The sequence below is a fragment of the Lactuca sativa genome, chromosome 1 (genome assembly GCF_002870075.4).
Source record: "Lactuca sativa cultivar Salinas chromosome 1, Lsat_Salinas_v11, whole genome shotgun sequence".
Lineage (NCBI taxonomy): Eukaryota > Viridiplantae > Streptophyta > Magnoliopsida > Asterales > Asteraceae > Lactuca > Lactuca sativa.
This window is the reverse complement of record NC_056623.2, coordinates 190,057,160-190,129,248: the sequence shown is the minus strand read 5'-3', so window position 1 is coordinate 190,129,248 and position 72,089 is coordinate 190,057,160.

The window sequence follows — 72,089 nt, the reverse complement described above, 5'->3', positions numbered from 1 at the left end:
GATCATGATACTTTTCATTTACGAAACCAGGTGGATGTTCTACGTATACTGTCTCTTCCAGTTCTCTATTTAAGAAGGCGTACTTCACAACCATTTCAAAGACTTTGAAGTTTTTGTGAGCAGCATATGCAAGGAATATTCTCACCGATTCCAATCTAGCTACTGGAGCGAACGTCTCTTCATAGTCTATCCCCTCTTCTTGGCAATATCCCTTCACTACTAGCCGATCCTTGTTCTTGATGACATTGCCTTCTTTATCCATCCTGTTTCTGAATACCCATTTTAATCCCACCACAGAAGAATCCTTAGGAGTGGGAATCAATCTCCAAACATGATTTCGTTCAAACTCATTCAGTTTGTCTTACGTTGCCTGTACCCAATCAGCATGATCAAGTGCAGTGCTGACCATCTTTGGTTCAATTTTGGAGACAAAAGAATTAAACATGCAAAATTCGACTTGAGAAAATAATGCAGTCTGCTTCGCTTTCATTTAAGAACGAGTAAGAACTCTTTCTGATGATTCACCAATGATCCGTGTTATGAGGTGATCCCTTGTCCATTTAATCAGGGGAGGATAATTTGGATCATAAGCTGGATCCAATTCGGCATTGACCTCTTCTTTGAGTTCTGATTCAACATCTTTGTTATTTGTATTATCATTCTCCCCCTCAAATGGCAAAGTATATTCAACGTCAGGTTTAGGTATTTCTCCCTCAGTTAGAGTATGATTCTCTTCCTCGGTTGGAGATGGATTCTCCCTTGCAGCTGGATGCTCCCCCTCAACTTGAGCTTCAAGATTTGGAGTCGGATGCTCCCCCTCGACAGGCACCTCTGCTGTTTTGGAAATAGAAGGTTGATTCTCGACTGCTTTAGGAGAATCGGTTTCAGCAGCATGTACAACTTCGTCGACGATTTTCTTCAGATGATCAACTTTGTTGTCTGCTGCATTCTCCTCAGAATTGATGGCCTGTTCTGGTTCATCGAATAACCTTGTGTATTCTTCTAACAAGTCGGAAATTGGAGCCGAGACTAGACCAGTTTCAGGGAAGATGTCTAGTGTAGTTCCGTCGGTTGACTGAATTTTCTTAACATAATTGTCATCAAAGGTAACATAGTAGGTTGCTTCGAGACGCTTAAATCGTTTGTTTAGAACCCTATATGCCTTTGAGGTCAGAGAATACCCTAGAAATATCCCTTCATCTGCTTTGACATCAAACTTGTTTCGGTTCTCCTTGGAGTTAAAAATGAAACATCTGGAACCGAACACATGGAAAAATTTCATATTGGGCTTTCGATTGTTTAGGATCTCATATGGGGTTAAGGTAAATCTTTTGTTAAGAAGGGATCGGTTCTGAGTGTAGCAAGCACATGCGATGGCATCAGCACAGAAATACAGAGGAAGTGAAGCGAAAGATAGCATCATGCGGGTAGCTTCACATAGAGATTGGTTTTGCTTTTCAATGATTCCGTTCTGCTGTGGAGTTTAAGGAGAAGAGAAGTTGTGAGTTACTCCTCTTTCAGCCAAGTAGTCTTCAAACTCCTTATTTTTGAACTCAAGCCCATTATCGCTTCGAATGTTCTTTACAGTCTTTCGTAGTTGCACCTCGACATGCTTAATAAATACTTTCATCTTGGGAGTTGCTTCAGATTTCCGTTTAAGAAAGAAAACCCAGGTGAAGCCAGAAAAATCATCTACAATCACAAGTGTGAACTTACTACCACTGATGCTTTCGATAGACGAAGGTCCACACAAGTCAACATGCAGAAGCTCAAGAGGTTCAATGATCTTTGTATTGATGCGTGTGGGATGGATCTTTCGGCTTTGCTTGCCCATCTCACATGCTGCACAAAGGTGCTCCTTATCGAATTTCAGAGGGGGAAGACCTCGAACATGATCACCGAGTACCAGTTTGTTGATGTCATTGAAGTTCAGATGCGAGAGTCGTCTATTCCATAACCAGCTTTCATCGGATTTTGCTTTAGCTAGTACACATATCATAGGTTTGCCCTTGATAGGGTTGAGATTGAGAGGATACATCTCTCCCTTGCGTTGAGACTTCAATAGAACTTTCTTCCTGTTCTTCTCAATGATTTCTGATCCCTCATCATCAAACGACACTTCCAGTACAGTTCCAACCACTATTTGCGAAACATTGATGAGGTTGTGCTGTAAACCTTCCACGTACGCAACTTTTCTAATTAAGAATTCCCCATTAGTTATCATACCATATCCTTTTATTGTTCCAAACGAGTTGTTTCCATACTTCACACATCCACCATCTTTTAGGGACCGAAACTCCCTCAGCTCTTCCTTCCTTCCTGTCATGTGACGTGAGCAGCCACTGTCAACATACCATTCTTCGTTGAACTGCTCGTCACTTAACACCTGCAAATTTAAGTAGATTTCGGAACCCAAAGTTTCTTGGGCCCTGGTAAGTTTTTCACGGAAAAGGGAATAACAACAGCAAGATCAACCAAATATGTTCGTTTGATTAAAGTGGTTTCGTCTTTGCATTTGATGGTGTACACCTGTATTTTATTTTTATCTTGTTTAAATTGAGGTGTATTAGATGGTGTTTTGCTAGCGGGAATTTTCATAGTATTCCTAGGTCTAGTATCATTTTGCTCAGCGTCAAGCTTTCCTTTTCCTTTAACATCTTTCAAGAATTGTGAACCGATACTGGAGGTTCGGCTTTGATGCTTGGGTTTTGAACCGAAATTGGAGGTTCGGCTCTGATCCTTGGGTTTTGAACCGAGACTGGAGGTTCAGCTCTGATCCTTGGGTTTTGAACCGAGACTGGAGGTTCGGCTCTGTGAGTGAAAGGAATTTTTAGAGTGAAAGAAATTTTTAGAGTGAAAGGAATTTGGACCGAAACTAGGATTTCGGTTCAACTGACTGCCTGCCTTGTATGATTGATTACCAGCTTGAGCATCCTTCTTGATTTGGACAAAGTCAGAATTTTGAGACTTCCAAAACTGTTTTCTCTCACGCAAGTTTTTCATGTACCTTTGATTTCTTTGGCGCTTTTGATCAGCCAGTTGTTTTTGAGATATATGGATATTGAAGCGTGGTTTTGGCTTTGCATTTTGATTTGGATTTTCCTTATAAATTACGGTTGGATGAGACTCCTTACTGGGTTCTTCTAGTATCTCTTTCATTCCACTTGCGCTTGGTTTAGTGAAACTTGAGGGTTTGTTAATGGGTTCTGGTACGTATCTACCTTTCACCCTCCATGAGGTTTGCTCTGACAAGCCAACAGTTTCATCTGCATTATCAATAGGAGCTGACCAGAAGAAACCGTCACAACCTCCAGCGTTGTCTTGATCTATCAACATTTTTAGTTCTGTTGTTTGTCTTTTTGTTACTCCTTTAACAACATAGCCTTGATTTGGAACCGTTTGGACTTTTTGGTAGACCACTTCCTTTTCTTTGAGTTTCTTTGACTTACTGTCTGACAAGTGAGCGTATTCAACCGAGTTTTCGGATATAAGTGACTTTTCTATCTCGGTTTCGCTCTTCAGAAACTCTGAGCAATCGATTACGTCTTCCACAAAGATCTCACTCATCTCACTTTCATCATCGAACTCAGATGTACTATCAATATTCATCTTATGTTCGATCATCAATTTGGCATTTGATGAGTCAAATGATTTTAAGGTCTCAGTTTTAATTTTTGACTTATCGTTTTCATCTAAGAGTTGTTTTAACATACATTTATGTTCCTTAGAATCAATAAAAGTTTCAATTTTGTCCAAACCTATTTTATAAGAAATGGAAGTTTCTTCCGAGGAAATGATTGATTCGCATTCAGCAATGACCTCATCCTCATTGAACTCAAGAAAGGGCAAGATCATTTTATGGATCTTTTTCCCTATTTCACAATCTAAATGCAATTGCGTGATATTTGTATATAAACGTTTAGAAATCAAGCAAAAAACATTACGTTGTTTCAATATTCTCAAATTGTCTCTTTGCAAATAAATTATTTCATCCCTAGCTCTAACTAACTCCTGCTCCTTCAGCTCAATCCACATTCGTCTCTCCTCACTCTTTGTTGACAACTTGCTAATTTGGTCAGTTAGGTTAGAATTTGTTAAGCGAGCTTGCATGAGGCTTCCGCTTAGATTTGCTACTAAAAGGTATTTTAAAAGATTCGAGAAGAGATTGTACCTTTTGGATCAAACGACTGCAGTAGTTGATCTTCTCACTGACAGGCTTGGCTGCAAAGCATTTATCTTCATGCAGATTCGGTTCCTCATGCTCACTCTCGGTCGGTACTCCAGCCGTCACCATCAGGCATCTTCCAGTCACATTCTCATCCTCCTTTCTCGCCATAAAAGCTTTACCGTGTGTCGGTCTTCTCACTTCTTCATCCTCTCGATCTGTGGACCACACTTCAACTCCGCCAAATTCTTCATCGACCACCTTTTCTTGAACAATCAAGGCATTCATTGGCCCAAAACCAGTTTTCTTCTTCTTTATCTCTTCAACCTTTCTCAGATGATAAGCTTCATCATCTTCACTCTCTCTTCTCTTGGCTACCTTTTTCAACATGCAGTCCTTGGAAAAGTGATTCTTGTCATGACAGTAATTGCAATCATACCCTGAGTCATAAACCAGTTTGCTCTCCTTCTTTTCATCCTCCTTCTGAGATGTATTCTTCGACTCTTCCTTTGCCTTTTCTGAACTATAGCTTCCCTGCCAGTTTCGGTTCTTACTGATGGGGAATTTCTTCCGAGCAAACTTCTTTGGATTCGACACCATCATCGCATACTCATCACTCGTAAGATCACACTCCGACATGTCATCCTTCTCTTGTTCTTCAATCGCATTTTTGTTCTTCGAGACAAGAGCTAGTGAACCGACACTAGAGACCAACTTTGCTTCGTTTGACACTGTGCTTTCATGAGACTTTAGAATTCCCATAAGTTTTGCTAGGGAATAAGCCTTGAATTGTTCATGTGCCTTCACAGTTGAGACAACCGCCATCCACTCGGGTCTTAAACCATTCAGGAAGGTGACTTTCTGTTCAATACTCTTCCTTTCAATACCATGCTTTGTCATCTTGCTGAGTAGATGATTGTAGTGATCAAACATCTGAAGCAAGGTTTCTTCAGCCTTTTGTGCAAATGCCCCAAACTCGAAGAGAAGCAGAGTTTGAATGGAGTGCTCTAGATCCTCGTCGGTTGAATACAGTTCTTTCAACCTGTCCCATATCTCCTTGGCTATAGTGCATGAACTCACTAACTAGAAGGTGTTAGCTTGTAAAGTGAATCTGATTATTCTTAATGCCTTGACACTGCACAATAGTTTATCCTTTTCGTCCTGAGGAATCTTATCCACGCCTGCAATCAGTTTGTTGTATTCCTTTTGGGTTTTCACAGTTGTATTCGTTCCAGAGTGAACAAAAGGACCCAATGTGATTGCTTCCCAGATGAGATACCCGTTATCATCAGATCCAATCACATAATCTTCGAAGTGATGCGCCCACACTTCATAATCCTGTGTGTAAAGAATGGGTACTCTTGTAGAAGATCCAATGCTGTTGGAGATGTTGATGGGATTAGATTGTACATCGTCTTGAGACATGATGAGCCTTCCTTGAAATTGTTAGAGTCTGACCAATAAACTTGAGAATAGGGTTTTAACAAAAACACCCGTTTCCGTCGATAAGAAAACGACGGCTCCTATGCAATCGATAAAAGCGGAAACCCTATAGTATTCTTCAAACTGAGGGAATGCGTATTTGTTACATAGTCTCACGCTCTGATACCAACTGATGCGATTTAAAAGTCTAGTAGGATCAATATGTTCTAAACAGTGTATAAAGCAATAAGAACAAGACACAGGAATGGCTCAAACAATACTGAATGATTAAGCTTTAACACCCAAGAAGATCGCGATGAAGAACTTCGACTGTAGAGGTGTTTTATGGTTACAAAACGATAATAAAAATAAACTTTGGAACTTCTATTAATGAATACATGCATGCACTATATATATATACTACGTAACCCTAACTAAACACGGATAAACAGGCCCAATCCGGTTAATTCAAAACAAAGCCCATGACGCAACATATTTATCCTATAGTTGCGATATGATTGTATGCTAGTATATGTTAGCGGGCGGGGACCGGAGATAGGCGGGGCCTAAGGAAAATAGATATGTACGCCGAGCGAGGCCCGAAGCCAGGCGGGGCCTGGTGGCGAACGGGGTCCAATAGCAAGCGATGCCCAATGCAGCGGGCGGGATCCCAGTATGTGGTTATGTGCTCAGTATTATGTATGGACTGTATGGATTAGTAGATATGTATGGTATGCGGTAGGTTGGGGAACTCACTAAGCTTCGTGCTTACAGTTTTCAGTTTTGGTTTCAGGTATTCAATTTTCAGAAGATGAGCTCGGGAGGGTTGCAGTACACACACCATGGCAAGTTAGCCCGAGATGTTTACTCTGATAATTAAACAAGTGTTTTGGAAATGAAACTATGATTTTTCATATAAACCCTTTTTGTATGTTTGAATGAATTAACGCTATGAATTAGTAATTTTTTTAAAAGAAATTTTTGGACTCGAAATTTGGGATGTTACAAGTTGGTATCAGAGCCTTGGTTTGATGAATTCGGGCACACTCTGGGGTGTGTCTGAACTCAAACTGAGGAAGTGGTATAAATTTTACAAAAGAAAAACCATATTTATAATAGGATTTTGAGGAAAGAAAAGGGTTTTAGAAAAAGCAAAAGGAACTTCGAAAAGAGAAAAGGGTGTGGTGCATGCAATCATCTGAGCTCAAGTAGGTTCTCCCAAATTACCCATACAAGTTTATGTTATGATATGATTATGTGATCAACATGCTAGATTTAGGGCTAAGGATCTAGGGGGATGCCTTAAGTGCCTGTTATATGCGCTTATTGAGCTATATGCTAGCATTGGTTAGACAGTGGTACGATAGCCTGTTTAGGTTATGACTGATTATGTGAGGTTATACTGCATGCTAGTACATCTTCTTGTATTTTGATAGAACTGCTTAATTATGTTCTGGTTAGATTTTCCTTTGGTCTGAATGATGCCTGCTTTGTGCTTTGTGGGACTCTAAGTGATGGGAGTTAGCTATTAGGTGAATGCGTTAAGTCACATGTGACCAGGGTTGAATAATCTCAGAGTGTTGGATTTGGCCCTATTACACAACTCTTGTCTGAGTCCAACATTTGTAGGGACGAGTCCTTTACTCGAAGGATTATCTTAGCCTCGTTACATGTGATGGTATTTAGGTGATGGCTAATTGGCATTACAAAGAGACCTTCAACAGCTGAGGACTGGTTTGGGTCAGAGATTTCCCTAGAGTAGGCCTAGGATGAGTTTAATGTTGGGAGCAGCAGTGGTAGTCGTGCAAGGGACTTGGTGGAGTCGAGGAAACTCTTGAGGAAAGTACGGATAGATGTAGAAGGTAGTATGGGCCCATACTACTTAAAGTAGAGGATCCGTACTCGATTCAAGAGGGGCCGAGACAAAACCAGGGAACTTGCGGTGCGTGTGAGGTCCCTCAACAGTGTTGTGTATTTTGGATGATTGTTATGGCATGTTTTTGGTATGACGACATCACAAGAAGGACCAATGGATGGATCAGGTGTCAGAGAGGGTTCAGGCTCGGGTTCAGGGATCGAACAGCTCAAGGAGCGGATGAGAGAGTTTGTATTAGTTAAGATTACGCACGGTATTCTTGATCAGACTCCTGTGATCTTTGGCACGGTCAATGAGGGTTTGTTGGAGACTTTAGATGAGTGGCTTGGAGCCTTTCGCACCTAGATGATGGCTATGTTGGGAGCACGTACTTTGACATTCCGGGAGTTCAGGGCTTTTGGAGCTCCAGATTATCATGGGGATAGGGACCCCATTGCTAGTGGTAGATGGTTGGCTGATGTCGCCAACGGTTGTCATTCTAGGCGGTGTCTCGAGGGGGACAAGGTTCGACTCGCCTCCTATCTTCTGAAGGACAGAGCACGGGATTGGTGGGAGGAGGTTGGTCATGCTATCGGGATGATGTCGCGTTGGACGCGATGACATGGAGTGATTTCTCGGCCAGTTTCAAGGCCCAGTTTGCATCGATTATTGAGGTGGAACAGTTAGCATGGGAGTTCCAGGATCTACAGCAGACGCCCAAGACGGTGGCGGAGATCAGCGCCAAGTTCAGGGAGAGGTCTCTTCTTGTTCCGCAGTATGTCGCGGATGAGGAGATTAAGAAGGCTCGATATCACGATATGCTGAGAGACAACATCAGAGAGTTTGTGAGTCGGTCCAGCTACAATACGCTGGAGGATATGATTGCTCGGTCCAGGGAAAGGGAGATCGATCTGGAGCACCTCGGGAAGAGGAAGCCGGAGGAGGTTCAGGTATCTACGGGATCGGGCAAGAGGCCCAAGACATCAGACTCTAGATCGAGAGGTCCTCAGGACCAGGGCCATTGTGGCAAGTGTGGCAGGACACACGAGGGTGCATGTGGGAGTAGCAACGGTGGTGATTCTGGTTGCTTCAAGTGTGTTCGGATTGGTCGTTTCAGTAGAGATTGTACTGCTATCACCACCCAGTGATCAGACCTGTTGGTTTCAGATGAGGTGTGAGCAGCCCGATGTGTCAGGTACATATCTTCTTTCATTTCTCTATCAGCTTATGATATGGTCTTAGTGTTATGGTTCTGCATCGATATTGATAATGATACTTCGAAATTTTGCGGCCTGCTTGTGATTGATTTATATGCCATCTACATACCTTGGATGTTAGAATGATAGTTGGAGGTCGTCTCCTTAAGAGTGGGTTACTTAGGATGCATTATCTGTAGCATGTCTGTGAGGGGCTTGATAGTGCCTCGCTAGTTCGGGAAGGTGTCGATTGGAAATGGATCGGTTAAATCCCCAGTTGTGGTAAGTCGGGTTTTCAGCGGAGTGGCCAAGGAATGGTTTGTATGATAGTTATACTTGTTGTTTGTGTGATACATGTATGTGCCTGGTAGGGAGATGAGTGTGGGCGAGGTCCCGTATCTCACCAATAGCAGAGTATGGATGGTGTTCCATACCACATTAGAAGTAGACCAGGGGCGAGGCCCAAGTTAGGAAAAGGTGAGTGTGGGATGGGCCCGTATCTCACTATCAGTAGGAGCGTGGACGGGGTTCCATGATTCATCAGTAGTAGGAAAGGGGTGAGGCCCAAGATAGGCGAGGCCTTAGTACAATAATCCAGTAGAATATGTTAGTTATGTGTTGCAATATGATTGTATGCTAGTATATGTTAGCGGGCGGGGCCTAAGGAAAACAGATCTGTACGTCGAGCGGGGATCGAAGCTAGGTGGGGCCAGGTGACGGACAGGGTCTGATAGTGGGCGAGGCCCAATGCAGTGGGGGGGGAGCCTAGTATGTGGTTATGTGCTCAGTATTATGTATGGCATGTATGGATCAGTAGATATGTATGGTATGCGGTAGGTTGGGGAACTCACTAAGCTTCATGCTTACTGTTTTCAGTTTTGGTTTCAGGTATTCAATTTTCAGAAGAGGAGCTCGGGAGGGTTGCAGTGCACACACCATGACAAGTTAGCCTGGGACGTTTACTCTGATAATTAAACAAGTGTTTTGGAAATGAAACTATGATTTGTCATATAAACCCTTTTTGTATGTTTTAATGACTTAACGCTATGGATTAGTAATGTTTTTAAAAGAAACTTTTGGACTTGAAATTTGTGGAATCATTTTGGTAATCAAGTTCCTTCCTTGCCTTGTTATTTGTTAGATCTCTTCTTGTCCCTCTTTATGAAATATTGGACCAAGATTGATGCTTTGTGGGATTTGGACGTCCCCAGGCTGGATCCCTTCAGATCTAGAGGTTTTTAGTGAAGGGAAACCATAAAGTTTGGAGCTTTATGCATCTAGGACTCCCCATGCAAGGTTTAAGGAGATGGTAGGAAGAAACGGAAATTCTTCAGAGCTGTGAGCTGTGAGGAGCTAGTCAAGTCGAAGTAGGGGAGAGCCATCCGTGTGGCCAAGGATAGAAGTAAGGGTGGTTTCGCAGTCTTGGTAAGGAAGGAAGTAGCTCAAGTGGCTGTTTGGATGGAGGATCAGGTTAGTTGGGAGTTGGAGAAACTTTCCAACCTTGAGTTTGTGTATTCATGTCTAGCGGGTGACTGGTTCGGGAAAACCAGGTCGCAGAGCCTTCGCCAGGTGTCAGTTTAGGCGGGATATAAGACTGTGGGGTAGCCACAACATTCCCCAACATCAATTCATGAGGAAGGTGTCGTAAGACTGCGGGTAAGCCGTAGCGTTCATTAGCAGCTGAGTTGGCAGAGTATGGGTGGGGGCCCGTATCTCCGAGTTAGTATGATAAGAGTCAGGAAAGTTTAGCAAGATGAGACTAGAGGAGGAGTGGGCCTGCATAGCCCTGGATAGGTGAGACCTTTGGGAGAGGCCACTCTGAAGTGTAGTTGGGTGAGAACCGTAGGCGAGGCCTGTGTTTTTATAGCAGCAAGTGGGACCTAGTAGACTCTTTAGAGTAAGGTAGGGGATCGAGGATCCAAGATCTTCTAGAGCCAGATTGCATAGGTTGGTAGAGCAGTTCATGTGGTTTCGGTATCTTCTTAAGTCACTTAGAGCGGCTGTGGGCATGTTCTTGAGTTCGGTAACCGGTGAGGACCCGGTATTTTATTTTCGGTAATGGTAGATCGGTTGGGACCAGAATGGTCTTGGTTCATACGGTAGGAGGATGGAAGTCAGGAGAAATTCAGTCAGGAATGATGTTAAGGGACTTAGGGCGGAGAGCAGTGAGCTGATCGGGTAATGCGAAGTTGCTCACGGTGAGATCAAGTAATCTCAGAGCAATGGTATGGACTCTGTGGTATAGTTCCTGGTTGAGTCTTATTGGTAGCAGAGAGGGATCTGCTACTCGAAGGAAGTAAGTCGTGAGTGTTGGTGTGGTGGCCAACACTGGGAGTAGTCGGGATTGCGGTTTCAGCAGAAGGTTTTTCATTGATCGAGATCGGAAAGGTTGTTTGCTTGTGGGAAGTGCCTTGGAAAGGCCAGTGTCAGTACAGGGAAGAGGGAGTGAACCCCTTGTGTATCAGTCTAAGTGTACTGGGAGTGCCGGTAGGGTGAAAGTGTTGTACTCGGAAGTAGTGGTAGTGGTATGCGGTTTTTAAGGAAGTTAACCGTGGTGGACTTCGAGGACGAAGTCTAGTTTAAGTGGGGGAGTGTTGTAACACCCGGAATCTGGAAGACCAGGAAGTGAACGGGTAAAGCCTAAAGTTAAAGAGTCAACTCGCCGAGTCCAGGGAGGAACTCGACGAGTCGACGCGGGCTCCGTGTTGCATCTTAAGTGACCGACTCGCAATCCAGTAGAGTATGTTAGTTATGTGTTGCGATATGATTATATGCTAGTATATGTTAGCGGGCGGGGCCCAGAGATAGGCGGGGCCTAAGGAAAACAGATATGTACGCCGAGCAGGGCTCGAAGCCAGGCGGGGCCTGGTGGCGGACGGGGTCTCATAGCAGGCGAGGCCCAATGCAGCGGGCGGGAGCCCAGTATGTGGTTATGTGCTCAATATTATGTATGATATGTATGGATTAGTAGATATGTATGGTATGCGGTAGGTTGGGGAACTCACTAAGCTTCTTGCTTACGGTTTTCAATTTTGGTTTCCGGTATTCAATTTTCAGAAGAGGAGCTCGGGAGGGTTGCAGTGCACACGCCATGGCAAGTTAGCCTGGGATGTTTACTCTGATAATTAAACAAGTGTTTTGGAAATGAGACTATGATTTGTCATATAATCCCTTTTTGTATGTTTGAATGACTTAACGCCATGAATTAGTAATGTTTTTAAAAGAAATTTTTGGACTCGAAATTTGGGATGTTACATTTAGTGTTTGGAACGCAGCGTCTTGCTTTTCTCCCCAGTTGTAGGTTACACCCTTCTGATTCAGGGCGGTAAGTGGTTTGGCAATCTTTGAGAAGTTTTGTATGAATCTTCGGTAATAGCCAACAAGGCCCAAGAATTGTCGGATTTCCGTTGGAGTTCTTGGAGCTGACCAGTTCTCGATTGCCTTGATTTTGGAAAGGTCCATGTGTATCCCTTCTTTGCTGACCACGTGACCAAGGAAATCTACTTTCCGAATCAAAAAATTGCACTTTGAGAATTTTGCGTATAACTTCTCTGTCCTTAAAGTTTCCAAGACCTACCGGAGGTGTTGGCTATGTTCTTCATTGCTCTTCGAATAGATGAGTATATCATCTATGAATACAATAAAAAATGTTTCTAGGAAAGAATGACATACTCGGTTCATTAAGTCCATGAACACCACTGATGCATTTGTTAATCCAAAGGGCATCACTACAAACTCGTAGTGACCATAACGAGTTCGGAAGGCCGTCTTAGGAACATATCCTTCCAGGACCCGTAGCTGATGGTACCCCTATCTTAAATCGATCTTTGAGAAGTAGCTTGCTCCTTGGATTTCGTTGAACAAATCTTCTGTGCGCAGTAGGGGATATCGGTTCTTGATTGTGAGCTTGTTTAGTTCTCGGTGTTCGATGCACATGCGAAAGGATACATCCTTCTTCTTTACGAATAGGACTGGTGCTCCCCAAGGTGAGAAGCTCGGCCTGATGAATCCTTTATTTAGTAGCTCGTTTAGTTTGTTGGATAATTCCTGCTTCTCTGCTGGGGATAGACGGTACAACGATTTTGCTACTGGGGTAGCTCCGGGAATCAAGTCGATTCTGAACTCGACTTGACGTTATGGTGGAACTCCTAGAAGATCCGCAGGGAAGACGTTGGGGAAATCGTAGACTTCTGGAATGTCTTTGATATCTTTCGTTTGTTTTTCCTTATCTACCACATGGGCTATGAAAGCATGGTACTCTTTGCGCAGGTATTTTTGGGCTTTGACGCAAGAGATGATATGTAAAAAATGGTACCGAGTTTATCACCATATATGATAAGAGTTTTGCCATTTGGCTGATTAAGGCGAACGACCCTTTCGTGACAAAGTATATTGGCATGGTGAAGGCTTAACCAATCCATACCGATGATGACATCAAAGCTTCTTATAGTGATTAGCATTAGATCGATTTGGAACGAGTGTTCATTTAAGTCTAGCGTGCAACCTATGTACATATCGTTTGTGCTTTCTGTTTTACCGTTTGCCATTTCTAATGTAAGTATCTTATTAAGTGATTGGGGGTTCTGCTTAAGTAAGTGTTTGAATTCATGGCTGACGAAACTCCTTTCCGCACCACAATCAAAAAGTATGCATGCGTAAGTGCTATTTAGGAGGAACGTACCCGTAACCACCGTGGGATCAGCTATTGCCTCATTCTACCCTATTGCCAACACTCTTTCTACACCACCAGCATTCCTTGACCTAGGTAAATCTCTCTTGTAGTGCCCAGTTTTGCCACACCCATAACATGCCTGGCCCATACCGACTCCAGTAACTTGGCTGATTAGTTGTGCCGGTGCCTTACAGAAATGGGCAGTGTGCCCTTTCCTGTTGTAGTTATTACAGTGCATTACCCTACAATTTCCGTTATGATGGAAATTGCATTTGCTACACTTTGGAAGGTTTCCAGCATATTGCTCTGCTGGTGTAGGGGCAACAGGAACAACGGTGGGAGCAGTAGCGGCATGAACTGTCACTAGCTGCTATTTCTTGGAAGGTTCTTGCGAAGGTTGACCCTTCCTTTAGTTCCAAAACTTCTTCTTGTTGTTGTTGTTGGTATTGTTGTCTTTGTTGTTGTTGCTCTCCATGGGTTGCTTCGTAATTGCAGTCATGAATCCTTGGCAGACACCATGGTCAACGAGGGACTGTGCCAGCTGTTTGGCACTATCAAAAGTAATTTTCTTGGAAGCTAGTACACTTCCTTGAATCTGGGGTGACAGTCCCCAAATATATCTCTCGATCTTCTTGCTCTCTAGAGCAACCATTCCCAGGCAAAGTATTGCTAAGTCACTGAACCTATTGGTATAGGTTGTGATGTCCGAGCCTACCATTGTAAGGCCCCAAAGCTCTTGTTTGAGCTTCTGCACTTCGCCCCTCGGGCAGTACTCTTGCATGACCATTTGTTTCAGGTTTTCCCATCCCATGGAGTTAGCCACTACCAGAGTTAGTGACTTGACATGGCCATTCCACCACGTTAGGGCTCGTTAGAGGAAGTACATGCAGCAAATTTTACTTTGATCCCTTCTTGGCATGAGCAGATTTCGAATACTACTTCTGTTTTCTCTATCTATTGGGTTTGCTGTTGGTGAAGTCCTTGTAAGTGCATTCCCCGGAACGACCCTGATGTTGACCATTAGTAGAGTTATTTATTCCTCCTCCTGACCCATTGTTACTCATTTGTGCCATTGCAGCTGTGACAGCAGCTGTTACGGCTGCCTGGAAAACAACATTGTCCATTGATGGGGGTAGTGGTGGAGATGGTGTTGGTTTTCCTGTGGTATTGAAGCGTCGGAGATTTCTTCTTGGTGGCATGATTGTTCCATAAGTTAAAAGACGGATTCTTGATAAGTTTTCAGAAATGATTATGGGAAGTCTTAGTATTATATGTTTTACGTTCCGGACACTACTGAATTTGTAAGTTAATTGCGAAATGGAAAGTTATAATAATAAGTGTATGATTTTCCTTAGTATTTTAAGAATTTAATGAAATACCCAATGAAATAGTAAATGCATGTCAATCTCATTGATATTAATATTCGATACAATGATCAGGAAAATTTGACCTTAGCATAGGTCTAGAGTATATCAATTAAAATGGGAAAATTTGACCGCATTCAGACCCCTGAATTGTGTACTCACAACCCGTCGGGTTTACATACATAAGGAAAGAGTAGCACCAACGCTCTCTCGATATATATATATATATATATATATATATATATATATATATATATATATATATATATATATATATAGCACAAGAAGTACGCGCTCTACTCCGAGAGGGTGGTACGCTGCGGACCACAATACATTTTCGTGGAAGTCCGAGCTCAAGCTACTTGACGTTCAGCCTCGATGATGCGCCTCTCCATTGCGGCTTAGTTTTTCCGGAACTCCCTTACCTCAGCTCTAGCAACGATAATGTCTTTCTAAAGGGAAAAGGTGTGCTCTATTGTTCGATTATGTTCATCATCCAGGCGACGAAGATGTACCTCAGTGATTTGGGCAGTGACATCAACGTCCATGATTTGGTTGCCGTTTACCCTTGCTTGCTCTCCTTTATTGGCGATGCGACGAACCATGACAGGGAGTGCTCTGTTAGCTGAACCTCCGCTACTGAGGTTGTAAAAGCCTTGTCCCATGCCGTAAGGTGGACGTTGTCCTTGTTCCCTGCTCCATCTTTTCAGATCTACAACCCAGAGGGGCGTCGGACCCTGAGAGTCCCGTTGGAGATTTGGTACTACCTGGGGAGGATTGTAAACCTTAGGTTCTAAGTCAGTGCCCTCATCACCAGCATCCTCTTCCTCTTCTTCGGGAGCCTTTTCTGGATCTTCCTCAGAAACCTCTTCGGGATACTCTTTTAGATCCTCCTCAATCCAACCTCCATTGCCTTGGTTTGGGTAGCAGGGATCCCCAGGGATATGAAATCCTACCATTTCATCTGATCGAGAATAGAGATAAGAAAGTTATATATAGAATTTGAGTGTAGGGAGAAAATTTTATGAGAAGACCTACACCGAGTCCTCCTATAATTACTTAGGTGCTGTTTGTTTTTTCGAAGAGAAAATTCATGAAGTCTGCGGATGACCTCTACAATCCTCTGTAGCAGAAGAGGTGGAACAAACGGCTGCAGTCTATAATAAGAAGCATGTTTGTTTTTAAACATCTGCAGACTACTACAGTAAATTGAAATTTAAAAACAAATTTAAAACTTTGAAAGAATACTTAAAAGATTGAAAGAATACTAAAAAGAACATGTAAAAAAACAAAAATATAAAACTTTTTAAAAACAACTTAAAAAAATATAAAAGAAGCTAACAGTTTTATTCTGAAAAAAAAAACTAATTTTAAAAAACATAAAAAGAGAAAGTTATAAAAAAAATTAAGAAAAAATTGCAAAAGATGTCTACAAAATTCCTAAAAAATTACGCACGTTAAAAAAGATACAATTAAAACTGAAAATATTATTAATAGAAACGATAAAAAAATTTTAAAAAAAATCAAATTTAAAAAAAAAAAAAAAAAACAAGTTCAAAAATTTGTAGAAACTATAAAAAGAAATTGTATCAAATCCGTAAATAAAAATATAAGAAAATCAAAGCTTAAAGAAATAAGTTTAAAAAAAATAAGTTATACCAAAATTCTAAAAAAATACTTGAAAAAAATCAAATTTGAAGAGAGAAGTCAAGTGTTGCGCCATGCAGCACACACGCAGAGGTTTTGTAGTCTGAAGTCTTCTAAAAAACAAACTGCTGCGAGATGAAAAGTGTTGCGTCTGTGCTGCGCTTCGCAGCAGAAAGTGGTTTGAAGAGGTTTTTGTAAAAAAACAAACAGCACTTTAGTGTATACGAATTGCATACAATTGAGATTGAATGGACCGTTGGATAAGTAGTTTCACTCCAAGCCCACATCCAAACAAGGAAAAGATCTTAAAGTGAAAACATAAATCCTAAGCCCATGCAACCTCACTCATGTTGCACTTTGCAATTATAGCCCTCTCAGTGAAGGCTTTTAGTTTTTATAAGTTTAATTTTTATTTTATTTGACGATCCTAGTCCTAACTAAACGTCGGGGTTTACTCGCTTGTTATAATTTTTATTGTGTCATAAATACTACTATAGTATTTAAATTTGTAGGTTTGATTCTAGTGTTACTTTGTTAAGTTTTTGACTTGTTGCTCACTACGACTATTCCACGATATACGTTGGTCACATCACGGATAAATATAATTGATCAGGCTATATTCATCCTAGATCTGATTACATATTCCAAGGCTTAGTCATAGTGTCAAACTTGTCTTAATACTTTTGTATGGTTCTAACTATGACATTAAACTGTTTCATGCATGAATTTGTACATTTATGAAAACTAACATTTTAATTTAATGAAGTATGGTAGGCGTGAAAGTGTTTTGTCAGAGAGTTTTAGTCCCTTTGCATTTATAGTTTGTAATCTTATGTGGTTCGATATACTTATGTCACTATAACCAATGCTTTGATACCAATCTGGCACACCCCCAAACCAGAACGCGGTATCGTTCGAGGGCGGATGACTTCATGTAGTATCATAACAGTTGATAGTAAAGAAAGCAAACACAACCATCATAAATATAATTTAAAAAGTTACATTGTTGATTTTATTACATGTTTCAAAAGAAATTACATTATGATGATAAAATAAGTTTTAAATTGACGCTTTAGCGTCCCTTCCCAAAAGCTGTTGTTACCTGTATTACTGAATCCCTGAGAAATACAAGTAGTTTTGAAAAAGTGTCAACAATTAAGTTGGTGAGTTCGTAAGCGTTTTTGTATAAGAATTGTATGCATTTTTGTATAAAGTAACTCAGCTTGTTTCTAGAAAATCCAATATTTTCCATAAATGAATAGTAGTTTTAAAAGTTTCAAAAACTTGAAACGCATAAGTATTTTCCATACATAAAATAGTGTAAGTAGATTTATATATGTATATATAACTACTAAGGCGTTTAATAGCCCCGTAAATCAAATGTTTTAATACTTCATGTGAGTTTTATAACCGTACTATTGACCCAGACTGCCTGTAACAACATTCTTCAGGCGTTGGAATGATATGACATTTGTCACCCCAGACCTGCCGGTCCAACTGTAGCTAACCATTTAGGTGCGGGATTGTCAATCCCGTATAGATCTATACACAAGTATCATGCTCTCCCTACAAGGGATTATGATATATAATACAGAACTTAAAATGCGTACATGAAAGTACGTGAAGTCAAATGTCTCACGAAGTTTGTATTAAATAGATATATGTATGAAAAGTCCATTTTTCTTGTAAATGTAAGTATTTCCTTTCTATATTGTTCATAGAGTGTAAAATATCATGAATATCTCGTAAACAATATCTATTATAGTTTTCCAAAAATGTATTTCATTTGCATGATAAACCTTAGTGTGTTACTAACCTTGTATGTAAAGTATAACATTTGTAATAATGTTACTTTACTTATCTAACATTTATAAACAAAATGTAGATAAAGCATTTGAAACTGTATGTAACGATTTGCATTTTAACATAAGTTTTTCTTGCGTTTCACTTGTATTTCTCTCCTTAAAATATAGTAAAAATGTGAAATATAGGGGTATTAACTCACCTGGAAAGTGTGGTGATTTGATGAAAACAAGACTTTTCTCGGGCAGCACTTTGATCGGAAAGTGAAAAAGTTTTCGGCAATCTCGGGGCTTCGAACCTTCATCGGAGCTTGGATATGTAACCGGGGTGTCGGGATAGTTTTGGGAGGCTTGAGAGTGAGAAAATGTGGGAGAAAGGTTGTGAATTGGCAAAAGTAGCCGAAACCCTTGCATCTTATTTATAGGGATGGAGGCTGGCCTCATATACGAGGCGTACTCGCGTACGTTGGGCGTACGTCAGCAATGATATCACCCTTAGATGCCAGACTTCGGATGGGATGGGCTAGAGTGCATAGGGGAGACGTGGTCAATCCGAGGCCTTGTATGGCGTACGTTGGGCGTACCCCCCTCAGTTTGTGTGCCTCAATCTTCTAAAATGCGTAACTTTTGCATACGAGCTCCGTTTATGACGTTCTTTATATCCACGCGTAGGTGAGAATATAATCTGCAACTTTCATATAGACTTCGTTGGCAAATTTTGAATTTATTTTTAATTATATATTTTTAATAGGCCGGGACAGGAAAAGACCGTTAAAAATTCATTACTTCTTCATCCGATGTCTGTTTTCGTCTGTCTTTTTACCGTTGTATTACTATTGTCAAGATCTTCAAATCTCGTTTAGGTTGTGTCGGCTAAATATCGCTCAATCTCTATTTCGAGTTTTATAGCTGTCTGTCGCTAGTCCGAAACTTAGAAAAATCCTAACTTCCTCATACGAAGTCAGATTTGGACATTATTTTTATGTACGTTCATGATTTAATGATATGTACGACATTCGTTTAGATACCTAAGGCTAAGAAGTATTTTATTGAAATTTTGCGTTTTATGCTTAATAGTGTTTTACCGGTTTTGCTGTGGATTTTTGATTGGTGATAACTTCTTCGTTATAACTCAAATTTTTGTGTTCTTTATATTTCTGAAAACCTTGTTACGGTATCTATTACTTTATGCAACCCAATTGAGACTTTGGAACATTTTATTTTTGACGTTATTTTTATTATATCAAAAGTAGATTACAATACTTGACTTAGGTCATTACATTGACTTGAAATATCGGCTTGTCACATGATGGATAGTGCCTTATTCCTTTTCCTTGTTTGATTGTGGTTTAGGGTAGAAGACTATTTGACATTCTATGTGATTCTATTTGTGTAAAACTTCCATGCATAGGGCAACCTGCTATGATTGACTTAAGTTTCTTGTTCGGCGAAGATTGAGAAATCCTAAAATAGTCTAGGATTGGAGTTATACTCTATTCTGTGGATTATGTAATTGTTTTGGGGTTAATTAGAGGTATCATGTATGACTTTGGGGAAGGTACAGGTAGGTGTGGATGGTAGTATTGGGCCCGTACTACTGAAAGCATAGAACCTGTACCCGAAACAATATCAGACTTGGAAGCTCTAAGGATTCTGGTGAGGAGGAACCCCTTTCGAAGTTCCTAATAAATTCATATCATGTGGTATCTTTTCAGTTGAGGAAGATGATGATCACGTGAGGTTCAGTTTTAGGATCAGGATCAGGTTCAGGCTCTGGTGCAGACCCATTGATGAGAGGCTACCTAATCTCATCGCGGATGAGCTTACTCGTGGAATCCTTGATGCTACCCTGGTGATCATTTGTATCGTCAACGAAGGGATTATGGAGAATATGGAGGAGCGAATCAGGTACTGTCGAGCCGAGATTATTAGGGGCTAGATTAGGACTCGAGCTCCCTCATTTAGGGAGTTAAAGGCGTATGGTGCGCCTAAGTTCTTTGGGGTTAGGGAACCCATCACTAGTCGACGCTACGTGGCAGACATGGAGAATGTCCACCACACGAGCTTTTTCCACGAGGCAGCAAGGGTGGGGTTTGCGTCTTGTATACTGAGGGATTAGGTGCGAGACTGGTGGGAGGAGGTTAGCCGCGGGGTGGGATCAGCGGGTGTGGCTGAGATGACTTGGGAGGAGTTTGTGGGGAGGTTTGATATGGAGTTTTCACCAGCCATTGAGGTGCAACGATTGGTGAGGGAGTTCCAGGATCTTTAGCAGACGATAGAGACTGTGACAGAGATCACCGCCAAGTTTAGAGAGATGGAGCTTTTGGTTCCGTAGTACACTGAAGATGAGGAGATGAAGAAGATGAGGTATCATTCCATGTTGAGGGATCATATCCGTGAGTTTGTGAGTTTTTCGGGGTGCAAGACCCTGAATGACATGGTGGAGAAGGCCTAGGAACAGGAATTTAAGTTCGAGCTTCGGACGAAGCGGAAGCCGGAGTAGGTTCAGGCAGCAGTGGCTCCGGCTAAGAATCCTAAGACTTCTGATCCTCCCAGTAGGAGCCAATAGGGTCGGGGCCGATGTGCATTGTGCGGTAAACCGCACAGTGGAGCCTGTCGGGCGGCAGGCTCGACATGTTATGCTTGTGGCCAGCCGGGCCACATGAGAAGGGATTGCCCCAAAAAGGGCTTGATTTGTTTCCACTGCAACCAAAATGGTCATAAAAAAGGCCGATTGTCCGAGGTTGACTGGAGGAGCAGTGGTGGCACCAACGCCCACCACAATGAGGATTACTGATGGCTGCCCGGTCAAGCCAGAAGCTCCTGTGGTGAAGAACTGTGCTTTTCAGCTGACTACAGAGGAGGCTCAAGCAACACCAGACGTCGTGATTGGTATGTGATCTATTCCTGTATTATTTATTTTATTGTTTATGCTTATATTGTTATGATCTTGTATAGGGACCTTTTTGGTCAACGGATTGTCGGCCCATGTTCTTTTTGATTCGAGGGCTACCTGATCATTTGTATCTCTTGCGGTCAACAAGAAGTTTCAAGATGCTCCAGGAACTTTGGTTTCCCCACTCAAGGTGGAGATTATGGATGATCGTACCGTGAGCGTTGTGGGGGTATTTCGGAGGAATGTTATGAATATGTTCAATGAGAGGTTTCCAATTGATTTGGTTTCGATTCCTTTAAGAGGTTTGAAAGTAATAATTAGGATGGACTGGTTGGGACCCAATAACGCCATGATAGATTGAGAGTGCTAGCTGGTAAGAGTTCAAAACCCAAATGGGGGAGAACTGGTTATCCATGGAGAGTGAGCCTCGCATGGGCTAACCCTTTGTTTGACTGCGAGGGCTAGGGGACTCCTTTAGCGGGGTTGTTATGGTTTTTTGGCTTATGTCTTGGATACGAGGGTGGAGGCCACGTCAAGGATGAGTAGGGTACCTATTGTGCGATGTTTTCCTAATGTATTTACAAAGGAGTTACCTAGGGTGCCTCCCGAGAGGAAAGTGGAGTTCCGTAATGATTTGGTGCCTGGTGTAGCTCTGATAGCCAAGGCGTCGTATCATCTAGCTCTGTCTGAGATGCATGAGTTGTTTACGCGGCTCCAGGAGCTGCTAGACAAGAGATTTATTCGCCCGAGCAATTCCCCGTGGGGAGAACCGATCTTGTTTGTGAAAAAGAAGGATAGGTCGCACATGATGTGCATTGATTATCAGGAGTTGATCAAGCTGACAGTGAAGAACCGTTATCCACTTCTGAGGATTGAAGATTTATTTGATCAACTTCAGGGTGCATCTTGGTTTTCGAAGATTGATTTTCGGTTGGGGTACCACCAGATGAGGATCAGGGATGAGGATATACCGAAGACGACTTTTAGAACTTATTATAGTCATTACGAGTTTATGGTGATTCCATTTAGGCTCAACAATGCTCTAGCGACGTTCATGGATCTCATGAACCGAGTTTGTAGGTTGATACTGGATCGGTCTATGATCGTTTTCATTAATGATATCTTGGTCTATTCTAAGACCAAGGAGCAGCATGAGCAACATTTTAGGGAGGTGTTGGAGACCTTGAGGAGGGAGAGGCTATATGCCAAGTTCTCCAAATGCGAGTTTTGGTTGCGTGAGGTGGAGTTTCTAGGGCACATCATCAACCAAGAGGGTATCTTGGTAGATTCGGCCAAGATTAAGGCGGTAATGCGTTGGGAGGTTCCGAAGAATGCATCCAAGATTTGGAGTTTCTTGGGTTTAGCGGGGTACTATCGGATATTTATTCAGTATTTCTCCAAGATTGTCGTAACTTTGACCCACTTAACCAAGAAGAGTGTGACCTTTCGGTGGGGTCCAGATCAGGAAATGGCATTTGAGAATTTGAGGCTGAAATTATGTGAGGGCCCAATTTTGGCGCTAGCCGAGGGATTGGATCATTTTGTGGTGTATTGTGCACCATTTTTACTGATCACAAAAGTGTGAAATATTTGATGGATCAGCAAAATCTTTAATATGAGGCACAGGAGATGGTTAGCTGTGGTTAGAGATTATGACTGCAAGATTTTGTATCATCCCAGGAAGGCCAATGTGGTGGTCGATGCTTTAAGTCACAAGGAGACAAATGCTCTGATTCGAGATGTTTGTTTGAGAATGAAGATTACGTCACCATTGATGGATATGATCAAAGGGGAACATGTGGAGGGCTGAAATAGGAGAATTGGAAGACAGAGCAGATTTGGGGGCATATTTCATTGTTTGTTCGAGACAGTCGGGGGTTATTGAATCAGTGTGGCAGGGTTTGGGTTCCTGCATTTGGAGGAGTGAGGCAAAAGATCTTAAAGGAGGTGCATAAGTCCAAGTTTTCTATCCATGTGGGGGAAACGAAAATGTATCGAGACCTAAGATTGAGTTATTTGTGGCCCTGCATGAATCGGGAAGTTGTGCGGTTTGTTGAGCGGTGTTTGACCCGCAGGAAGGTCAAAGTCTAGCATTAGATACCTCACGACAAGGTTCAGCCACTACCTATACCCATGTGGAAATGGGAAAAGATCACCAAGGACTTTATCAAAAAATTGCCTAGGACGACGCGGGGTGTTGATTCCATTTGGCTTATTGTGGACAGGTTGACCAAGAGTGCTCATTTTATTCTGATTTCCGAGAGTATCTCCGTCGAGAAGTTAGAATATATTTATGTGCGGGAGGTGGTGGTCAGGCACAGAGTGCCGGTATCTGTGGTCTCGGACTGTGATGATCGATTCACCTCCAGATTCTAATCTGGAGGAAGTTTCATGAGGAATTGGGTACTAAATTGCATTTCAACACTGCTAACCATCCTAAGACTAATGGTAAGAGCGAGCGGACGATCCAGACGCTCGAGGATATGCCCCGAGCATGTGTATTAGACTTTGGAGGGAGTTAGGATACTTACCTTCCACTAGTAGAATTCTCCTACAATAATAGTTATCATGCTAGTATTGACCGACCCCCGTTTGAGATGATGTATGGCCGGAGGTGTAGGATTCCAGTTTGTTGGGGGGGGGGAGGTGGGGCATCGAGTCACGGGAAGCACCGAAGTGGTGCTTAAGACCACTGAATTTGTGACAACCCGAAATTTCTTTGCTTTGAAGACACAGTCAATCAACTCAACTGAGTGTCAAACTCTTTAGTACTGAGTTCTAGCCCGGTTAAAGGTCATTCTAAGAAGTTTTGAGCCTAATACACTTAAGGAATAAGTGTTAGAAAGTACCTGCTAGAACCACAGTGTAGCAAATCGAACCTTAACCTCATCTAAATGAGTTCACGACCACAAGACCATGAGTTTACTGCCGTAAACTCATGTGGCCGTAAACTCAAGAGCATATATAAGGCATTGGATCATTTCTAGTCATTTCTTCCTTCCTTGGTCGATTTTCCTCCAAATCCTCTCAAGTATCATCAAGACTTTCTTCCTAGATCTTCAAAGGATGTAAGTATTCTTCCTAGATTTGTTGATACATCTCTTAAGCTAGTATCCTTACATGATTTCATCCATGAAAATCATGTTTGTTTAGATCTTCAAGTTTCACCAAGATCACACACTAGTGTTCTTGGCCAATATCAACCATTTCAAGCTTCTATATCATACGTACTCTTCCCTATGCTTCTTATCTAGTTAGTATCCATGCTTAGAGACTTGAAAACATCAAGAACACAAGGACAAAAGGAGTTTATGGCCAAACCATCTCCTAAGGCCATAAACCCCTTTAAGGTTGCCATTTTGGCCATAAACCCTCCTAGATGCAAAGATAGTGTCCCAGGACCCTTCATGGATGAGATTAGGACCTTAAACTACTCTCATAAACATAAATGGTCATGAGTTTACGGCTGTATACTCCTTTGGGCCGTAAAATCATCAAAAGCATCAATGAAGGTGGTCTTACTCATCCTAGTGTAGAGCAAAAGTCCCTAAAGCTTCCCTAACCTTCAAACTTGATATTATACATGAGTGACCATAAGTTTACGACCGTAAACTCCCTTGGGCCGCAAACTGTCACACCCCAAACCATGAACGGCGGAAACGTTCTGGGGCGGAGGACATCATGTATAGTATCACAACAATGAATAGTTGTAAACAAGCAACAACATAATCCATTGCATTAATAATATAATTTTAATACAAGTGTTCTGATATGTCTAATAGACACTAAAGTATAAATCAAAATGAATGATGAGTCTTGAACGAGCTCCATCTTCTCTAAACCTTGCATCGGTACCGGTCTACTGTTGACCTGAGGATACTGGTTATTTTGAAAGAGAGTATCAGCTTTAAAGCTGGTGAGATCATAAGTAATTTAGTTTCTTAATTTGTAAGAAAGTATTTGTAAGAATGTGAAGTGTAAGTATGTAAAAGTTTTGAATATCTTAGAAAAACCTATGCTTCCTACTAAAAGTAGCCTTCTACCAAGGCATCTAGTATTTGACTGTTTCTCTTGTAAAAGTGAGTATTTTCCCAAATTTGCCTATCATTAACCAAAAATATAGTTTCTACATTACCGTGCATCGTGTGAATGTTTACGAAGTGAATGTAATGGGAAAATGAAATAGTACTATAGTGTAGTATCAAATAACTACAACCGCACTAACTACCTTAAATCTATTGTAATTTAAAGTAACATGTGATCGACCTGTATCATGCTACCTTAAATCTATTGGCACCCGTAGACTTGCAAGTCCCACTGTAGCGAGCAGCAAGGTGTAGGATAGTTAATCCAGTATAGATCTATACGCAAACTCATACGCTCCCCAATTAAGGAGATTCTAGATACAAAAATGGTCATGGCAGGAAGTGCCATGACCTGTTTAATGGTTCACATAACTGCATGAATGTATATGTAATGAATACTAGCTATATTGTATGTTCTCCCTCTGTCTAGCCTGTATGTTCTTTCTATATAGTATAGTAATGTACTGTGTGTACTAGCTGTAATGTGTGTTCTCTCTCTCTCTAGCATGTATAGTAATGTACTATGTGTACTAGCTGTACTGACTAATGAATGAACTGACACATTGTATGTTTCATTGTTCTAGTAATAGTTTTAGTATCTTCCTAAACTACCCATATGGTAGCTTACTAGTAATGTATAATCATGTTTGTAAACCCTTGCTACCCAAAGGTATGGAACTGGTTAAAAGAAATTTTATGTCTATATACGTATACATAATATATAACTAATAGATAGATGACCTTCGGACGGATAACCGATGCCTTAAAGCCACAACCTAACGAGGAAAAGGAGATAAAGCGAGCTAGTCTTCCTAAGTCCTTTAAACATTACTTATATAACTATACATATATAGGCATGCAATTGACAATATAAAAGTATAAAAGAAGTTTTGTAATACCTTTGAAAAGTTTTATAACTAGGAAAAGATGACTTGATGTCAGTTTGTAGAACGATTTGAAAACAGTTTGTTTGATGAGAACAGTTTAAAGTATAAGGAAACCTTTGTTTTGAAATACAATTGTAACAGAGTTTGAAAAGAAACATTCAGTATGTAAGACAGTTTGATAAAGAGTTTTAAACAAGTAAAAGCGTTTTGGAAAGCCATTTGAAGTATTATGTCTGGTAAAACAGCTAAAAGAGTAGTAAATCCATTTGTACGCTACTTATTAATCACATGTGATTCGTATAATAACTAGCATGGTTCAACTTGTATCCCCTCCATAAGAGCATTTAAAAACATTTAAAATATTGATTAAGGGGTATGAACTCACCTATAGTTGGTGGTTTGGATGTATTGACTGCCGTAGGATGCTAAGTGCAAAGTGAAGACTTGTACACACTCAAGGATCCTTGTTAACATATAGTAGTACATATATGTATCCAATTATTCTATAGACAACTAATTAACTAAGTTGAGACATCCTAGGACATGATAAACACTTTATATAAATGTTATAAGTGCTAAGGAGTGCATCTAAGCGTTGTAGGACAAGGCCATTGAGTTTAGGGTTCAAAAGAACCCCTTTCATGAGTTTACTCCCTAAAGACCATAACCCATTGAGTTTACGATCGTAAACCCTTGAGTTTACGGTCATAAGCTGATAACCTTTTGACCATTTGTTGATTTGAAGTCTTCTAAGTCATTCCAAGCATTCCTACTTCATGTTTAAGCCTTAGGAAGTGTTTTTGGTATCAATACACTCCTAATTGGAGTTTTCGGCCCATGGACCATTTCTCCATGTTTTTTCTGCCGTAAACTCCTATGGACCATGGTATTTTGATGTTTTCAAGTCTTAAACACTTCAAGGTAAAAGTCTAGGCTAGATTCTAGGCATAAGGAAGGAATATGGGTCATCATAACACATTTTGGGGTGTTTACGGTTTTGGGAGATCCCCAAACCATAAACACATATAAATGAGACATTTTGGTGACTTTTATGTGCTAAACACATCAAGGTAAGGTTCTAGGTTAATTTACAAGGCTTATGAAAGGATAAGGCACACTTTGGCACGAAAATTAGGGTTTACGGCCCAAGATGTTCTTGGACCGTAAACACCCTAGATCCTTGGTTTCTTGGGTGCTTTCTTGGTGTTTAGAAGTGTGACAAAGCTTATAAGACTCTAGGATAGAAGCACTTACAAGGTAGAAGCTTGAAAAGGTGCTAAAAGTCCAAGAACACTAGTGTGTGTTCTTGGTGAAACTTGAAGATTGATCCTTTTGGAATGATTTCACGGTTAGAAGTGTGTTAAAACACTAGATTAAGTCATATAGCAACTTAAGAAGGCTAGAAACACTTACTAGATTGAAGATCTTGAAAAACTTTTGGATGATATTTGAGAGAGAATTGGATTTGGATCTTGAGATTTGGAAAAAGTGTAAATAATGACCAATTGTCATATATACTCCCAGATTTAGGGTTTTTGGGTGTAAATATTTTATTCAGGCAGTAAACTCTAATTTCTTGGAGTTTTGGAATAACAGTGTTGCACAATAAATCCTAGGGCATCCTCTCTCCTGATATCACCCGAACTGTAAATCCAAAATTACTCAAACTTGTTCCAAAAAGTTTGAAACTTAGTAGCAACTTTTCTGACTTCTATTGAATTGAAGGGTTGTAAAGAATAGAAATTTCGGTTTGTCACATCATCCCCCCGTTATAAGGAATTTTGTCCCGAAATTAGAATTTAGGTAAGGAAGTAGGACTGAATAATCGAGCCAAGAAGTGGGGATACTTCCTAAATGATTGATTCTCGCGCTCCCAAGTGAATTCGGGTCCTTGGTTGGCATCCTAACGTGCCTTCACTAAAGGGAAACGACTATGAATCGTTCGCATGAGCTCTCGGTCCATGCTCACTACGGTTCTTCCACGTGGGTGAGGCTCTTGTGGGACTCGATCTCTTTGAGTGGGATTTCAAGAGTCTCGTCGGATCGATACTTTTTACATGTTCGAGACGTGAAGGGTAGAATGTACGTTACTAAGCTCGCGGAGTAGGTTTTGTTTGTGAGATACAGGACCGATTCTGGTAAGAATTTCAGAGGTCCTAACTATCTTGGATTTAGCTTTTCACGTTTTACGAATCATATTAAGCCTACTTAGAGTGAGACTTCCAAAGGAATTTAGTTTCTCACCTGGAGTTCCAAGGGTTTCTCCCTTTTGCTTCTTTTCCCAGTCAAGGGTCGCTCCCTTCTGGGTCAAATTCGTATGAGGTCCCATAATTTACGAGGAGTTCTAAATGAACAATGACATTAGGTCTGCGAGACCTAGAATTTGGAGAATTTCCTTCAGCGTCTTCAGTGCCAACAAATTCTCAATGGTTTTGATAAATTGAAAGAGTCCTCAAGAATTTCCACATCACTAATAGTGTGTCTTAGGAATTTGACTCTTCATTTCCAAAACTCGTATTTAGAGAACTTCGTGCAAAGTTTCTCTGATCGCATTGTTTCCATGGCTTGTTGTAGATGCTCTTTATGATTTCCTTCTCACTACGAGAGTAGATAAGTAAGTCATTTACAAAGATAATGACGAACTGATCGAAGTAAGAATGGCGTACCCTATTCATTAAGCTCATGAATACTACGGGCGTATTGGTCCTATCCGAGGGGTATCACTACGGACTCGAAGTGTCCGCATCGAGTTCGGAAGGTCGTCTTCGGGACATCCTTCGCTAACACTCGAAACTGGTGATATTCGGATCTCAAGTCCATTTCTGAAAGGTAGTTCGTTCCTTGCGTTTGCTCAACCAATTCATCTCTGTGAGGCAGAGAAAATGATTTCTAATGGAAATCTTGACGGAGTCCCTGATAGTCGAGGTACATATATTACAATCCGTCTACTTCTTGAAGAATAAGACCGGAGCTCTCCAGGGCGAGAAGCCTGGTCTTCCAATTCTATTGCTGAGTAGTTCGCTAAGTTGTCCGGACTGTTCTTGTATCTCAGCAGGTGTTAGACTGTAGGGCGATCTGGTTATAGGAGTCTTACCGGGTTCTAAGTTTGTTAACATGACGATGCGATTACTCGTAGTCTTGGGCAGTCTCCGTCCTGAAGTTCATATTAAGAATTCATACGTGGTTCATCAATCACAGTCTCGTATATACGAGTCGTATATAGTTAAGATTGAAAAGGTAGTCGAATAAATGATTCTTCTTTAAGCTCACATCCCAATGAGGAAAAGAAGTTAAAGGGGAATCATCAATTTTAAACCTGTAGAACCTTGATTATATACCACCCTTGTGTATACATTATTCCGCGATAGATCAACCGTACTGATCTTTGGATTGAACTTGATGTACTATACGAGTGCTACTTCGGGGATTTCTTTGGAAAAGAAAAGAAACATGAGGTACTCTAAGCATGAGTACTTCCAAGTTTTGAAATGACGGCTTCGTTAAAAAGACGTTTACTGAGAAAGAGATTTCCGTACGAAGCTGGTATTGTGCGGATCAAATTGAATCTAGTTACATGGTAATATCGGACTCACTTGGAAATAAAGACATTAGACTTGATCATAAAGGCATTACAGACATAAACCAACAGTGCAACTTTTGACCGGGTTACAGTACTATAGATTCACTACAAGACTATCGCTGCAAACTAGGTATACTACAAAAGACAAGTATACGCAGCACGAGCATCCCTTTACTGACTGGATCTCGCAAAAGATAAGACTCGAGTTGCACTAGCTTTAAACAGTTTATAAGTCTGTTACAACGAACGTCTTAGATACTCTAACGAGGGTCCGACGTAGTTTAAAGCTGTGATCCTGAGAATCTTCACGTCTGTGCCCGATTTCTTTGCTATTGGACAGTCCTTCTTGAAATGTCCCATCTCTCCACATAAATGACATATATGGCTAGCGCCAACATCGGTGGTGGAAGTGAAGTGTCGAGTAGGAGTTATGGGGACACGGTTGCTTTCATTGATCTTCTCTTTTGGACAATTTCTATAATAGTGCCCTGCCTCACCGCAACTATAACAAACTAGGCTAGCTCTAGTGGTGGAGGTAGTTCTACATAAATGAGCGATGTGCCCCATCTTGTTGAAATTGTTGCATTGCCGTACTCGACGAATTCCCTTATGGTGATAGTTGCATCATTCACACTTCGGGAGTGTTCCCTCATATCGTTTGACCGGTGTTGTGATGGCAGGGGTTTCCACTGGTTGCTTTTGCATGGCAATCCTCTAAAATCACTTGCGTTCCACTTGGGCTTGACGTTTTCGTTTCTTGAACTATGAGTTGTTGTTTTGGGCGGTGGCGACTGTTACTATTTGTTGATTTCTCGGATCGTTACCACGATCGGGATTGTCAACTCCTTTATTAGTCTTGTTTGCGTTGAGAGCACTGCGGTTTGCAAGTACAGCTGTCACGGCAGCCATCATGGCAGCTGTAACTACGGCTTGAAAAGTAGCGGCGTCTATAGGAAAGGCATGGGTTTCGTTGTTTGACTGACTATTTCCGGATGCCGACATGATTCTGTTACACTAAAAGAAAAGGAGTTCGTGAGCTAGTATGGTTGAACCTAGATGAATTTCGATCGCTCATGTAAAGAGTAGCAGTATGTTCTCGGGGTTTTGACCTACATCCTTATGATGCAGTCCTAGTACAAAGTAAAAGTAAGTTCGTAGTATCGTCTTATGACGCTTGACGTCTAAAACAGGGTACCATTGGTTGGTAAATAACATGATCCAACCCTTGAAGAAGAATTGGGAATTATCCTTGAGCTAGAATACCCTAGTTTAATAACTCGACTAGAGTAGGTTTCAGATAGACTCCCATGATAGCACAATGAAAGTATTTGAATAAAGAATGACACAGAAGTTAGCCGACTGCCAATATCTTTGATATTCATGACGCAAAAGTATAGGAAAAATTGGCCTTGTAGAAGGTCTTACATCATTTCTAGAGTAGAAAGGTTCTGGCCGTATAAGGGCCTAACTAAAAGTACTTACAGTACAAGGTAGTTACATAGAAAATGTCACATAGGACATAGACAGGAACACGATTCTTTAAAACAAAGAAGGGAAGTAAAGCATCTCCTACTAGTAACGATCATCCCTCTGGTGAACTCTTAGTTCAGCTAGTTGGCGTTCCATATCAAGCAGGTGTCTTTTATACACCCTCTAGCGTACTCGGAGCTCTATGACTTCGGCTCGTGATTCAGCCAGTGCTTGAAGCAGGGCTTCATGGTCTCTTTCAGATCTCTCACGAGCATCTTCTAGGCGAATGGTGCGGAGGGTATGCATTCTCACATTGGCGACAACTTCTGTGATCTGATGTAGGGCTGTCGTGCCTTGAATCTCATTTCGAGCCACTCTGCGGACCAGGATTAGCAAGATTCTGTCTGCTGAGCCCCCATTGCTCATGTCATAAAAGCTTCGGTCACCATTAAATGGCATGGGCTGATCTTGTCCTTCGCTCCATGTTTCTAAGCATTCTACCCATGGAGGCGTCGGGCCATGAAAAGTCGGATGAGGGTTAGGATTTAGAAAGGGAGCTGCCTGGGGTAGGTTCTCAACCTCGGTTTCGGAGTTAGCACCATCTGAAAGGTCTTCACATGGTGATCATTCAAAGGGATCGGATGGTCATTCTCTGGTTCTTCTCCAAACCATCCAGCAATGACTTCGTTCGGAAGGTACGGATTGTCGTGGGGATGGAGTCCAACCATGTTATCTACGCGAGAATTGGGGTAAGAAAATAATTATTAGACGAACTATCTAGATAATTATTTAGAAAATCCTCATTAGTTACATCATTATTTGTGAAGTGCATACCAGTTATATGTAATCAAAACAGGATAGGCCTTCGAATAAGTGACCTTAACTCCAAATTCACAAGGAATAGGGGTAAATCAAAATTTTCACAGATTCTAAGTCTATAACATCCTAGTTACGTATAGCCTTAGTGTATCCACTTAGCAACTATCAACTTAGTAATGAAGAACCTTTTTAGTTCTCAAGTATAAAGTACTTATAGTAACACCAAATACCCCTATAGTATTTTAGGTTTATGTTCTATTGTTCTCATTGTGGTATTGTTGGTAAGATTTTAGACTTGTTGCAACCTCACAACTACACTTAAGCACATGCTAGTCAACCCTCAGATAATATAGTTGATCAGGCTATGTCTTCCCAGTTTTGACTATATGTCTCTAAGTCTACTTGTGCTGCCCCACAATCGTAATTCTTTTTGTACTGTCCTAGTGACACTGATTTTAGTATGAATGCACGCACGTGTACTTAATTAAATATTTTATTATTTAAAGTATAAAGTCTTGGTCAGAGTATTTTTAATCCCATCGTATTTATAGTCTGTAGATCTTTTATGGGTTGATATACTCAATTCAATAAAAACAATGATCTGATACCAATCTGTCACACCCCAAAACCATGAACGGCGGAAACATTCTGGGTGGAGGACGTCATGTACAATATCACAACAATGAATAGTAGTAAACAAGCAACAACATCATCCATTGAATTAATAATCTAATTTTAATACAAGTGTTCTTATATGTCTAATAGACACTAAAGTATAAATCAAAATTAAAGATGGGTCTTGTACGAGCTCCATCTTCTCTAAACCTTGCATCGGTACCTGCCTACTGTTGACCTGAGGATATAGGTTATTTTGAAAGAGAGTATCAGCTTTAAAGCTGGTGAGATCATAAGTAATTTAGTTTCTTAATTTGTAAGAAAGTATTTGTAAGAATGTGAAGTGTAAGTATGTAAAAGTTTTGAATATCTTAGAAAACCCTATGCTTCCTACTGAAAGTAGCCTTCTACCAAGGCATCTAGTATTTGACTGTTTCTCTTGTAAAAGTGAGTATTTTCCCAAATTTTCCTACCATTAACCAAAAATATAGTTTCTACATTACCGTGCATCGTGCGAATGTTTATGAAGTGAATGTAATGGGAAAATGAAATAGTACTATAGTGTAGTATCAAATAACTATAACCACACTAACTACCTTAAATCTATTGTAATTTAAAGTAGCATGTGATTGACCTGTATCCTGCTACCGACTCTAGTAAAACGACGATGTAAGACGCCGTAAAGAATGACATTTGGCACCCGTAGACTTGCAAGTCCCACTGTAGCGAGCATCAAGGTGTAGGATAGTCAATCCAGTATAGATCTATACGCAAACTCATACGCTCCCCAATTAAGGAGATTCTAGATACAAAAATGGTCATGGCAAGAAGTGCCATGACCCGTTTAATGGTTCACATAACCGCATGAATGTATATGTAATGAATACTAGCTGTATTGTATGTTCTCCCTTTGTCTAGCCTTTATGTTCTCTCTGTATAGTATAGTAATGTACTGTTTTTACTAGTTCTAATGTGTGTTCTCTCTCTATCTAGCAAGTATAGTAATGTACTGTGTGTACTAGCTATACTGACTCATGAATGAACTGACTCATTGTATGTTTCATTGTTCTAGTAATAATTTTAGTATCTTCCTAAACTACCCATATGGTAGCTTACTAGAAATGTATGATCATGTTTGTAAACCCTTGCTACCCAAAGGTACAGAACTGGTTGAAAGAACTTTTATGGCTATATACATATACATAATATATAACTAATAGATAGACGACCTTCGGATGGATAACCGATGCCTTAAAGCCACAAACCAACGAGGAAAAGGAGATAAAGCGAGCTAGTCTTCCTAAGTCCTTTAAACATTACTTATATAACTATATATATATATATATATATATATATATATATATATATATATATGCATGCAATTGACAATATAAAAGTATAAAAGAAGTTTTGTAAAACCTTTGAAAAGTTTTATAACTAGGAAAAGAGGACTTGATGTTAGTTTGTAGAACGATTTGAAAACAATTTGTTTGATGAGAACAGTTTAAAGTATAAGGAAACCTTGGTTTTGAAATACAATTGTAACAGAGTTTGAAAAGAAACATTCAGTATGTAAGACAGTTTGATAAAGAGTTTTAAACATGTAAAAGCGTTTTGGAAAGCCATTTGAAGTATTCTGTCTGGTAAAACAGCTAAAAGAGTAGTAAATCCATTTGTATGCTACTTTTTAATCACATGTGATTGGTATAATAACTGGCATGGTTCAACTTGTATCCCCCCATAAGAGCATTTAAAAACATTTAAAATATTGATTAAGGGGTATGAACTCACCTGTAGTTGGTGGTTTGGATGTATTGACTGCCGTAGGATGCTAAGTGCAAAGTGAAGACTTGTACACACTCAAGGATCCTAGTTAACATATAGTAGTATATATATGTATCCAATTAGTCTATAAAAAACTTATTAACTAAGTTGAGACATCCTAGGACATGATAAACACTTTATATAAGTGTTCTTGGTGTTCTTGGTGAAACTTGAAGATTGACCCTTTTGGAATGATTTCACGGTTAGAAGTGTGTTAGAACACTAGATTAAGTCATATAAAAACCTAAGAAGGCTAGAAACACTTACTAGATTGAAGATCTTGAAAAACTTTTGGATGATACTTGAGAGAGAATTGGTTTTGGATCTTGAGATTTGGAAAAAGTGTAAATAATGACCAATTGTCATATATATACTCCCAGATTTAGGGTTTGTGGCTGTAAATATTTTATTCAGACAGTAAACTCTAATTTCTTGGAGTTTTGGAATAACAGTGTTGCAAAATAAATCCTAGGGCATCCTCTCTCTTAATATCAACTGAAGTGTAAATCCTAAATTACTCAAACTTGTTCCAAAAAGTTTGAAACTTAGCAACAACTTTTCTGACTTCTATTGAATTGAAGGGTTGTACAGAATAAAAATTTCGGGTTGTCACACAAACCGATGGTAGTAAACTCATGTGTGTTCTGCATTCCTTGTTGAATCACATGTGATTCCAACACTTGGTCGAAGTGTTTCCTAGTCCTGAAAGGTGTTTCCTTTCATATAGTTGTTTATAAACACTATATCCATGCCAATATGTGTCATTATATGTCATTTAGGACCTATTGTGTCTCGGGACTTCATTCATGGAACTTCTCATCCTTACACGTATACCCGTTTGAATCACCCACATCAGGTGAGTTCATACCGTGTAATGAATCTTTTAACTGTTTTAAATGCTTTTAAGGGGGGGGGGGGATACAAGTTGAACACAATGTTAATTGTGTAATTATTTGTTATAAACATCTTTCAAAATGTTGCTTATGTCTTCTAGAAGTGGTCAAAACATTTCAAAAGCTATTTTACAGTTATGCTGCTTTATAGTTTAACAAAACTCCATTTTTAAATTACAAGCATAACTGGGTAGTAAAATGAGTCTTTTCAATAGCAGTTCAAGTAGAATACTAGTAAACTATAATAGGTATGGTTTAGAGGTTCAGTTCATACTAGATAGAGTACACGATAAAATAAAGAACATACTAAGATACTATAACAGGAGAAAGTACTAAGATACTGATACAAGAGAACATACTAAGATACTATAACAGGAGAAAGTACTAAGATACTAATACAAGAGAACATACTAAGATACTATAACAGAACGAACATCCTAAGATGCTATAGCATGAAACACTTACAAGATCTAACTATACCAATGAATCACTAACGCATTGTTCTAAACAAAAGGTGATAGTTATAGTGGGTATATATGATCACATAATTTTAATGTGGATGTTCACGGCTTGCAATTGATTGCAGAGGTCGCGTGTGGGTCCCATAATCTTTTGATAGGGAGAGCGTTTAGTATGGGATCTAGCCATCACATTATACCTTAATAATCAATTTAAGGAAATTAGTACAACAGTAGTTATTGCATATACAATACTACAATACTTACATTTTACAAACGAAAAACCAAATAGTCGGGTCTAGTACATTCAATAGAAAGGGACCATAATGCTAACTTTATGATTCCTTAATGTGTACATCAAGAGATGTATATAAATAAGATCCGACAGGTAATAAGATGTGTGCATTTCCGTTTCATTTCCTGTTCCTTGTTTGGTTGTGGGCTTAGAGCAGATTCACCCGGCCTATTATCTATTCGCTCTTAGTTATATATATGTTCCGTATTAATTAAGACATCATAAGGGGTACCAGGTATGGGTCAAGTCATAGGACAATAATTCAATGCGCAGTTTTCTAGTACAAATCATGCTTTGCAAACAGAACTTTTGGTACTCAAAGCTAGGAACTCACCAGTAAAGGTTTTAATCCATTTTATTAAACCAGTGTAGACTTAAAGGACTTTAGGTGATTGACTTTATAATACCTTAGTTTATACATCATGTTTATATATCATTAATACCCAACAGGTAGTTGGATGCGTGGTTTCTGCCTTATTTCCTGTTCCTTGTTTGGTTGTGCGCTTAGGACAGATTCATCCAATCAACTACCTATTCGATATTAGATTATATATAGCCAGTATAAACTAAGTGATTATAGAAGTAATCACTGTGGTCACCATTATATTATAAGAATAAGGGTTTTCTTAAAGGATCTTTTCATTAAATATAAAGGGACTATTACAATTAACTCCACGAGTAACAAGTGAATACACCAGGTTTATATACAAAAAGGACCTAACAAACAATGGGATGTGTGCTATCCGCCTTACTTCCTGTTCCTTGTTTGGTTCTGGGCTTAGGGCAGATGCGCACAGTCGATAGTTTGTTTACTCTGAGTTTTATATAACTTGTATTCATTTAGTACTCATAGAAAGGATTGTAGAATCATTTTTTATGTATCATTCATTTAAGTAGGAAACATAGGATTTTCTAGAGGAACAGGCGAACTTTTCTAAAACAAAACTTATAACTTACTACATTTTTCAACAAACATTCTACAACTTACACATCACTAAAATCTTATGAACTCACCAGCTTAATTGCTGATAAACTCTTTCAAATAACTTGTATTCTCAGGAAACTAGTACACAGGTACTCGCTTTGGGAATTCAGAAGATGGAGCAGTTTAACTTCAAGTCTTGTTTTGTTATTTGCTTATGTACTCTATGTTTTGTGAACACATACTTTGTAAACACTTTCTTTCTAATGAAATGGTTGTTCATTACTTGCTTATTATGATACATGTCTCGTGATACTAAACATGACGTCCTCCACCCCCGAACGTTTCCGCCATTCCAGTTTTGGGGTGTGACAGATTGGTATAAGAGCATTGTTTATAGTGAACTAAGTATATCAACCGATAAAATATATAAAACTATAAATACAATGGGGCTTAAGTGCTCTGGATAATGATATACTTTAAGAGTATAACGATAAGTTATAAAAATATACCTACTTGCTTATAAATGTACATACTAGAATAAATATCACAAGAGGAACAGAACTAAAGTATTTAAAGGTTGAACACTGTCGTCAAAACTGGACAAATATGTAATCACAACTAGAATCAATATAGCCTGATCAACTATATTCATTCAAGATGTGACCGGCATGTGTTTTGGAGTGATGTGGTGTTGCAACAGTCTTAAAACTTACCAAATTCTATACAAGAAATTCTAGATCAGTACATGAAAGTTAGAATACTATAGGAGTATTCTATGATACTATAACACGATAACAAGTTTGAAACATACTAAGTACATTACATTAAGATACTATAAGAGTATTTTAGGCTCTATATAAATAACTTATGTGATAACTTAAAAGACCCTTACAGATAGGTCTATAATCTTGCAATGTATACTCCCAAGGTTATATATAATTGGGGTTTTATAGACTTAGAATTTATGATCTACGCTTTGTTGCCTGTTCCTTGTGTGGTTGTGGTTTTGGAGCAGGATCACTTATTCGAAGGTCTATTTAATCTTGAATTATATACAACTTGTATACATCGTATTATTATAGAAGGACTCTGTAAGGAGCACCCCATAAAGTTACCTTAAATCTCATAGATTCTCTAGTCACATCCGTTCTCGCACGACAAACCCAGATAGATGTAACCACTTTCTCATAGGGGTCAACAGAAGATTCAAGAAGGAAGAGAGATAAGTTCATGAGAGATTTTCGAAGAAAGATCAACCGGAGTAACAAAAACGTCATATGATTCACACTAATAAATAATAATCTTGGTTAACCTAATGAGTTAGTGGAAACACTACTCACCGTATGTGTTAGGATTATTTTCTTTACATCCAACCGGTAACAATTATTTAGGCAACAGATATTCATTCGAGGATAGCCATTTCTAATTCATAAAGTTCATTTGGTATAGACTATTTATGAATTGTTTCTAGAACCCTGTGGAAGTCAGGACCCGATACACCCAGAACTAGGATAACCTTGTCTTTTTAGCTTTCAGCTTGTGTCCATTGCTCTAGACTTATTCCATCTCATCTTTGTATTCTTTTACCAAAGATGCCTCCTCGCAGACCAATCAGACGCACCATTCCGATAACTCCAACACCTCCCCCACAAATCGATGCGGTGACTCTAAATAATGCAGTAGCTGCGGCTGTGGCAACAACCATGGCTCAATATCATCCTACCAGTTCCAGCGGAGGTGGAACACCTGTTCATACTACTCAAAGTGAGGTTCCTGTGTTGTCACACCCCGCTAAAGCGGAAACACGAGGCGTGGCAGTATAAAGGGTTTCATAGTAAAAGTTAAATGACAACACCACCCATAATATTAAAGATCATTACAATTTTACAATGGGTTTGAACAACTTTTAAAACAAATTACAATGTAAATTGAAATGCAACATATACGAATGCTCCTAACAGTGAAGTGTCCCTAAGTGCCACTTACTTGATGATTCCTGAAAAAGCATGTAAAACGAGTGTCAACCATAAAATAGTTGGTGAGTTCACAAGTTAAAAATAATATTGGTTTCATGAATCAAAATCAAAATTTTGATATAAGTTTCCATAGATAACAATATATTGCTAAAATGAGTAAATAAGTTTGTGTAAACAAAGTTGGTTGTCATCATAAGAAATAAAGTATGTTCCCCAAAAGAGATGCAACGTTCATATCCTCATGGGAAATAAAGTTTGTTATTAAAATCAGTAAACAAGTTTCATTGCTACAAGGAGCAAACAAGTTTTTTACTATAAGAAGCAACCAAGTTTGTTGCTAAAACAAGTAAATAAGTATTTAGTAACAAAAGTTCGTTGTTATAATGACATATTGAGTTTATTGCTATAATAAGAAGCAAAGTTGATTGCTATAATTGATAAACGAGTTTATTGCCATAAAAAATAACAAGTTCGTATGTGTATGAGCAAACAATGAGTTGTCAACCAAGCCTATGACTGAAGCCCTATCAAGATCTATGCTTATCTTTCCATAGATTATATGGTATCATGCACCCCAACAATCAGGCGAGTGAGGAGTTGTCAATTCCTAATAGTGCTATCCACAATGACCATTGGCTCAAAGAGTTAATGGTTAGAGAAAAGTGTAAGGGAAGGGCCTTAAGACGATAAGTTCTCATGTTCCATCTTGCATAGACATACATGGAGAGATATAGCAATAAAATAGCAATCATGTTTGATACAAATCAATTTAAATACATGAACAAATAATAATTTTCCAGGACATGCTTTTCCACCCCAAAACATAAAAACTGAAAATAGGGGAGTGCATGAATATTCACAATATGCAAAATATAACAACCAAGTTTATAGGAGTCAAATAAATATAACGGCCATAAATAGTTTAGGACATGATTTTCCACCCCAAAACATAAAAACCAAAAATAGGGGAGTCGTGAATACTCATAATATGCATTGAGATGTTGAAAATGGTGTCTTGAACTACGCTTCACTCGTACCACTATCGTTTTCCTACAACGATGTTACACTAATAAGTCTCTAATTGAAATCTAATACTAGTATACTTACTACTACAATAGAATTATGCCAATAATGTGTCAAAATTTCATATTGTTAAGTTACAAACATTTTTATGAAATGGTGAAATTTTATAGCTCATGTGATTAAGAAATTTTTGGATATTAATTTCTAGATTTTTGTAATATTAATTGAGGCTATTTCAACACATTTAAATGTGTTTTAAGTTCTTAAAAAGCCAAAATATTCTCAAAAAATTTCCAAAACTTCTCAAAATTTGAATTTTCTTTCGAATTACAGTAGAGGTCTTCCAGAAATTTTCCCTTGAATTTTTGATGTGATTAACTATTTTTCCCAATTTTTAAGCCTTCATAAAAATATCAATTTATGAAAAATAGCATTCAAAGGTTAAAAATTCCCAAAATTTTTATAATACTGATATTAGACATACTTGAGCTGGGGAAAAATATAAAAATGGTCTTCTAAATTGTTTAACTGAATGTTATGATTTTTGTACATTTATTTTAATAAAAATTGAAATAAATAGAAAACAGTTTCCAAAATTACCCAAACATTTTTAATACTTTTATTAAACATTTTTAAGCTGGGAAAAATATAGAATGGATTTTTAAAATGTTTAACATAATTTTATAATTTTTGAGCATTTGTTCTAATAAAAATTGAAATAAATAGAAAACAGTTTCCAAAATTGCTGAAAAGTTTTGGAACACTTTTAGTATACATGTAGAAGCTGTGGAAAGTATAAAAGATATTTTGCAATTAGTCTTTTTATTTTTCTTTGTTTTATCCTCTTAGATAATTATTAATTGAGAATAATTAGTAAACAGTTAAAGTAAATTACCAAATTTTTTGTAAAGTTCATTTATAGTGTAGATAATCTAGGAAAAATCCCAAAGGTGGTTTTTATCTACTGGAATCCGATTTTGTGTATTTAACTCTATTCAATCTTAGAAAATAGGAGAAAAATAGTATATAGAAGATACAAATCATCAAAAATGTTATGTAGCATCCTAATGTACTACAATGTGTTCTGGTAAATTTTCATGAATTTTGGATAAGTATAACTACTTTTCCTGTTTTTAGTCCATTATAAACACAAAATCAAGGAAAAATAGGAATGCATTATGAAAAATTCTGAAAATATTTTTGTATGTATGATCTGTCTGGTAGCAACTGCGAAAATTGTTATATATCATTTTCAAATTCTCTAAATGGTTTTACTATTTATTGGAGCCAAACAAAAAGAAACTTCAAAACCATATTAAACAGCAACAAAAACCAATGAAATTTAATGTGGACTCATTATTTAACATAGGGGTCATCCAAGAATTTAACTACGATTTATAGACCCCAGAAACTATTTATATGATTTATTGCCCTATTTTATTGCATTAATTTTAGTAATTTGAGAAAAGTGAATTATTCTCTGGAAATTTTCAGATCATCCTATATTGTTTAGGGGAATCTGGGAAAAATCGGATTTGGTCAGAAAAAGAGTTTTAGATATTTATTTGGAAATAAATCCTTCATGAACATATCTGAAAGCTTTTCACAACATACTTTAATGATCTAGCTTCTAAGCTTGAAGATCATCACATGCATGTTTTTTTGAAGATCATTCATGAGTTTGAAATGTTTAAAATTCATTTTTGAAAGAAAACTTTGGATGCACGTGGTGATTTTCCACCAAAACGTGTAGAAAAGTGCATTTACATAGTTTTGACTTAGGTTTAGGTCATGGATCTTCACCATTTTGTAACATGCAAGATGTTTTTGGTGAAAATATACCACCATCATCATCAAAAATGAAGTGAAAGAACATTCACACAAATTTTCTAAGAGAATGGTGTAGAAGAATAAGGAAATGCATGAAAAACCTTTAAAACTAGAAAGAAAAGTGAAGGAGATTGAAGGATTTTCGTGATTACCATGAAGAACAACCCTGGAAGATGAAGATTTGAAGGTTAAGAGATGTTCTTGGCTGGAGAATTTCGTGGTTTTAAAGAGGGAAAGAGAGAAGTTGAGTGTGGTAAATGGTGGAGTGTGAGAGAGAGTGTAGAGAGAGAGAGAAGTGAAGGAGATGGAGTGTGAGAGAGGAGTGATTATGTGTTTTGGGAAGAGGGAAAGTATCTTGGGAAGAGGGTGGACGGTTTTGAGTGTAAAATTCCCTCCCTATCTTTTAATTTTATAATAAAATTTCAATTCTCTTATAAAAATATCAAAGTTTTTATAAAATATACACCCTAACCAAGTTTTTGCTCATGAAACTTTGATTTTTGACTTATAAATTTAGGGTAATTGTTAATGACTTCAATTTTATTTTCCTTAAATGCATTTTCATATTTTTAATTATTATAAGATCATATTATAAGTTTCATAATTATTTTTATAGAATTTTTAAGGTTAAAGTTTATAAATATGAGTTTTTATAGCTTTTAGGGTCTTGAGATTTTGTAAATCTTTGGATATCAAAATAAATAGAATATTTGAGACTTTAAATTATATTATGGTATTATAACTCTTTTATAGTTATAAATAATATTTGTGATTTATTTTTATCGGTTTATTGACATTCTATGTAGTGATTCCGAGATTCAAGCGAAATTGAGGAATCAAGTATACTAGTCTTAGTCTTCAACTCTGACTTAAGTTTCTATGAGACTTTGACCTAATTTCTACTACTAGCTCAAGTGCATGATGTGTGTATATGATTCATCAAATGGTGTTCGAATCAAAGAGTGACCTAAATATGGATAGTCACTACAGTTAAGTAGTAATAGAATTCACATATCAATGTAAAATCTAAGTACACTATCATTCGATCCTACTTGTTTCCAAGTTTCTAGTAGGTTATAACTTAGCTTCTAGTTACTAAGTCTATTATGTGTCGTGCCTATATGTGCAACTAAGTTTATTCAAATCTAGAACCGACTCGAATTTTGACGGTTGTCACATTCTCCCCGGGTTGAAAGAATTTCGCTCCGAAGTTCAATTCGTGACGTATTCTATTAGAACTCAGTCAAATACAATTATATAGCTAGAGAGGCGGTGACTTGCAGTGTTCTTTGATTATTTCGGGTTTATTTCCTCAAAGGAAGAACCCAATTCTTTAGCTATAGTCAAATTAATGTTTCCTTTATTCGAGTTCTTTCGTCTAGATTATGGAAAATTTGATTCATGGAATCATGATCCAACCACGACGACCTAGTCGTAAAAAGGATCATCTAGTTAGATATTATCTGAATTAAGAGAGCGGCATAAGTTTTGCTGAAGCACCAACTAAACTGAGCGTTAAATCCACATTGATCCTTAAGTTTCATTCTAAATTAGCACTAAGTGTAAATTCACCGCCTAATAAAGAAGATATTAGGAACAATTTGTTCACTTCCGGGTTGGCTATTACAGTTGGAAAAGATATAATCCGAAATAAGAAGGGGTAGCACGAATGAAAGGGAAGCGATCGAGGGAAAGTTACTAAAAATGCGTACTAAGGGTAGGAAACGAAGTTTTGGTACATCTCAAATGTAAAGGCTAATTAAGTGTCGTCAGAAAAATAAATTACGAAACGATTAAGGATCTCCGAGGCTATATTTACTACCACGGTTACTCTTACCATAATAAAACAATATTCAAAGAATATATATTTAGAGAGTCATTGTCGCAAATGGAGGTGATGCAAGTTTTTGATAAGTTAAATCACCTTGTCTAGATAACAATTTGAGTGATTAGTAACAATAAGTATGAGTGACGATCAAACGAAGTAGTAAAATAATAAAAAGATAAATTACAGTTAAAGGTTTAAGTCGTCATTAAGGGAAAAAAAATTTATTGAAATTATTGATATTACGCTATTTGAAAAATTGACTAATTGTCTAAGTCAGGACAAATCTAAGTTTACGAGGAGTCAAAATACTTATGAAAAAAGCTTGAGAGTTTAGGAACTCATTGAAAATTGCAAAGTAAATTACTATTTTAAGAAATGTGTAAAAATGTTAATCTTCAAAATAGGGCATTCATAGTTTAGTGTTTCTACAAAAACAATCATTTTGAGAATAGATAATCGTAAAATTCAAATATTTTTATGTATTTAAAGAAAAGAAGAAACATAAGGATACATATCCTTCACATATATTTTCCGGATATAGAAAAATTATAAGCAAAAGAGTATTCATCTTGTGTATTAATTATAAGGAAAAATACAATGAAACTTTCATTTTAAGTCAAGTTTCCGAATTTAGAACAAAAGAGAAAATGTAAATAAGGATCACTTGTTTATAGTAGATTTCGAAATAAAAGCAAGATGTATATGCTAAAAGGCATAATTGAATATATCAAAGTTGACTAAAGCAAAGGTATGCCTTATGACTATACACGTATGAATCGCTCAAAACGAAAGGGTAGACTTCTATCTGTATGTATACGATCATGATACCACGAGAAGCAAAATAGACAGAAACAAAGTTTGACAAGGTATAATGTTACTATTATGGGTGTGCGAGATCTAAAATCAGAAGGAGAGCGAGAAATCAAGTTCGGGGGAAAGAAGAAGGAAGCTAGCGGTGGCAATGATTGTTATTGTTAAAATTATAAGAACAACACCTATCGGTAGATTTAAAATCAGGTTGAGATATATTTCAAACTTCAATATTTTATGTATATTGATGGTTACATATAAATGAAGAAGTTTTAACGTGCTTGCTAAAAATTCATGAGTTATCTATTAAATTAAACTCCATTGTGAAAAAGAAGAAGCACTACAAATGGTAATTGAAAATCTAATAGTGTTGACCTTTTAGACTAGAGTCCAATAATGGTTAAAACAGATAAGGTAAAGACTCAATATATTTAGAAGACTAACTATTCATTGTTTAGAGTGTATCAATGGAAATTTACAAGTGAACACTAAGTTTTCAAATGCTATAAATTTTAAAAACTTTATAGATTATAAAACTATATTGGAGCAAAGTACCCAAATAATGTATGTTTTGAAATACAAGCATTAGAGATGTCTTATAAACTTGTTTGAAGTAGAAATTTGCATAAATATCATGTTGGGTTTCGAGAAAACACATTAAAGTAAATTTCAATGTCTAAATGAGAAAGTTGTTAAAAATGTCAAACAAAAGTGTTTTGAAGATTCAATGAAGCTTTTACACATAATATGAACTTCAATGTCATATGTTCAAGTTTTATGGCATAGAGTCGAAACACTTTTATAAAAAGAAAATGTTTCTATGTTTTTCGAAAACGTGTCAAAATGGTAAGCAAGGTTTAAAATGGTTTATATGCCCTTAAAAGCACATTTATCCATTGAATGGATTTTAAATGAAATTGAAATAGCAAGGTTAAAATCAATATTGGTTAAATTGAGTTTTGACGAAAAGTCTTAAGTTAAAGCAAGTTGTCAAAAGATTTTTAGCGAGAATATGGCTTAAATTGTTAGGAAAGGTCTAGTAAGTTGTATGAAGTGGTTATAAACTATTTTATCGATGATAAATAAAACCGATGAAGTGAAATAACTTTTCGATGGAAGATTAAGAAGTAAGGAAAAAGTATGTTAGTGTAGTTGATCGTACCTAAATACTAAGGCGAGTACAAAGCAAGTATAAGGCGAGTACCAATGTCTTTTTCCCCAAGATAAAGGAAAAGAAAAATTGTTTGAAAGACGTTTTAAAGTGTCAATGCAATTTCCGATCTTTTATAGAGGTCAAAGGGATATCCTATGTCAAGTTTTAAGCTCAAGGTGGAAACAATGTAAAGCTAAATCGTAGCACAGTAATAAGGTATCACGTATGGGTTAAACATTCGTGTCTCCTCGTGAGTCAAATCCGGAATGCCTGCCAATGGTATCCAAGTGATTACTTAGTAACGACTCATCTACCTCCTTACACGATGCTCCAATTTTCATCTGTTTCGGTATCGAAATGCTTTTCCTATTTGTAACTCTAGTATGAAGACGATGAAGAGGTATTGAGGAATAACTTGTATAGGTTTTGACTTATGATTATTACTAGTGTATATCTAGCTACTAACCTTACATCTAAATTCAATAGCTACCAAGGAATACTCTTTCTCATTACTAAGTGCATTGCTCCTAGAGTGGCTACTGATATAACCTAAGTGGTTAACCTAGCACTTGATAAGGGGTAAGAATATTTCTAAATAAGACATTGCGGTAAAAGTGCACTTAGTCTCTAAGTGTACCTAGATGAATGCCTATAATATGCAATACCCGTACACACACCGAAAAACTTTGTTTTTCAAAAGTTTAAGTTGAAAATTTTTTAGAACATAATTCTACTATAACGGTTTCCAGCCTCGCATTACCTTTCCATAATTAAGCATAGTTGGTCAGGCTATACTTAATTAAAGTCCAATAATGCGTACTCGAATTAGTTATACCAGTAGTATGTTCAGTATATTAAAAACATTTTGAAATTTTTTGGCTATAGTTGTGGTTCTCCAAAGGAAAACCGGTATTCTCTATAACCTTCGGCTCTGATACCATTTTCTGTCACACCGCACTAAAGCAGAAACACGAGGCATGGCAGTATAAAGGGTTTCATAGCAAAAGTTAAAAGACAACACCAACCATAGTATTAAAAATCATCACAATTTTACAATGGGTTTGAACAACTTTTAAAAGAAATTACAATGTAAATTGAAATACAACACATGCGAATGCTCCTAACAGTGAAGTGTCCCTAAGTGCCACTTACTTGATGATTCCTGAAAAAGCATGTAAAACGAGCGTCAACCATAAAATAGTTGGTGAGTTCACAAGTTAAAAATAATATTGGTTTCATGAATCGAAATCAAAATTTTGATATAAGTTTCCATAGATAAAAATATCTTGCTAAAATGAGTAAATAAGTTTGTGTAAACAAAGTTCGTTGTCCTCATGAGAAATAAAGTAGGTTCCCTAAAAGAGATGCAACGTTCATATCCTCATGGGAAATAAAGTTTGTTACTAAAATGAGTAAACAAGTTTCATTGCAACAAGGAGCAAACAAGTTTGTTACTATAAGAAGCAACCAATTTTGTTGCTAAAACAAGTAAATAAGTATTTAGTAACAAAAGTTCGTTGTTATAATGAGATACAAAGTTTATTGCTATAATACGAAACAAAGTTGATTACTATAATTGATAAACAAGTTTATTGTCATAATAAATAACAGGTTTGTATGTGTATGAGCAAACAATGAGTTCTCAACCAAGCCTTTGACTGAAGCCCTATCAAGATCTATGCTTATCGTTCCATAGATTATATGGTATCATGCACTCCAGCAATCGGGCAAGTGAGGAGTTGTCAATTCCTAATAGCGCTATCCACAATGACCATTGGCTCAAAGAGTTTATGGTTAGAGAAAAGTGTAAGGTAAGGGCCTTCAGACGATAAGTTCTCATGTTCCGTCTTGCATAGACATACATGGAGAGATATAGCAATAAAATAGCAATCATGTTTGATACAAATCAATTTAAATACATGAACAAATAATAATTTTCCAGGACATGCTTTTCCACCCCAAAACATAAAAACCGAAAATAGGGGTGTCGTTAATACTCACAATATGCATTGAGATGATGCAAATGGTGTCTTGAACTACGCTCCGCTTGTACCGCTATCGTTTTCCTACAACGATGTTACACACTAACGAGTCTCTAATTGAAATCCAATACTAGTATACTTACTAATACAATAGAATTAAACCAATAATGTGTCAAAATTTAATATTATTAAGTTACAAACATTTTTCTGAAATGGTGAAATTTTATAGCTCATGTGATTAAGAAACTTTTGGATATTAATTTCCAGATTTTTGTAATATTAATTGAGGCTATTTCAACATATTTAAATGTGTTTTAAGCTCTTAAAAAGCCAAAATATTATCAAAAAATTTCCAAAAATTCTCAAACATTTCATTTTCATTCTAGTTACAGTAGAGGTCTTCCAGAAATTTTCCTTTCAATTTTGGATGTGATTAACTATTTTTCCCAATTTTTAAGCCTTCATAACAATATAAATTTATTAAAAATAGCATTCAAAGGATAAAAATTCCCAAACTTTTTATAATACTGCTATTAGACATAATTGAGCTGGGGAAAAATATAAAAATGGTCTTCTAAGTTGTTTAACCGAATTTTATGATTTTTGTGCATTTATTCTAATAAAAACTGAAACAAATAGATAACAGTTACCAAAATTACCCAAACATTTTTTTATCACTGTTATTAAACATTATTAATCTGGTAAAAATATAAGAATGGATATTTAAACTGTTTAACACAATTTTATGATTTTTGAGCATTTATTCTAATAAAAATTGAAATAAATAGAAAACAGTTTCCAAAATTTCTCACAAGTTTTTTAACACTTTTATTAGACATGTAGAAGCTGTGAAAAATATAAAAAATATTTTTCAATTAGTCTTTCTATTTTTCTTTGTTTTATACTCTTAAATAATCATTAATTGGAGAATAATTATTAAACGGTTAAAGTAAATTACCAAATTTTTTTTAAAGTTCATTTACAGTGTAAATAATCTAGAAAAAATCCCAAAGGTGGTTTTTATCTACTGGAATCTGATTTTGTGTATTTAACTGTATTTAATCTTAGAAAATAGGTGAAAAATAGTATACAGAAGAGACAAATCATCAAATATTTTATGTGGCATCCTAACGTACCACAACGTGTTCTGTTAAATTTTCATGAATTTTGGATGCGTAGAAATATTTTTCCTGTTTTTAGTCCATTATAAACACAAAAATCAAGGAAAAATAGGAATACATTATGAAAAATTCTGAAAACATGTTTCTGAGTAGTATTTATCTGGTAGCAAATGTGAAAATTGTTATATATCATTTTCACATTCTATAAAATCGTTTTATTATATATTGGAGCCAAACAAAAAGAAACTTGAAAACCATATTAAAAAGTAACAAAAACCGATGAACTTTAATGTGGGGTCATTATTTAGCATAGGGGTCATCCACCAATTTACCTAGGATTTATAGATATAAGAAAGTATTTTAGATGATTTATTTCTCTATTTTATTGCATTAATTATAACAATTCAAGAAAAATGAATTATTCTCAGGAAATTTACAGATCATTGTATCTTGTAGATGGGAATTTGAGAGAAATTGTATTTGGTCAGAAAAGGAGTTTTAGATATTTATTTGGAAATAAATCTTTCATGAACATATTTGAAAGCTTTTAACAACATACTTTGATGATCTAGCTTTTAAGTTTGAAGATCATCACATGCATGTTTGTTTCAAGATCATTCATGAGTTTGAAATGTTTAAAATTCATTTTTGAAAGAAAAATTTCGATGCATGTGGTGATTTTCCACCAAAACGTGTAGAAAAGTGCATTTCCATGGTTTTGACTTAGGTTTAGGTCATGGATCTTCACCATTTTGTAACATGCAAGATGTTTTTGGTGAAAATCTACCACCATCATCATCAAAATTGAAGTGAAAGAACATTCACACTAATTTTCTAAGAGAATGGTGTAGAAGAACAAGAAAATGCAAGAAAAACCTTTAAAACTAGAAAAAAAGTGAAGGAGATTGAAGGATTTTCGTGATTACCATGAAGAACAACCCTAGAAGATGAAGATTTGAAGATTAAGAGATGTTCTTGGCTGGAGAATTTCGTGGTTTTAGAGAGGGAAAGAGAGAGTTTGAGTGTGGTAAATGGTGGAGTGTGAGAGAGAGTGTAGAGAGAGAAAGAGAGAAGTGAAGGAGATGGAGTGTGAGAGAGGAGTGATTATGTGTTTTGGGAAGAGGGAAAGTATCTTGGGAAGAGGGAAAGTATCTTGGGAAGAGGGTGGATGGTTTTGAGTGTAAAATTCCCTCCCTATCTTTTAATTTTATAATAAAATTTCAATTCTTTTATAAAAATATCAAAGTTTTTATAAAATATACACCCTAACCAAGTTTTTGCTCATGAAACCTTGATTTTTGACTTATAAATTTAGGGTAATTGTTAATGACTTAAATTTTATTTTCCTTAAATGAATTTTCATAATTTTAATTATTATAAGATCATATTATAAGTTTCATAATTATTTTTATAGAATTTTTAAGGTTAAAGTTTATAAATATGAGTTTTTATGGCTTTTAGGGTCTTGAGATTTTTTAAATCTTTGGATATCAAAATAAATAGAATATTTGAGACTTTAAATTATATGATGGTTTTATAACTCTTTTATAGTTATAAATAATGTTTGTAATTTATTTTTATCGGTTTATTGGCATTCTATGTAGTGATTCCGAGATTCAAGCGAAATTGAGGAATCAAGTATACTAGTCTTAGTCTTCAACTGTGACTTAAGTTTCTATGAGACTTTGACCTAATTTCTACTACTAGCTCAAGTGCATGATGTGTGTATATGATTCATCAAATGGTGTTCGAGTCAAAGAGTGACCCAAATATGGATAGTCACTACAGTTAAGTAGTAGTAGAATTCACATATCAATGTAAAATCTAAGTACACTATCATTCGATCCTACTTGTTTCCAAGTTTCTAGTAGGTTATAACTTAGCTTCTAGTTACTAAGTCTATTATGTGTCGTGCCTATATGTGCAACTAAGTTTATTCAAATCTAGAACCGACTCGAATTTTGACGGTTGTCACATGTGCGTTCGAGAGAATGCTCCTACATGGACTTCATCAACTGCAAACCCCTTTCCTTTAGCGGAAATGGTGGAGTCATCACTCTGATGCGATGGTTCGAGAAAACAGATTCGGTCTTTGAAATCTGTTCGTGCCCAGAAGGGAGCAAAGTGAACTTTGCTGCCTCCACCTTCTCCAACATCTCCAACAGAGCCCTTACATGGTGGAACATCCATGTTAAGTGACTGACCCTATCAGTGGCTAACTCAATAGGTTGGGAAAACCTAAAGGAGTTAATGATGGAAGAGTACTGCCCAAGAGGCGAAGTACAAAAGCTGGAACAAGAACTATGGGAGCTCAATATGGTCGGCTCAGACATAGTGACCTACACTAACAGGTTTTGCGACCTGGCAGCACTATGCCCTTGAATGGTCAGTCCAGAGAGTAAGAAGATAGAAAGATACATCTGGGGTCTAGCTGCCTCGATACAAGGAGATGTGTTGTTTTCTAACCCAACCACATTTGGTAGTGCCAAACGCTTGGCCCAACGACTCATTGACCATGGAGTACACTATGGTGTAGAAGTCCTCGTTCTCGAACCATCAAAGGGAAAGGACTATAAACAGAAGTCGGGGAACAAGAAGAAGAAGAAGCGAACAACCCAGGAAACCCCGCAAGAGCAGCAAGCGAGTACTATGTATGCCGCTACAACGCCTGCTACTCCAGCACCTGCCAGTCGATATGCTGGAAACCTCCCGAAGTATGGAAAGTGCAACTACCACCACACCGGAGTATGCCGGGAAATGCAGTGTCTAAACTGCCACAGAAAGGGACACACAGTTCGTTTCTGCAGGGCACCGGCTCAACCGATCTCCCAAGTCCCCGGAGTTGAAGAAAACAAAGCCTACTATGGCTATGGTGAGACGGGACACTATCAAAGGGACTGCCCGATAACAAAGAACTCAGGCGCGGACGGACAAATCCTGATGATCACCGCAGGAGAATCAACTCCAGAGTCGTCAACGAGCAACGATACGTCTTCGATCTAGTAATTACTTTAAAAAATAATTTATATTTATATAAAATTAAAACTAAGGGGAATACACTTAAAAGTAATTATAATAACTCACATGTTGAAATAGATCATGGTATTCAAGAGAACTAAAAGATACGTTTAGAGAAGCTATGATGGCTTAGCATATACATCAGGGTTGTGCATAACTAAGATGTTGCAGACTTAGAGTGAGTGATTCCACCTTAATTCCTGTTCCTTGTTTGGTTGTGGACATGAGGCAAAGTTACTCAGTCGACTGTCTTATTCATCTTAAATATTCATAACTTGTATACGACAAGCGATAATAGTGGTACTGAGGAGGATCATGATATTAACTATCATCACCAGTTACCAAAGCACTTTCATTTGTATGTATGCGCACATAGCAGTACAATACGTAGGAGTGTTAACATCAAAGGAAAACAGAAAGCACTAGAAAATTTACAAAGAGTACATTGTCGAACACACTAGGGATACATCATCGTATGACAGACGTTTCATTCAATTGGCCAAAACTTTGTTCAGTAAAGAGTCCGTTGCTATCATTCGTCACGAATTGGCGTGGTCCTCTGTCACACCCCAAAACCGATAACGGCGGAATACGTTTCGGGGTGGATGACGTAGTGAACAGTATCATCACAATTGCATAATAGTAGAAACAAGAATCATACAACCATAGTATTACATAGTGAATTTAATTACATGCGTGTTTTGTAATGTTTAACAATCACTCAAAAGTAATTCAAAAATAAGAGATGGGTCTTGTGTGCTCCATCTTCTCCAAAAAAAAATGCTGCGTCTGTACCTGTCTATCTTTGACCTGAAGATACAAGTTATTTTGAAAACGATTATCAGCATAAATCTGGTGAGTTCATAAGAGTTTAGTGTGAGTTTTTGTATACAAAGCATTAGTGTTCAAAATGTATCATTTATGTTCATGAGTAGTAGAAACTTAGAAAAATCCCATACTTTCCAGGAAATACATTGTAAGTGACAATCTGTGAAAAGTATGCATTCTTTATTTCTTTGAAAACAGTATATTGTAAAAATACATTGGCAAATCTCCGAATAACAAACGTGATAGGATAAGTTAAGCCCGTGATCCATGATAGAGGTGCGAGCTTCCTTTAGTGATAGATACTTACTTACTTCGGGATGTGGTTTAACATTTAGTGTAGTATTTTAGTGTAGCTGTAGGGTATTCCTTGTAATTTACCAATAGTGAGAATAATAGAGAATCCCATGACCTTCCCGGTCATGTACAGTGTAGTGAAGTAATGGCATCCCTGGGCCTGTACGGCGCGGACTGAGTTAACAGTCGGGATGTAATAGCGTCTGCCCCCGTATAGATCTATACATGTAGAGTCGTCTCCTGCTGGAACACTCTGGGCGTAGTGAATAGCGAATAGAGTATCTCGTAGTGGTTTAGTGTATTATTGTTTGTTTAGTGTTTTCTCTATGGTTATAGTGTGGAAATCTTTTAGTATTGGTCATAGTGTATTCTCTTACTAGTGTACCGTCTAGTAATAGTGAGTATTATAGTGTAGATAATAATAACTTTAGCGAGAAGTAGCGGTAGCGACCCTAACCATACCTATTATGGTTATCTTAGTGGGGATGTTTCTTAGCATGTTAGCGACTTTAGCATTAAGTGAGAGCAATAATATTCGTATACCATACTGATATACAGATTATATAAGTAAGAAATCAACGACAGTCGGACGGATAACTACTACCCTAAGCCCACAGTCAAACAAGAACAGGAAATAAGGCGAGATATCGGTCCTAAGTCCTCCAAGTCTTATTTATATAAATGTATCAGAGTGGTTACATTTTCTAAGCAAATTGATTAAATAAAAGTATTTTTCCAAAAGAACATTTAAATTCTGATTCACTGTCTAAAAATAGTTTGAAAAGGGTAAAACCTGTTTTTAAGGCATAGGGACAAATCACATGTGATTTGAACTAAGGGTAGTGAATCACATGTGATTAATCCTTGTAACTCGGAAATCGTTCTGTAAAACCTTACGTAAACATTTATAAGCAACTTGTATCTCCCCCCTAAAACATGTAAAACACTTGAAAGGTTCATTAAAGGGGTATGAACTCACCTGAAATCGCGGAAATCGGGTGAATCGGGTAAATCGGGTAATAGTGTCGATTGAGCGTTTGGTACCAAATAACCACTTGAGCACCTTTTAGGACCCTAATGTCATATGAAATGTGTATTTTACAAGAAGTTAATCATCTTATGCTTTTCATTATAGTAATTGGACATTCTAGTGTCGTTTTCGGGGTTTTAAGGCCTAGAAAGGGTTCCCGGGAGTGGTACAAGGCCATGGATGATTTACGGGAGGGTCCATGAGTTCACTCTTTTAGAGTTTATGGCCTAAAAGCCACCCATTGGGAGTTTACGGCCGTAAGCCCCCTAGGCTTGGCCGTAAACTCTTGTGATACTCCAAAATGGGTGTTTAAGGCCTTATCTCACTTCCTTGATTTAGTGGTGTGTGTTATGGGCCAAGAGGGAAGGATTAAACATCTTATTTTGTGATATTTTTGGGGATTTTACGGCCAAGACTTGTTCTTGGGCCGTAAACTCCTATAAGTCCTTTAAGATGATGGTTTTTCTTGTACAACATGGTCCCAAATGGCTTAGGAAAATCCTAGAAGGCCCTATAGTGAGTTTGGAACAATTTGGCACATATTTATGGGGAGTTTACGGCCCAAGAACATCCTTGGCCGTAAACTCTTCATTTGGTGTCAAAATGAAGTGTTTAATGGTACAACACACTTCCATAGGCCTTAGATAAATTCCTTTCATGCATTAGGGTAGTTTAGGGGCTTGTTTGACACAATTTCTTGGGTGTTTACGGCTCAAGCCTAAGCTAGGCCGTAAACTCCTCATTTTTGGCCTCAAATGGAGTTGTTTGATGCATCTAAGTGTTCCTTGGAGTCATGTCTAATTTACCTAACATCCTAGAAGTGTTTTTGGGGCTTAAAACATGGATTTATGGGGTGTTTGAGGTGTTTACGGCCTAAGCACATGCTTGGGCCGTAAACTCCTTTTCAAGCATCATTTTCTTGTGTTTTAATGTCCAAACCCTTCTAGTTATAAGCCTTAATTAGTATGCTAACATACAAGAAGGAAAAACTTGGTCTTTGGCATGGATTTGGGGGTTTACGGCCTAAGGAGCTTCTTAGGCCGTAAACTCCTCTTTGGACCTTGATTCCCATGATTTTGGCCTTAAAATTCAATGAAGTATGAATAGAAGAAGATAGAGGGTGAATACTTACGTTTGGAAGTCGGAAATTAGCGGAATCGGGGTCGTTTTTGAGTCTAGAGAGAGAAAGTAGAGAGAGAGAGAGAGTGGGTGTGTAGCAAATGAGTGTTCAAATGTTGGGCACACCCATTGCATATGTCTCGGGAATCGCACCCGATACACGGCTGCCCGATGGTTAAAGTTAACTGGGTTAAAACTTTTTACCCGGGTGAAGTGGTTGAAAAGGTAATACAACTCTATTAGGTTAAACGGGGTTAACACACACGAGTTATATTTCTTACAATAATATCAGACCATGCTTAAATTTAGATATTCGGATATTGACGATTCCAAATATTGCGTAAAATAACGTATAGTGACGCTTTCCGTTAGTGAAAATGGGATTTTTAACGGAATTAGATTTGGGGTTGTCACATCATCCCCCCGTTAGGGGAATTTCGTCCCGAAATTTAGAATACAAACAGATACGATATTACAATACTACTAAGCGAAGAGATGAGGCTATTTGAGTTTCATTTGATCCTCGCGCTCCCAAGTGAATTCCGGTCCTCGCTTGGCGTTCCACCGAACCTTCACAATTGGGATGCGGCTTTGTTTCGTCCGCTTTACTTCACGGTCCAAAACCTCAGCAGGTTCTTCCACGAAGTTGAGGCCCTCATTGATCTCGATCTCGTCGAGGGGAATCACGAGAGTCTCGTCAGACAGACATTTCTTCAAGTTTGAGACGTGGAAGGTAGGATGTATTTTACTTAGCTCGAGGGGCAAATTTAGTTTGTAAGCTACAGTGCCGATTCTGGCAATAATCTCAAAAGGCCCTATGTACCTTGGGTTTAACTTTCCACGCTTCCCGAAGCGTATCGTGCCTTTCCAGGGCGAGACCTTCAGAAGGACCCGGTCTCCGACCTGAAATTCCAAGGGTTTCCTTCGTTTGTCAGCGTAGCTCTTCTGTCATTCCCTAGCGGCTCTTAGTCGTTCACGTATCTGTATAATCTTCTCAGTCGTCTCTCGAATGATCTCTGGACTGGTGAGGGCGCTATCAGGAACTCGTCCTTTAGCTAACTGGGTGTCTCCCACCTCGGCCCAGCACAACGGAGATCTGCACTTTCGGCCGTAGAGAGCTTCGAATGGAGCTGCCTTGATGCTCGTGTGATAACTATTGTTGTAGGAAAACTCCACAAGAGGTAAGTGTGTATCCCACGATTTCCCGAAGTCGATCACACAGGCTCGCAGCATGTCTTCCAAAGTTTGGATCGTCCTCTCACTTTGTCCGTCAGTCTGCGGATGGTAGGCTGTACTCATATCCAGCCTCGTCCCTAGTGCCTTTTGTAATGATTGCCAAAATCTAGAGGTGAATCTACTATCTCTGTCTGATATAATAGATATAGGGACGCCATGCAATCGCACTATTTCTTTTATATAAGTCCTAGTGAGCTTTTCCATCTTATCCGTCTCCTTGATGGGTAGGAAATGGGCGGACTTGGTCAACCTGTCAACGATGACCCAAATGGTATCTAATCCACCTGCTGTTTTGGGCAGCTTGGTGATGAAGTCCATTGTGATTCGCTCCCACTTCCATTCTGGTATTTCCGGTTGTTGGAGGAGTCCTGATGGCTTTTGACATTCTACTTTGACCTTCGCGCAAGTAAGGCACTTACCTACAAAGGTAGCGATCTCTGCTTTCATGTTCGGCCACCAGTATAGCTTTTTGAGATCCAGATACATCTTATCTGAACCCGGGTGAACGGAGTAACGAGTATTGTGTGCTTCTCTCATAACCAAATCTCTGAAACCTCCATGGCGTGGAGTCCAGATTCGGTCCATAAAGTAATAGGCTCCGTCACCCTTAACCTCTAGATTTTTATCCATTCCACGCAGGAATTCTCCCGTCACGTTACCAGGCTTTAGAGCTTCCAGCTGAGCCTCTTTGATCTGCGTGGATAGATGTGAGTGTATGGTCATGGTTAGCGACTTGGTCCTTCATCCGGAATATTCTTTTCTGCTCAGGGCGTCTGCTACTACGTTGGCTTTCCCCGGATGATATCTAAGTTCACAGTCGTAATCGTTAAGTAATTGGACCCATCGACGCTGTCTCATGTTGAGTTCTTTCTGGTTCAGTATATGTTGGAGGCTTTTATGATCAGTGTACACCACACTCTTCGTCCCATACAAGTAGTGTCTCCTGATTTTTAATGCGAAGACGACCGCTCCTAACTCGAGGTCGTGAGTAGTGTAGTTCACCTCATGGTTCTTTAGCTGTCTCGAGGCATAGGCGATAACCTTGCCTCGTTGCATCAAGACACAACCGAGCCCCTGATTGGATGCATCACAGTATACAACAAAATCTTCTGTCCCTTCGGGAAGGGTTAATACTTGTGCGGTGCACAGGGCTCGCTTCAGGGTCTGGAATGCCTTCTCCTGTTTCTCTTCCCAGTCGAATGGCACACCCTTTTGTGTTAGCGTGGTGAGAGGCTTCGCAATCCTAGAGAAGTTTTGGATGAACCGTCGGTAGTAGCCAGCGAGGCCTAGAAATTGACGAATTTCCGTAGGCGTCTTTGGTGCAGACCAGTTCTCAATAGCCTTAATTTTGGAGGGGTCCACGTGGATTCCTTCCTCACTGACCACGTGTCCTAAGAATTCAACTCTCCGGATCCAAAACTCGCACTTAGAGAACTTTGCATACAACTTCTCGGATCACAGGGTTTCCAGGACTAATCGTAAATGGCTTCTGTGCTCTTCCTCGCTCCGAGAGTAGAGAAGAATGTCGTCAATAAAGACGATGACGAACTGATCTAGATATGGACGACATACCCTATTCATCAAGTCCATGAATACTGCGGGGGCGTTAGTCAGTCCAAAGGGCATCACTACGAACTCGAAATGCCCGCAGCGGGTTCGGAAAGCTGTCTTTGGAACATCTTCCTCAAGCACCCGTAATTGGTGATACCCCGATCTAAGATCAATCTTAGAGAAGTAACTGGCTCCATGGAGTTGGTCGAATAGGTCGTCGATACGAGGGAGAGGATAGCGATTTTTGATCGTGAGCTTATTGAGTTCCCTATAATCGATGCACATCTGAAACGACCCATCCTTTTTCTTCACGAACAAGACCGGAGCTCCCCAAGGTGAGAAGCTCGGTCTTATAAAACCCTTGTTAAGCAGTTCATTGAGTTGACCGGATAGTTCTTGCATTTCGGCGGGCGCTAGGCGGTAGGGCGACTTAGCTACGGGGGTAGCTCCTGGAATTAGGTCGATTCTAAATTCAATCTGTCGTTTAGGAGGTAGGCCTGGGAGATCCTCCGGAAAGACATCAGGAAAATCGCATACCACTGGAATGTCTTTTGGATCTTTCGATTTCTGGTTAGTGTCGACGACGTGAGCAAGGAAGGCGCGATATTCCTTGCGCAAGTATTTCTGAGCCTGAATACTAGAGATGATACGAAGGTTTGTACTTGGCTTATCTCCGTATATCAATAGGGCCTCTCGATTCGGAAAGTTCAGGCGAATGGCTTTCTCGGAACATAGGATGTCGGCGTAGTGAAGGCTTAGCCAATCCATACCAACAATGACATCAAAATTTTTGATTGAGACTGGTATAAGATCGATTAAAAAGGGGTGATCATCTAACGTGAGAGTACAACCTATATAGATTTCATTAGAGCTTTCTGTCTTCCCATTAGCCATTTCTACAACGAATGTTTCTTTTAGTGGTTGAGGGGTTTGTTTGAGTAAGTGTTTCAAGTTTTGATTTATGAAGCTTCTTTCTGCACCACTATCGAATAAGACACAGGCATAAGAGTTGTTGAGAAGAAACGTACCCGTGACGACTGTGGGATCGGCTACTGCTTCATTGTGACCGATAGCAAGTAACCTTCCAGTTCCCCCAGCATTTGCAGTCTTCGAACAGTTCTTCTTAAAATGGCCCGCTTCACCGCAGCCATAACAAGTTGGGGTCACTCCCATACCAGGAACCTGTGTAATAGGTTTGGGAGGGGCCTTGCAAAATCGGACAGTATGGCCCTTCCGTCCGCAGTTGGAACACTGCAGTTCACGGCATGGACCGTTGTGGTGAAAAGGGCACTTGGGACACTTAGGCAAATTCCCACTGTAAGCTTTCGGTGGGGCTGGAGCAGCTGGTACGGCCGGGGTGGTGGCAGCATGAACCGCCACAATTTGCTGATCCCTGGAGGCGGTTTGAGTTTTCTTGCCTTTCTTCTTATCCCATCGTTTCCTCTTTCTGTCGGAAGATCCGGATGGTGCAGTGGTTGTTGTGGTTGTTGTTGCTGGAGTGGAGGAGATCTCGTGGTTGATCAGACTCTGGGCCAATTCCTTGGCGCTGTCAAAAGTGGTAGGGCGTGAAGCCAGAACATTTCCTCGATACGGGGGCACTAAACCCCAGATGTAACGCTCAATCTTCTTGCTTTCAGAGGGGATCATGTTGGGACACATAGCCGCCAAGTCGCAAAACCTGGCCGTATAAGCTGTTATGTCGGTCCCCTTCATTTTGAGGTTCCAGAGTTCTTCCTCAAGCTTCTGAACTTCGCCCTTAGGGCAGTACTCCCCTCTCATAAGATCTTTCAGAGTGTCCCAGCCCATGGCATTGGCTGTGACCAAGGAGAGTGCGTTGACATGGCCGTTCCACCATGACAAAGCCCTGTTAGTGAGGGTAGCTGTAGCGAACTTGATTTTGCTCTCCTCAGGACAAGAGCACATCTCGAATACAGCTTCGGTTCTTTCGAACCATTGGGACAATGCCAGAATTCCTCCGGTCCCATCAAAGAAAGTAGGTTTACAATTCATGAAGTCTTTATAAGTGCATCCCTGCACTCGCTGGTGGACTTCACCAAATCTAGAATTTCCACCGCTCGCATCACCCGAGTTCATGTGGGCCATGGCTGCTGTTACCGCTGCAGTCACAGCCGCTTGGAACAACACCGGATCGAACTGCGGAGGAGGAGGTGGTGGAGGAGGGGTTTGAGTTTCAGGTCTTCCTCTGCTGGGACGCTTTCGTGGAGGCATCCTTCACTGGAAGATCATAGAATTGATAGCAATAGTAAGAGCCTATTGCGAATATGAATAGTATGTCTCATGGATTAAATCAACATAATCCAAGATCAGGGTAAGAGTTATAGCAATAGAGAAATCATCTGCCAATATACTGGTATTAATGATGCAACAGAAGTTCATGAAAATTGACCTAGCAGTAGGTCTTACATCATACCATAGAGAAAATGTTGGCAGTTTAGAGGTTCAACTAGGGTACTTTTAAACTAGGAATGTTTACAGACAAGAGACCTACGGATCATAGAGATAAAAGGCTAGTCCTTTAAACAAAAAAAAAGTGAGGTAACTAGATGTCTTCTACTGGCGACGTCTGCTTGTCGGGCGAATCCTCAGATCCTCCAGCTGACGCATAACTTCTTGGAGGTGTCGATCATGAGCCCTTTGGTGTGTTCGGAGTTCCCTAACTTCAGCTCGGGATGCAGCCAGTTGATGTTGCAAAGCCTCGTTGGTCCTCCTTGTCCTGTCCATGGCTTCTTCGAGTTGGCGGTTGCGAACAGTGTTGAGGTTTGAGTTGGCATCCACTTCTACAACTCGACCAATAGCTGCTTGACCTTGTTCAACATTCCTGGCAATCCTTCGGATCATGATGGGTAGAACCCGATCTGCCGATCCTCCTTCGCTTACGTTGTAGAAACTTCGGTCTCCATTGTAAGGCAAGGGCTGACCCTGCTCCTCGCTCCATCGACGCAGGGATATTGCCCACATAGGAGTGGGGCCCTGAAATGCCGGTCGGGGGTTAGGGTTCGGGGCATCAGGAGGTTGGTTGTTGACTTCTGGCTCGGAGCTCGAGCTATCCGAGAAGCCTTCAGCATGATGATCATCCAAAGGAATAGGGTGATCGTCGTCTGACTCCTCTTCGAGCCATCCTCCATTGCCCTGGTTCGGAAAGTACGGATCACCGGGTAGGTGGAAGCCAGCCATGCTATCTACGCGAGAAGGGGGGAAAGAAGATTAATAGACGCACTATTCTAAGATACTTATAGGAGGAATCATTACCAGTTGTCCCAATACTTGCATAGTGCATACCGATCACATGTAACCGAAGCAAGATAGTCCTTCGAATAAACCACCCTAACTTCAGACCCCCAATCAAACAAGAACAGGGAATGAAGCAAAGGCTGCAGATTCTGAGTCTATAGCGCCCCAATCACATGTAATCGTGGTGTATCCACTTAGCAACTATTGTCCTACTAGTAACAACCCTTGATGATAACACATACGTATAATCTAGAGATACAGAATACAACTATAGTATTTTTTTATGTTAGTGTTATTGTAGTATTGTTGGTAGGTTTTAGACTTGTTGCAACATCACAACCAAACTTAGGCACATGCTAGTCACCCTCAGGAAAACGTAGTTGATCAGGCTACATCATCCTGAATGTGACTATATGTCTCTAAACCCAATTGTGCTGCCCAACAATCTTAATACTTTTGTTTTGTTCTAGGATGATACTGATCTCTGTGTTTCATAGTGATGTGTGTATATATATATACTTAGTTAGATCTTTTAGACACTTAACAGTATATATTTTTGGTCAGAGTGTTTTAGTCCCGAAGTGTTTATAGTTCGTATATCTTTTATAGGTTGATATACTTGATTCACTATAAACAATGCTCTGATACCAATCTGTCACACCCCAAAACCGATAACGGCGGAATACGTTTCGGGGTGGATGACGTAGTGAACAGTATCATCACAATTGCATAATAGTAGAAACAAGAATCATACAACCATAGTATTACATAGTGAATTTAATTACATGCATGTTTTGTAATGTTTAACAATCACTCAAAAGTAATTCAAAAATAAGAGATGGGTCTTGTGTGCTCCATCTTCTCCAAAAAAAAAATGCTGCGTCTGTACCTGTCTATCTTTGACCTGAAGATACAAGTTATTTTGAAAACGATTATCAGCATAAAGCTGGTGAGTTCATAAGAGTTTAGTGTGAGTTTTTGTATACAAAGCATTAGTGTTCAAAATGTATCATTTAGGTTCATGAGTAGTAGAAACTTAGAAAAATCCCATACTTTCCAGGAAATACATTGTAAGTGACAATCTGTGAAAAGTATGCATTCTTTATTTCTTTGAAAACAGTATATTGTAAAAATACATTGGCAAATCTCCGAATAACAAACGTGATAGGATAAGTTAAGCCCGTGATCCATGATAGAGGTGCGAGCTTCCTTTAGTGATAGATACTTACTTACTTCGGGATGTGGTTTAACATTTAGTGTAGTATTTTAGTGTAGTTGTAGGGTATTCCTTGTAATTTACCAATAGTGAGAATAATAGAGAATCCCATGACCTTCCCGGTATTGCACAGTGTAGTGAAGTAGTGGCATCCCTGGGCCTGTACGGTGCGGACTGAGTTAACAGTTGGGATGTAATAGCGTCTGCCCCCGTATAGATCTATACATGTAGAGTCGTCTCCTGCTGGAACACTCTGGGCGTAGTGAATAGCGAATAGAGTATCTCGTAGTGGTTTAGTGTATTATTGTTTGTTTAGTGTTTTCTCTATGGTTATAGTGTGGAAATCTTTTAGTATTGGTCATAGTGTATTCTCTTACTAGTGTACCGTCTAGTAATAGTGAGTATTATAGTGTAGATAATAATAACTTTAGCGAGAAGTAGCGGTAGCGACCCTAACCATACCTATTATGGTTATCTTAGTGGGGATGTTTCTTAGCATGTTAGCGACTTTAGCATTAAGTGAGAGCAATAATATTCGTATACCATACTGATATACAGATTATATAAGTAAGAAATCAACGACAGTCGGACGGATAACTACTACCCTAAGCCCACAATCAAACAAGAACAGGAAATAAGGCGAGATATCGGTCCTAAGTCCTCCAAGTCTTATTTATATAAATGTATCAGAGTGGTTACATTTTCTAAGCAAATTGATTAAATAAAAGTATTTTTCCAAAAGAACATTTAAATTCTTATTCACTGTCTAAAAATAGTTTGAAAAGGGTAAAACCCGTTTTTAAGGCATAGGGACAAATCACATGTGATTTGAACTAAGGGTAGTGAATCACATGTGATTAATCCTTGTAACTCGGAAATCGTTCTGTAAAACCTTACGTAAACATTTATAAGCAACTTGTATCTCCCCCCTAAAACATGTAAAACACTTGAAAGGTTCATTAAAGGGGTATGAACTCACCTGAAATCGCGGAAATCGGGTGAATCGGGTAAATCGGGTAATAGTGTCGATTGAGCGTTTGGTACCAAATAACCACTTGAGCACCTTTTAGGACCCTAATGTCATATGAAATGTGTATTTTACAAGAAGTTAATCATCTTATGCTTTTCATTATAGTAATTGGACATTCTAGTGTCGTTTTCGGGGTTTTAAGGCCTAGAAAGGGTTCCCGGGAGTGGTACAAGGCCATGGATGATTTACAGGAGGGTCCATGAGTTCACTATTTTAGAGTTTATGGCCTAAAAGCCACCCATTGGGAGTTTACGGCCGTAAGCCCCCTAGGCTTGGCCGTAAACTCTTGTGATACTCCAAAATGGGTGTTTAAGGCCTTATCTCACTTCCTTGATTTAGTGGTGTGTGTTATGGGCCAAGAGGGAAAGATTAAACATCTTATTTTGTGATATTTTTGGGGAGTTTATGGCCAAGACTTGTTCTTGGGCCGTAAACTCCTATAAGTCCTTTAAGATGATGGTTTTTCTTGTACAACATGGTCCCAAATGGCTTAGGAAAATCCTAGAAGGCCCTATAGTGAGTTTGGAACAATTTGGCACATATTTATGGGGAGTTTATGGCCCAAGAACATCCTTGGCCGTAAACTCTTCATTTGGTGTCAAAATGAAGTGTTTAATGGTACAACACACTTCCATAGGCCTTAGATAAATTCCTTTCATGCATTAGGGTAGTTTAGCGGCTTGTTTGACACAATTTCTTGGGTGTTTACGGCCCAAGCCTAAGCTAGGCCGTAAAATCCTCATTTTTGGCCTCAAATGGAGTTGTTTGATGCATCTAAGTGTTCCTTGGAGTCATGTCTAATTTACCTAACATCCTAGAAGTGTTTTTGGGGCTTAAAACATGGATTTATGGGGTGTTTGAGGTGTTTACGGCCTAAGCACATGCTTGGGCCGTAAACTCCTTTTCAAGCATCATTTTCTTGTGTTTTAATGTCCAAACCCTTCTAGTTATAAGCCTTAATTAGTATGCTAACATACAAGAAGGAAAAACTTGGTCTTTGGCATGGATTTGGGGGTTTACGGCCTAAGGAGCTTCTTAGGCCGTAAACTCCTCTTTGGACCTTGATTCCCATGATTTTGGCCTTAAAATTCAATGAAGTATGACTAGAATAAGATAGAGGGTGAATACTTACGTTTGGAAGTCGGAAATTAGCGGAATCGGGGTCGTTTTTGAGTCTAGAGAGAGAAAGTAGAGAGAGAGAGTGGGTGTGTAGCAAATGAGTGTTCAAATGTTGGGCACACCCATTGCATATGTCTCGGGAATCGCACCCGATACACGGCTGCCCAATGGTTAAAGTTAACTGGGTTAAAACTTTTTACCCGGGTGAAGTGGTTGAAAAGGTAATACAACTCTATTAGGTTAAACGGGGTTAACACACACGAGTTATATTTCTTACAATAATATCAGACCATGCTTAAATTTAGATATTCGGATATTGACGATTCCAAATATTGCGTAAAATAACGTATAGTGACGCTTTCCGTTAGTGAAAATGGGATTTTTAACGGAATTAGATTTGGGGTTGTCACATCCTCACCATACTAAGTTCGTATGTTTCTATCACCTCGACTGTCCAATTCTCGAAACCATCGTTTTTCGTATCGACAGTCCGACCTAAAACTCAGTTTTATACACCGTATTCTAAACCCCGAAGTACTCGTGCGAAGAGTACTTTGTCCTCCGAATCCTTATCGTCAGATGTCCGCAGACTGTCACGAAATACCACTCGTCCAGCAGACCAAGTTCGAGCACAGAGGCTAAGGATGAATACAGCTCACCTATCGCTATTCAGTGTATACGCGAGGGTGGTATATGATTATGATTACGCAGACCTAGTATGTGTGTTTCCGCCCTATCTCATGTTCCTTGTTTGGTTGTGGACCTGGGGCAGAGTCGCACATCCGACCGTCTTACTAATCCTAATTATATACGACTTGTATACACGAGGTAATGATAGATGGACCAAGTACAAATCCTATCATGAACAGGAGGGCAAGGTTGCCTGGTCTACGAGTGGGTATTCTGCGAATCAACGAAGTGCAACGCCAGTAGTACAGTAAGAAAGCTAATTTCGGGACGAAATTCCCTCTAACGGGGGGATGATGTGACAACCCAATTCTTTTTTTGCTTTGAAGACACAATCAATCAACTCAACTAAGTGTCAAACTCTTTAGTACTGAGTTCTAGCCCGGTTAAAGGTCATTCTAAGGAGTTTTGAGCCTAATACACTTAAGGAATAAGTGTTAGAAAGTACTTGCTAGAACCACAGTGTAGCAAATCGAACCTTAACCTCATCTCAATGAGTTCACGGCCACAAGACCATGAGTTTAAGGCCGTAAACTCATGTGGCCATAAACTCAAGAGCATGTATAAGGCATTGGGTTATTTCTAGTCATTTCTTCCTTCCTTGGTCGATTTTCCTCCAAATCCTCTCAAGTATCATCAAGAATTTCTTCCTAGATCTTCAAAGGATGTAAGTATTCTTCCTAGATTTGTTGATACATCTCTTAATCTAGTATCCTTACATGATTTCATCTATGAAAATCATGTTTTTTTAGATCTTCAAGTTTCACCAAGAACACACACTAGTGTTCTTGGCCAATATCAACCATTTCAAGCTTCTAGATCGTAAGTACTCTTCCCTATGCTTCTTATCTAGTTGGTCTTCATGCTAAGAGACTTGAAAACACCAAGAACACAAGGACAAAAGGAGTTTACGTCCAAGCCATCTCCCAAGGCCGTAAACCCCTTTAAGGTTACCATTTTGTCCATAAACCCTTCATGGATGAGATTAGGACCTTAAATTACTCTCATAAACATAAATGGTCATGAGTTTACGGATGTAAACTCCTTTGGGCCGTAAAGTCATCAAAAGCCTCAATGAAGGTGGTCTTCCTCATCCTAGTGTAGAGCAAAAGTCCCTAAAGCTTCCCTAACCTTCAAACTTGCAATTATACATGAGTGACCATGAGTTTACGACCGTAAACTCCCGTGGGCTGTAAACCCATGGTAGTAAACTCATGTTTGAGCCATTCTACATTCCTTGTTTAAGCACATGTGATTCCAACACTTGGTCAAAGTGTTTCCTAGTCCCAGAAGGTGTTTCCTTTCATATAGTTGTTTATAAACACTATATTCATGCTAATATGTGTCATTATATGTCATTTAGGACCTATTGTGTCTCGGGACTTCATTCGTGGAACTTCTCATCCATACACCCATACCTGTTTGAATCACCCACATCAGGTGAGTTCATACACCGTAATGAATCTTTTAACTGTTTTAAATGCTTTTAAGGGGGGGATACAAGTTGAACACAATGTTAATTGTGTAATTATTTGTTATAAACATCTTTCAAAATGTTGCTTTTGTCTTCTATAAGTGGTCAAAACATTTCAAAAGCTATTTTATAGTTTTGTTGCTTTATAGTTTAATAAAACACCGTTTTTAAAGTACAAGCATAATTGGGTAGTAAAATGAGTCTTTTCAATAACAGTTCAAGTAGAATACTAGTAAACTATAATAGGTATAGTTTAGAGGTTCAGTTCATACTAGATACGGTACACGATAAAAGAAAGAACATACTAAGATACTATAACAGGAGAAAGTACTAAGATACTAATACAAGAGAACATACTAAGATGCTATAGCATGGAACACTTACAGGATCTAACTATACCAATGAATCACTAACACATTGTTCTAAACAAAAGGTGATAGTTATAGTGGGTATAAATGATCACATAATTTTAATGTGGATGTTCACGGCTTGCAATTGATTGCAGAGGTCGCGTGTGGGTCCCAGAATCTTTTGATAGGGAGAGTGTTTAGTATGGGATCTAGCCATCACATTATACCTTAATAATCAATTTAAGGAAATCAGTACAACAGTAGTTACTACATACACAATACTACAATACTTACATTTTACAAATGACAAACAGAACAGTCGGGTCTAGTAAATTCAGTAGAAAGGGACCATAATGCTAACTTTATGATTCCTTAATGTGTACATCAAGAGATGTATATAAATAAGATCCGACAGGTAATAGCATGTGTGCATTTCCGTTTCATTTCCTGTTCCTTGTTTGGTTGTGGGCTTAGAGCAGATTCACCTGGCCTATTATCTATTCGCTCGTAGTTATATATATGTTCCGTATTCATTAAGACATCATAAGGGGTACCAGGTATGGGTCAAGTCATAGGACACTAATTCAATGCACAGTTTTCTAGTACAAATCATGCTTTTCAAACAGAACTTTTGGTACTTAAAGCTAGGAACTCACTAGTAAAGGTTTTAATCCATTTTATTAAACCAATGTAGACTTCAAAGACTTTAGGTGATTGACTCTATAATTCCTTAATTTATACATCATGGTTATATATCATTAATACCCAAAAGGTAGTTGGATGCGTGCTTTCCGCTTTATTTCCTGTTCCTTGTTTGGTTGTGTGCTTAGGGCAGATTCAACCAATCTACTACCTATTCGATATTAGATTATATATAGCCAGTATAAACTAAGTGATTATAGAAGTAATCATTGTGGTCATTATTTTATTATAAGAAATAAGGCTTTCTTAAAAGATATTTTCATTAAATATAAAGGAACTATTAGAATTAACTCCATGAATAACAAGTGAATACACCAGGGTTATGTACAACAAGGACCTAACAAACAATGGGATGTGTGCTATCCGCCTTAGTTCATGTTCCTTGTTTGGTTGTGGGCTTACGGCAGATGTGCATAGTCGATTGTTTGTTTACTCTGAGTTTTATATAACTTGTATTCATTTAGTACTCATAGAAAGGATTGTAGAATCATTCTTTACGTATCATTTATTTCAGTAGGAAACATAGGATTTTCTAGAGGAACATGCGAACTTTTCTAAAACAGAACTTATAACTTACTTCATTTTACATATCTGTGTGTGTGTCTCTTGTAAGAGTGTGTATTTTCCCAAATCCGACTATCATTATCCAAAATATAGCTTCTACATTACCGTGCATCGTGTGAATGTTCACGAAGTGAATGTAATGGGAAAATGAAATAGTACTATGGTGTAGTATCGAAACTACAACCGTACTAACTACCTTTAACCTATTATAATCTCGTAAGTACTGTAGTATTTGTAATAAGTGACTACTTTTGTGCTAATATTGCCTTATTTGAGGGATAAGGCATAATGTGATGGCTAGATCCCAAGCTAGACGCTCCCCTCTCAAAGAGATTTTGGGACCCAAACACGACTCCTGCATGTTTGCAAGCCGGGAACATCCACATTACTATGATCATGTATACCCAATATCATTATCACAATGCGTAGTGATTCATTGGTATAGTTAGATCCTGAAATCGTTCCATGCTATAGCACCTAGTGATGTCTGTCCTATAATCGTATATGTAAACGCACTTATGTAAATGTATCTATGTAAACGTACTCATGTAAGCGTATCTAGGTAAACGTACTCATGTAGTAGCATAGTAATGTACTGTAATGTTCTGCGTGTGCTAGCTGTAATGTATGTTCTCTCTCTATCTAGCATGTATAGTAATGTACTGTAATGTTCTGCGTGTGCTAGCTGTAATGTATGTTCTCTCTCTATCTAGAAGGTATAGTAATGTACTGTGTACTAGCTGTAATGTATGTTCTCTCTATATATATCATGTATTGACTCATGTATGAACTGACTCATTGTATGATTCTTTGTTCTAGTAATAGTATTAGTAACTCCCTAAACTACCCCTATATTAGCTTATTAGTAATATGCCTTGTGCGTATGAACATGAAGGTATACCCTTGCTACCCAAGGGTATTGAACTGACTGATGAAACTTTTATGACTATGTATATACACATGATATATAACTAATAATTAAACGACTGTCGGATGGATACCCGATACCCTACCAGACCACATCCCAAGGGGGAAAAGGAAATAAAGCGGCTAGCCTTCCTAAGTCCTTTAAACATTTCTAATATCACTATACATACATAGGCATGCAATTCAGAATATAAAAGTATAACAAAAGTTTTGTAAACAATTGCAAAGTTTGGCAACTAAGAAAGATGACTTGATGTCAAAATGTAAAACGATTTTGAAAGAAGTTTGTCTGATAAGAACAGTGTAAAGTATAAGGAAAACATTTGTTTTGAATCATAACTGTAACAGGGTTTGAAAAGATACATTCATTATGAAAGACAGTTTAACAAAGAGTTTTAAATGAGTAAAATGTTTTGGAAAACCAGTTGAAGTAAATAGTTTGGTAAAACAGCTAAAAGAGTAGTAAATCCTTTTGTATGCTACTTATTAATCACATGTGATTAATATAATAGCTAGAATAATTCAACTTGTATGCCCCCCCCCCCCCCCCCCGCCCCACATAAAAGCACTTAAAAACATTTAAATCATTGATTAAGGGGTATGAACTCACCTATAGCAAGTGGCTGGGATGAATGGACTGAAATAGGATGCTAGGTGTCAAGTGAAGACTTGTACACACTCTATGATCCTAGATAACATATAATACCACATGTATGTACCCAATTAGTCTCTAAACAACTAATAAACAAAGGTAAGACATCCTAGGGCATGATAAACACTTTGTATAAGTGTTATAAGTGCTAAGGAGTGCATTAAAGGGTTGTAGGACAAGGCTATTGGGTTTTAGGGTTCAAGGGAACCCCTAATATGAGTTTACTCCCTAAAGACCTCAACCCCTTGAGTTTACGGTCGTAAGCTCACAACCTTTTGACCATTTGTGATTCGAAGTCTTCTAAGTCATTCCAAGCATTCGTACTTCAGGTTTAAGCCTTAGGAAATGTTTTGTGGCATCAATACACTCCTAAATGGAGTTTACGGTCCATGGACCATTTCTCCATGAGTTTACTACCGTAAACTCTTATGGACTAAGGTATTTTGATGTTTTCAAGCCCCAAACACTTCAAGGTAATAGCCTAGGTTATATTCTAGGCAAAAGGAAAGAGTATGGGCCATTTGTACAGCTTTTGGGGTGTTTACGGTTTTGGGAGATACCCAAACCGTAAAAACATATAAATGAGTGATTTTTGTGCTTTTTATGTGATAAAAACATCAAGGAAAGATCTAGAAAAGTCCCTAAGGAATTGTGAAGTACCAAGGCACCCTAAGGCACCCTTTGGCACCTTAACTTGGTGTTTACAGTTCAAGAACTTCTTGAACCGTGAACACCTTGTTCTTGGTGTTCTAGGGACATTTCGAGGTATAAAAGTGTAACAAAGCTTGTAAGACTCTAGGATGGAAGCACTTACAAGTTAGAAGCTCGAAAAGGTCTAAAAGGCCAAGAACACAAGTGTGTGTTCTTGGTGTTCTTGGTGTAAATTGATGATTGACCCTTTTGGAATGATTTCATGGTTACAAGTGTGTTAAAACACTAGGTTAAGTCATACAACAACTTAAGAAGGCTAGAAACACTTAATAGATTGAAGATCTCAAAAAACTTTTGGATGATACTTGAGAGAGAAATGGGACTTGGATCTTGAGATTTGGAAAAACTGTAAATAATGACTAACACTCATATATATACTCCCAAATTTAGGGTTTTTGTCAGAAAATATTTTATTCAAGCAGTAAACTCTAATTCCTTAGAGTTTTGGAATAACTGCATTGCATAATAACCCTAGAGCATCCTCTCTCCTGTTATCACTAAAGTGTGAAATCTTGAAATAGTCAAACTTATGCAAAAAAGTCTGAAACTTGACAGCAACTGTTCTGACTTCTATTGACTTGATATGTTTTTACAAAATAGAAATTTTGGGTTGTCACATCATCCCCTCCTTAGAAGGAATTTCGTCCCAAAATTAGAATTTAGGTAAGGAAGCAGGCATGACTAAATGAGCCAAGAAGTGAGGATACTTCCTAAATGATTGGTTCTCGCACTCCCATGGGAATTTGGGTCCCTTGTTAGCATCCCAGTGAACCTTTACTTAAAGGGGAAACGACTATGAATCGTTCGCATGACCTCTCGGTCCATGGTCACTAGAGTTCTTCCACATAGGTGAGGCTCTTGTGGGGCTCGATCTCTTCGAGTGGGATTTCAAGAGTCTTGTCGGATCGATACTCTTTACAAGTTCGCGACACGAAGGGTAGAATGTACGTTACTAAGCTCGGGGAGTAGGTCTAGTCTACGAGATACATGACCGATTCTAGTAAGAATCTCGGAGGTCCTGACTATCTTTTGTTTAGCTTTCCATGCTTTACGAAGTGTATTAAGCCATTCTCAGAGTGAGACTTCCTAAAGAATTTGGTCTCTCACTTGGAATTTCAAGGTTTCTTTTTCTTTCTTATCTTCCCAGACAAGAGCCACCCTCTGCTGGTTCAAAGTCGTAAGGGTTTCTGTAATTTGTGAGGAGTTCTGAATGGACTACGATAGTAGGTCTGCAAGACGTAGAATTTGGCGAATTTATGTCGGTGTATTTGGTGTCGACAAATTCTCAATGGTTTTGATAAATTGAAAGAGTACTCAAGAATTTCCACATCACTAATAGTGTGTCTTAGGAATTTGACTCTTCAATACCAAAACTCGTGTTTAGAGAAGTTCGCGAAGATTTTCTCCGAGGGAAATGTTTCCATGGTTTCCTTCTTACTAATAGAGTGGATAAGTAAATCATCTACAAAGAGAATGACGAACTGATCCAAGTAAGAATGGCGTACCTTATTCATTAAACTTATGAATACTACGGGCGTATTGGTCCTATCCGAGGGGTATCACTACGGACTCGAAGTGTCCGCATCGAGTTCGGAAGGTAGTCCTCGGGACATCTTTCACTGACACTCGAAACTGGTGATAATCGGATCTTAGGTCCATTTCTGAAAGGTATTTCATTCCTTACGTTTGCTCAACCAATTCACCTATGCGAGGCAGAGATAATGATTTCTACTGGA